General features: G+C 37.5%; 1 long non-coding RNA gene across 1 annotated transcript; it reads left to right on the top strand.

The window, feature by feature from the left end:
* The first annotated feature begins 33,730 nt into the window (after positions 1 to 33,730).
* LOC137166337 (uncharacterized) lies at positions 33,731 to 59,170 on the top strand. The gene is made up of 3 exons (XR_010923657.1): positions 33,731 to 33,853; positions 58,313 to 58,435; positions 58,995 to 59,170. It is a non-coding gene; the product is annotated as an uncharacterized lncRNA (long non-coding RNA).
* Positions 59,171 to 72,089: the final 12,919 nt, after the last annotated feature.

Here is a 72,089-nt window from a genome sequence, read left to right as displayed (position 1 = left end):
ACAATATAATACAAAAGCAACTTAATTCTAAAGTGTATTAGTAGGAATATTTGTAAGCAAGATACAAGAAGTTCTTCCACTCTACTCAGCACTAATAAGGCTTTAATTGGAGAATTGTGTTCAGTTCTAGGCACCACACTTCAGGAAAGATGTGGAACAACAAACGATGAAAGGTCAAGAAAACATGATATGTGATGAAAGACTGAAAAAATTGTGTTTATTTATTCTGGAGAATAGAAGACTGAGGGGAGACATAAGTCTTCAAGGACATAAAAGGTTGTTATAAAGAGGAAGGTAATATAAACTATTCTCCTTATCCATTGAGGACAGACAATAAATAATAGGCCTAAATTTCAGGAAGCAAGATTTAGGTTAGACATTTGGAAAATCTTCTTAAATGTAAGGGTAATTAAGTACTGGAACAAATTACCTACAGATGTTGCGAAATTTCTGTCATTGGAGGTTTTTAAGAACAGATTAGACAAACACCTGTCAGGAACAGTCTAGATAATACTTAATCTTGCCTCAGTGTATGGGACTGGACTAGAAGACCTGTTGAGGTCCCTTCCAGTCCTACATTTCTATGATTTTTATGAACATGTGTGGAACAGTCCTCTTCAGTCTATGATGCAATACTCTGCATTGTGATTATTTAATATGGATTTATGGTGCACATGGGATTTCAGTGAGATGTGATGTCAGTCAGAATTCCATAAAAGGGATAATACAGAATGTGCATTCTGCTAGTAAAAGATTTCACAGTGTGGACCTAAAGTATGCCTGTAGACTTTGTGATTTCCAAAATACCTCAAATATATGACAGACATAAACTACATATTGATTAAAAAATATAACTGTTTCCACTTAGGCCATTCAATGGCCTATTAAGCTGCTGGTTTGATGGCTTTATAGGATATCTCATCTTTAATCAAATTATTCCCAAATTAATAATAAAATGATCTTTTGCTGTTGGATGCTTTATACTAAATCAAAAGTAGATTTTTCTACATCTATATCCACATTCTTTCTGCAACGCTCCAACCTCTACCAGCATAAATATGAATGCAGGGAAGTCCTAAAGAAAGTGTTCTGGGGAAAGATTGCAACAGTAGAAAGCAGCAATCTTCCTTCTCTTGGAGAGGATTATAAGACGCATTGCTATCCAGGGAGTGGTTTAAGGTGGTGCTCATTCAGTGCACATCTTTGACAGCCTCTGTCACAAGGGCTGCTATGGAGCCTCCAGTAGAAATGAAAACAGATCCTCATGAGTGAAACCCCTGAGAAAGGAAGGGCAGCATTGAAAACACAGAATAGTCTATCCTGAGGGTGAATCCTCCCTGGATCCAAGTTGTCTTGTTTACACTTATAGCACCAGCTATAGAGAAAATGACATAACTACAGACTACTGAATTCAAATACTTCTTTAGGACAGTCATAGTTGCAGAGACCATGGGTAAAAGTGTTAAGTGTCTAAGTGACTTTGGCTATTTTAAAAAATGATTTTCAGTGTGACTTAAGCAGGAATTTAGGAGCCTGACTTTTGAAAACAAGATTTGGGCTCTTAAATAATTTGAGCACATTTGAAAATTTTACATGGCATCACTTTTTCAGGAGCTCTTGACAAGAAGATATTACACAGTACTCTCAAAAACAAACTTCATCTCTCCTCCAGAAATTGGGGGAGGGGTGGGTAGAGGGGAGTGAAGGAGGAAAAGACCTAGATATTTGTTTTAAAATAAGAATAATTTAAGCCCAGAAACTACTTCACGCTATTATTGTTAATATGAACCAGTGGAACAAAACTCTGCTTTTTCCTGTTTATTATGGAGGTAGTAAGGAAAGGCACTGATACAAAAAGATGTTGATTATTCAGTTATATGAAGCACTCAAAAGAGCACTTTTGACCCTCTTAATCAGCAGAGTGAGCCTGCTGTCCAGGACCTGAAAGTAACTTCTTATTTGGACAGCTACAAATTTTAATCCAATAGAAACTTAAAGACTCACTTTTCCCTCTCATTCAGAGGAGAGATCAAGAAAAATAGCTAGAGACAGAAAAGCTGTTTGCTTGAGAACTATCTTACTGCCCCACCTGAGAAAACAAATAAGGGTAGTTGAAAAACTGAGAGGCCATTAATAAGTTAACTCAATTATCTTGTCTCTTTCCCTTTTTTCAATGTAACTAGATGTTTTAGTAGGTGCATAACAAGTTGTTAAATAATATAAATCATTTTACCTGAAGTAGCTGAAGATGTGAGTGGATGGTTTTTGATCAGCATTATCAACTTTGGTACTAAGAACAGACAGCAGATATAAGAAGACACATTGATTCTCTTGAGAGGTTCTGTGAATATGAAAGCTGGTTTTAAATTCAAAATACAAGAGTGAAGTTCAGCAGACCAGATATGGATTATCACATGGGCAGCAAAGTACGGGAGGAAGAGGTTAGCACTCATGACATTTAAAATAAATAGATTGTCCAGTTAGATACTTAAAATGCAGGCACAGGCGTTGCTCAATGTCGGGTTAAAAAAATAATTGACAGCACCGTGCAGCATCATTCCTGACTGAAGCAAGGAGTTGGGTTAGATGATCTGGGTGGTGTCATTTAGTGTTACCTATAATATACCTGTCAATGATTGATTACTCTAAGGAGAAATACATGTGCTGCAAGAAGATGTAGAATGAAAGGATAACAAAGGAATAAGTGATATAGTTGTATATCCAATAGTTTGCATGTATTGAATGTCACTGTGGATGATTTAAAGAATGTACTATATAAGGTACAGAAATAAGTGAGTCTGTCACTGAGCAAAACAAGAAAAGAGAAATAGTGGGAGAATCATTGTGATGTTTTCTTTTTTCATATTCTTGAGATGTGAATATAAATTCTATTTAAAGAAAAGGTAGTGGGACTGGTTATTTTACATAACAGTTTAAAGATCTGTATTATGAAAATTGTTCACTGCTAACTGCTTTAGTTGAGCATATTGGAATACAGCATGTTATATAAGAGGTAATTAAAGTGTTTAAGCAGAAGTTCAGTCAGTTTATATTAAAATAAAGACAGTAAGTAAAATTGCAAGCCACTCTATGAATGAAGAGAGCAAAGCAGTGAAAACAAACTTGAAGAAGCTGAGAGGACATGTGTACAGAGAGGAAATGTGGGTAGATGGGTCCTTCTGTCTTGTCATCACTACTCTTCTGCTAAAACTCTGTGCAAAGACAGGCTATGTGTCAGAGGTGTCAAATACAACCATGCTAAATTCCTCTGGACTAGTTAACTCATTCTACATTCTTTGAGAGAGGTCTGAGAGAAAAGATACTGTCTGTGAGTGAAGTGCAGCATGTCTGCAAGCGGGCACCATTGCTTCTGGGGACCATTGCCCTAAAGGATGAGTGTAAGAAGATTTCCTATACATAAATCTGGAGGCAGGTCATTTAGAGGTACATCATGCACTCCCCCAGTTCTAGATTTATTGAAGTGGACCCCAGGTGTGACCTGTTTCTCTTGGAATTTCTAGCACTGCTGGTGATGCTAGTGCTCCTCCTGTCCTTATACTCACAGAGCATATGGGCCTGAATCACTGGTTCACCCTATACAGGGGGACACCTGGAGCAAGCTTTTCACCTCTTATGAACCACACAGGGTCAGCCATTATCTAACCTTTAAAGAACTATAGAAAACACTAAATTTGGGGGAGCAAAAGTGCTTTGAGAGAATGTACTATCTCATCCTTAAAGGTGTACGTAGATTTGATGCTAACAAGGAAACAAAAATTCACCTGTCCTTTGTTAATATTGAAATGTAAGAAGAAAAACATTTTACGTGCAGAGACTCCTCTTGATCCAACACAATGCTTTTATTGCTCAGGCTGGTTAGAAATAGCCATAAAGTAAAGCAAGACACAGGTGAAATACACAATACATTTGCTAAATTAAATTAACCTTTTTCAGGTGTAAGTATTCAGTGTTTTTGAAATAAGACAGGCATTTCAGCCAAGAAAATGACAGGGGAATTTAAAATGTCAGGCCACAAAACTTGTTGAAAAAAGTCAAAGTATATCAGGAAGAAGGATGTTGAAATTAATAAGGGGCAAAATTAAAACTGAAGAGAGAGATTATATATAATTATCATATCAGATAATTTTAGTAGAGGTGAAGGATCATAAACGTTAGATAATTTACTGTGGTTCATTCCATTCTCCAGGGTGCTTTATGAAAAGTAGATCAGAGAATATATTTCTTGCCTTTATCTAGATCCTGATTATGCAACTGCCTGTGCATAGGCTGTCTCCTGTATCCTTGTAGAGCCCCATTGATATCAATGGGGCTGGGTGTATGGAGGCAAATGCATTATTGAAGCCCTAGATTTTATACTTCTGTGGAAGGTAGGTACTGTCTTTATCCATGTGTAGACAGTATTTATTCTCCCAAAACTTGAAATTTCTGGATTGCTGACCTAAATTGTCTTCTGCTGTGTGGATCCCTGTGCCTGCATAGAACCCTGTTGATGTCTATACCTTGCACAATGGTGTTCCAATCCTGACTAGAATATCTGAGTGCTACTGAAGTATGCATAATATGTATAGATGAAATATGATCAGAACTCAGATTGTGGGTGGGTCTTGGGAAGAGAGGAGATAATTAGATAAGATTAAAACAGATGTGTGTGGTGTATGTGTCACACCATTGCTATGAGACATGGATACCCTTTCCTGAGGGGGGCAGAGAGAAATGATTTCATGAACCTTGTGAATGGATGAGCAGGAAGGGGCTGAACGAGCATAAGAGCAGAAGGAGCATCAGAACCTGATGGTGCAGCTGAAGGACAAATCCAACAGTTAGTGACTTCAATCCCTATATAGTCTCATAATAGGGTGTATAGTAGAGCTGGTGATTTAACTGTTTTTTTGCTGAAAAGTGTAGATTAGTCCAAATCAAAACTGTTTGTGAAACAGGGTCCGTTTCAATGAATCCCCCATCTCAAAAAATGTTTTGGGGAAAAATGCTTCAAAAGTGTCCAAGTGTCCTGTTTTGATATTTTCAAACAGGAAAGTTTCAGTTTCTTGAGACAAAATGACTCTTTAGTTCAAAATGTTAGTAAATCAGTCAAAAAGAAAAAAAAGTTTGAAAGGAAAATTAAATATTTCAAAATTATTGAGATGAAATGGTTTGAGTGTGAAAATTTGAGATTGACTTTTTGTTCCACTTCAGGATGTAGATACATTTTTCAATATCTAAAAAATGTGTGGGAAGGAAAACCATTTCCCTCCCACCAGATAAATCCTTAAAGAAAAGGAATGTGCCTCAGTTGAGGGTAACTGCACTTGTATTTCCCTTAGTGGTCAGACTTCCAGCTTCTCAAATGTTGCCTTTCTTAGGTGGAAACTCACATCTCTTTCCCTTCTAACCAGAGTATTTTCAGAATACACCATTCGGTGACTTCACTTTGTTATGCCCAGCTGAGACAGGCTACCCAAGCACACTTGCTTGTTTCTCTTCAGAGATGGTTAACAGTGTGACTGCTCACAGTTATAGATACCACACAGCTGTTATTTTTTGTTTTTTTGAGAGCCTTTTATTCTTATTCTACAGAGAAAAGATATTAAATGCAATAAAATAACCCATATATACTAATAATCTTATCAGAGATCACCTCCTTATTCTGATAAGGATTCTGATTTATGATTAGTCCTTCCAGCTATTCCCTAAGGATTGAGGCCCATCTTGGATCAGAAGTCCTATCCCTTTGATGAATCAGAAAGGAGGCCATGAGCCAGTTTAAAACCAGGCTACTTATCCAAAGATCCTATCTTCTTCTGGTCCCCGGTGAATCCATTTTAGACTAGTTTATGCGTACCTCTGCAGGCAGGTGTTCGATTGGAGATGTCAGCCTCAGTAAGTTGGCCTAATCATCCCTGCTGTTCTCCTATGTACCCTTCCTATGGAAATACATAAAGTTCCCCAATAAAGTATAGACAATTGTGTTTTTAATACAATGGACTCGAAAGATATTAAACTCAGTTCAATACAGTTTACCTCAATTCAATAAGGTTTGTCTATAATATTACAGGATATTGGCAGTCTGTCACAGAATGGTAGTGTTTCCTCTTTGTTAAAAACACTTGAGTTTCTTCTTTAAAGCCTTGTGTAGCCTTGATTTGATATAATTCTCTGCCTGTGAGAGTTTATTTACAAAAGGTGCAAAAGATTTGAGAACTTGTAAGATTCAGAAAACCTGATTATGAGATGGGATGAACAGTTCCATATCACTTATTGAAAAGATATGTTGTTTCTTATTCAAATGCAGTGGAACTCTTTCCATATTAATAGGCCATTTTATCATTATGCTTGAGAGAGATTTTGGTGTTTTAAAACTTTTTAAAAATATTTGAATTTATAAATTTGAATCAGCAGAAGAAAAACTTGCTTTATAAGTTTCCTGAAAATACATTATACTCTGGAGTATTTTTGAATTAGATATCCACAGATTTTGTTTCTTTGAACTCTTCCATTGCAGAGATTTTAAAGCTAGATTATAAATCTTTAACTTTCCCATCAAGTAGTCAATGCTTTGTATTTCAAAGTATTTTGGAGCAGTCTTACTTTCCTAAGACTGTCATTTAAGGCAGCTGTTAGAATGCTGTGGAAACTTCACAAGAAAAAGGCCTGGATGCAAGCCAATCTACCAGTCCTAACCATATTTGTGTAGTTGTGAAACAACTAAGATGATAGGCTAGCTATCCTTAGAACCTCTGGTTTACCTGCTACTGAGTTTTGGTGCATTCTGATGAATTTTAGGTTGTCTTGTATAATTTGCCCTTTCATAATGCACTTTCATATATGCCAGCAGAGGAGGCATGAATGGGGAAAAGGAGGAATGACCAGGATATGGTCTGCCATATCCATCTGAACCCTGAATGCTGTACTGGCCCCATGGGGCAGGTCTAATTTACTTTGAGTGACCAACTGACCATGACAACCTATCCAAGAAAAGGGAAGTATGAAGGAGAACTTTGTCCCAGCCTTGCAGTCCCTTGGGAACTGTGTTTGGCTCTGCTAGACTTCAGCCAAAGATATAACCATTTGGGCTCCTTGAATCCTGAAACTCCCCCTGTAAACTGGCATGTAAAATGGTGTCTAGAAGAATAGACATGGCTTGAAACTAAAGACAATATTTACATGAATCTGTGTGAAGTCGAATTTCTGTTTCACATGCGATGATGATGTTTGAGTTCCATTTCTACTCTCTTCCCCTCCCCCCACAAATGAAAATATTTTGGCAAGTAGGTAATAGAGACCCAAGGAAGTTTCAAGCCATTGGCTTATTGGGATATACCCAAACATCCTTGACACAAATTTATATTGTGGCTGTGGTGGCATATTGAACCAACCAGACACATGTAGATTAGATAGATAGATGCCAACAATCACCAAACAAAGCCAAAGGTTTTGTTTTTTTTTTTTAATTAGGTTAATTGCATTTATCTAAGTATGTGCTCTTAACAACATTTCTTCATAACTGCTGAAGATGGAAGGCCTGGATTTAGTTCACTGGTTTCATAGAGTTTTCTGTAAAGTTTAGGAAACCAGTCACATTTCAGAAGATTGGAAAAGGGACTTCATCATCTCTTTCTTTCAACAAAGAGCAATCAGCTTGCTGAAATTATAGAGGAATAACACTGCTGTCAGTCCCAGGGAAGGTATTTATAATCATCCCACTTTACTGGCTGAAATACTGACTCAGCCCAAAAAATGAAAGACAACTAGTTTGGTTTCCACATAGGTCCATCTACAATCCATGCTATATATCCCCTGCAGAATGTTATTGAAAAATGACTAGAATGACAAAAGAAAGTTAAAATTGTGTTTATAGACTTTGCAGCCACTCTTGAATCAGTACATTGATCAGCAGTGTGGATACTGCTGGGACAGTATGGGATGCCTGAGGACTTAGTATGCCTAGTGGAAGAACTGTAACTTTTAGCTGTATGCGGATCAATGGTTGTATTAGACAGGTTTTCAGGAGAATCGGGAGTGTGCTACTTTATTAAATGTTCTAATAGAGTATATGATGAAAAAGCTGATTGAAACCACAGTAGGAGGTGAAGTTTAATGATTCATCACTAGAGGATCGTGAATATGCAGATGATACTGCTTTACTTGGAAAGACTACTGACCAACTACGGTTAATGCTGAAAAAACTGCATAATCTCTGGGATTTATGATCAATGGTAATAAAACCAAAACTATGTATGCCTTCTAAAAATGACCTTCCAATGCTTCATGTAGATGGCAATAACATTGAATGGGTAAATAATTTTATCTACCATCTATAATCAGTTGACTTCAGGTGGCTTTATATCTGAAGCCGTCATATGTCAGAATGGTCTTGCATCAATGGAATTTCAGCATCTTCAAATGCCTTTCTTTGCATGGTGGGGTGTCTGTGTAACAACTAAGATAGACGTGTTCAACATAGTAGTGATCACAACTCTGTTCAATGGAGCAGAAATATGGCCTTAAAGCAGCTGAGAAGAGGAAAGTAAACAGTTTTCCATGTCAGAATTTATGGCATAGTCTTAATATCGGTTGGTTGGATTTTTGTCACAAACTAGGAAATACTTAGACAATCCTGGAAAGCTGAGCTCTTGCATCAGTTAAGGACAAAGAGCAATGGTGGTCACTTCTGATATGCAGAAGAAGGTATGGTTTTACAGAATGTTTATCAAGCTGAGGTCAAAGGAAGTAGATGCAAGACCGAACAAGAATGACGTTGGAAGATGCAATTTTGAAGGATTTAAGAAACCTTAATCCTCCTCTTTTGATTCTTGCTGAAGGAAGGAGACTTGCAAAGGACCAGATGGAAGTCCATGCTACATCATAGCTATGTGAATCTATAAATGTTTCATTTAACTTAGAATTTGTTCCATCACATCATAAAGAGGAAACCTTTGATATGGATGAAGTGTGGCAAATATAGCTATACCTATCAATCTCTGTGTATTGCCACACCTTTAAATCTCTCTAAGGAGTGTGCTGTCTACTGAGACTGGCAAATGGAATCCACATCTCAGTGTGTACACATTCTCCTCTGTGCCTGATCTACAAAGGATATGAGCATATTACAGCCCCAAAGAGCCTGGCTGTAGAGACAGGTATTTAGCTTTAGTGATCCCTAGTTCAATCCTTCCGTTGTTGGTTAAGATATTAGTCATCACACAGTTGGGGGTTTATCTCGTATTTGAAGTATTGCAGGCTCATATAACCCAGTGATCAATGTAGGTGTTGTGGATCCCCTTCTCTGCCTGACCTACAGAGAATGTGGGACTACTTCAGCTCCCCTCTTACGCCTGGCCCTTTAACATAAGCTGTAGCGATTTATGCTTTCAGTGCTGGAGTCCCTGGTATTAGCCAAGATGCTGGCTTTCATTACAGTCATTTTGTGTTCTGGTCAGTACAGATTGCTGTTGAAAGAATACATACATTCACAGTGCTGTTTTATTAACAAATTAATTTTGTTCTTTGTTGTGATTGGAATGTAAAGTCATTTAGACTGAAAATATCTTTTTACTTTTTGTGTATGGAAAACACAAAATAAAGAAACATAAATCAATAACTTTTAACAATTTCTAAGACTTGATACTGCAAGAAAATAAAACTAGTGGTGGGAACCTAAAGATGTTTCCCTGGAGTTGCAGTACAAATGCAGTATAAAATCCTCAGTAACAGTTTAGAATAGCAGAGAATGGTGTTATATGATAGAAAAATAATTATTATTGTTAAAAACTTGGGATATTCAGCTAATAAATAATGAAACACCAAGACAGCTCATTGGTAATAACATTGCTAAAGTTAAGAGCAGAAAGGGAAAAAATCTCTCTAAAATAATGATTTTACTCAATCTGAACAATTTAATATACCTCTGAAGACCTTGTTCCAGTTGATCAAAGAGAATTTTATGATCAAAGGTGCTTTTTAGAGATGTAAAGGAGCAGTGAGAAAATAACCTTCATTGAGTAAGCATAAATTCACAATGTCATTCATGACCCCTACTAGCATAAAGTCCTATGTTTCAGACCAAAAATCAGACTAAAAATTAGTCTATAATAAACAGTAAGAAATATCTTTCATCTACTATAGATAAAATAACTGGAAAACCCTCAGGGAGAATGTGCAAGAAAGTGTACTGTAAGTGACTTATGGAGGCTACAGTAATAAAGAAAAGAGGTGTTTCACAGCTAGTGACCTATGGGAATGAGTTTGGTGTCAGTTCAGTTTCCCACAAACAAGAGTCCACATCACAAAAACAGCCACCACAAATGGTATTCTTGTTGGCAGTCTTAGGATAATCAAGAACTGAAAGGAGGTTGAATAAGCCTCTTTCTGTTGGTACCTCCAGGTCTGGATTGAGGCATCCTGGTGCAGCAATGTGTGGATGGAAGTTTGCACTGTTGCTGCCCACGCTGTACAACACAATAAGCTCAGAATCAAATCACCACAGAGGAAAGTAACTGTGGACGTATAAAATCCAGCAGTGGAATCTTTCTCAAACAGTAAATTCTCAAACCCCCCTCCCCACACACACACACACTTTCTTTTTAAAAAGGAGAGGAGGGATAAAAAGAACAATTTCAGTAAAGTTTTATTAATCCTTGGATTTTATTCATCATACATCTGCTCATAAGATGACTGCTTTTCAAAAGTACAAAAAATTACAAGAACCTCTAAGTGAAATACATCCACAAATATCAAAATCATGAGCCAAATCTAATTCCTACTGAAGTCAATGAAAAGTTTCCCACTGACTTCAATGGGAGTTGGATTAGGCTCCATCAGAGTGTTAACTAAGGCGCTGTGAAATTATCAGCTACAATCCATCTCACATTAGGATGAGATTGCTGCTAGACCTACAGTACCAACAAATGGAAAGCAAGTTGATAAATTTCTGCATATAAATTGGTGCTATTCACAGAGCACAGGGGTTCCCCAAACCCTTCCTCTGGCATTGGTTTTCTGTCCAGTAGGAGTTTCCTTAAACTTATCTTTGTTGCCTTGTGAAAGGACTTGCTCCCATTTCTATCCCTTTCTCTATACGATGTGTGGAGTTCCCTCCTCTGAGTTTTCAGGAGATGCCAGCTGCCTGTTTGAAAATAGAAGAAAAAGGGAGCACCTACCAGGCAACTGCGTCCTCCCAAATTGACATAGAACTTGTTGGGCAATAATAATAATATTACTTAGCATTTATATAGTGCCGTATATATTTAAATCACTCTACAGACATTAATTTATGCTCACAAGGACCCAGTGAACGAGGCTGGTCAGCATTACTTGTTGAGAAAATGGCCAGTTGTTGTTAGACTGACCACAGCAGCATCGAAGACCCATAAATCTTAGCTTGATTGCTAGGGAACATCTTAGGAAATATGTATTTGCTGGTATACAGCATTGTCCAGGGCTAGTTATGAGAATACACCTATATATTTTATATAATCCAAATCTCCAAGTGCAAATGTAGGTTTTGGTCAGGGGATGGCAAAAAGTGCCATGCCTGTTTCATGTAACCCACATGAACCAAATCTTGTGCTGCTTTCACCTTTACCATTAACATCTTAGTTTTTAGAAGTACATAATAAAGACCTGCTTTTTCAACAGTTCTGAGTCTGAACATGCTCAAAGAATCAATTGGAATCATAATAGACTCTTCAAAACCTGTGGTAAATGCCCATGAAAATGAACTAGTTTGAAGTGTAAAGAAAAAAAGCTTGCAAATTGATCAGAGATAATTACCTTAATGGATGCTGAAGGAGAAAGAGGTCAAGTGAGAAATCTAATGACATAAAGAGCCTTGTAAGTTTGATTCCCCGCCCCCTTCACTTCTCTTACCTCTCCCCCTCCCCCAGAACCACTGCCCCCAAGCTTACATCAATGTAAAGGACTAACGATTATAGTTTTTTAGTATTCTGGTTATGCTTGTCCTTATGCAGAAATTTTCATTGGTGTACATTGCAAAGCAGATCCATGAATCCTATTAATTTTCCTCATGCTACATGTGTTCCTGTAGTCATATGTTGATCAGTATACCACAAACCCTGTGCACTGCTTGCATTTTAAATATATATCAAACCTAATAATTGTATATTCCCAGGATTCCTCTAAAAACCAATTGACTAGGACACAGAGTCACAGTCTAGTTTCAGAAGAATAAAATTATAAGTATACAGTTGTAAATGGAAAACGTGTTTAATTAAATTTAAGGATTAGAAATGGAACTGACGGTATTAAACAAAATTGAATATATTACTGAATGTCTCCTTGAATTTGGCTCAGTCTGTGAGCTTATTCTCCAAGATATTTTCATATTGTAATTGGCAATGGAGGCTTTGGAATAGCAATGGTAAAAGAGAAGCAATAAATGCAAAACAATCTGAAAAGGCCCAGCAGCCATTAGCCAATTCAATAGTTCAGAAGAGAAAATCTACCTGCTTAAAATTAAATCAAAGATGTGCTACTGTGACAGTGCTGGGAAGAGTAAATTGCCATTCAGCTCAAAGCTGGCTATTAACATGCAAAGAAGCTAAGGGGTATATTCTCATCTCAGTGCATCGGATTTATGCAGTAGATGAGACTGATTCATGGGGTGCCCAATCCTCAGAATGCTTGAGTTCAAAGGATTACTCATGGGACTGAAGATACTGAAGTGTGTGTTTACAGGATCTGGCCCTTATGCAAGGGAGTCAGAATTCCAGTACATAAAGCAAAAGTCAAAAACTCTCATTTCACTAGTTTGAAGAGGGGGAAAAACCTGACATCTGTAATATATTTGTTAGAAAAGGGGGTGGAGGAGGTAAAGGAGAATGTCTCAAAGTAAATTCTGTTTGTTACAAAATGATTGTTTCAACCTTAATTTAATAAGGTAGGAGGCTAGATGAGAAAGTAGGTCATGTGAATGTCTTGGGAGAAAAGCTGTTGGGAACACTTGGAAAAATTCGCTAGTTAATGTTGCTGAATTTCATGTCATTTATTGTTCTCAATTTCATTCTCTCTCCCAAAATCAGAGAGAATGGAAAGGGCAAAGGACAGAAAGGGCATATCAGTAAGCCAGGAACATGTATTTAGGCAGTCAGGAAAAAGTGAATGCATCTTCAGCAATATTTCACTCCACTGTCCCACTGTATATAAGTAATTAAATATTCATTGGAGCAGGAGAACTTGAGTCTCCCCCATCCCAGGTGCATGTCCTGACCAGTGGGCTATAAAGTCATTCTTACTATTTCTTGTTGGCCCAATGTATATTTAAGTATTTATACAATGCAGAACCACTTCAACAGCAGAAAATGAGAGAAACATGTTCCAGAAAAGCTAATATTTAAATCCCAGGTCTGACTCAGGCTGAGTGGGAATGGAACCTGGAGTCTGCCACATCCTGTGTGACTGCTCTAACCACTGGGCTAAAAAAATATGTGGGGCATCACTGCAAACTTAGTTTATGTGAACAACTTCAGGTGGGGAATTACATCTATGAATTCCAAGTGGAGATAGGTGTTCCCCACCAATTTAGGTGCTTAAGTCCCTTTGAGAGGCAGAGCTTAGGTTCCATCCCTCTACATGGCATTTCCCCACTCAACATGCTGGCTTTTGTGATCTTGTTGTTAGGCACTTATCTCTCCCCATGGGTTGTATAGGGATTCTGGTTGCCTAATTCACAGTTGTGTACTCCACTATGTGGTAAGGCATCTAATAGTTAGGTGCTCAAACACTCAGTGTTGTGGCACCTGTGTCCAGCTTGTGAATACCATAGTGCCTATTGCTTAGTGGCTAATGCTATTGGACACGGCATGATTAAAAGACTGAGAACCAAATTCATTCATATTAGTGCTGATTCGCTGAAGTCAATGTTACTGTACTAGGGATGAATATTACCAGAGCGTCTGTGTGATATCATGATGATTTTGTTTCAGTTTTCAAAGATGGGGCCAGTTCCTGAGCTGGTATAAATTGCTACAGCTATGCTGATTTCATATGAGGGTATAGCCTGTGTTCTTTAATATTTGTAACCCTTCTGCCAGACCGAGTCGGCAGCAGAAAGGGCCGGGTTCTATATCTAGGGGTCCCTCTCAATGATACAACACCAAACTGGCTCGAGCCCCCACCCAGTCACCTAGGAAATTACACACTATTCTCTGGGCGCCCCCCAAAGGGCAATACTTCCCCTCTCGCAAGCACAGAGTCTGAGTGTAGAAAGAAACCTTTTAATAACAAAAGAGAGGTAACACAGCACTGGTCTGGGAAACAGTGCAAACAGAGTTCATGAACTCAATGAACCAAACCCCTCCCAGAGTACGGAGCGTGTCCTTCGCCTCTCCCTTCCTTCTTCCCCCTGTACTGACCGGCGTGGTTGCAATGTCCACCTCTTGGGTGTGGCTCCACCCCCTATGCCGCTCCTGTCCGACACAGGCTTGACCAGGCCCCCTCTGCTGCTGTCTCCGCCTGTTTCCCACTGACTGCTGGCTCCGACTGCACCTCGCTCCCGCTGACTGGACCGGGCTGGCACCAACTGTGCCGGCTTCTCTGCCGATGCTGACCACACCAGGTTGGCACCGACTGTGCCAGCCTCTCTGCTGACTGCACCGGCACTGACTGTGCCAGCCTCCCTGCCGACCGCACCAGGCTGGCTCCGACTGTGCCAGCCTCTCCGCTGACCGCACCGACTGTGCCAGCCTCTCACCAGAGTTGCCTGGTGCTCACTCAGCTCTGTTAGTTGTCAGGCAAGGTTTTTCAGATCCTCTACTGGTTTAGCTCTTAGTGATTTCAGCTCATGGGTAAACTTCTGCTGACATACAGGCAATATCCCTGCTTTCAAGAAACAAAAGGTTCCAAGATGAGTCATTATTTCTACCTTTTAACAATGGGGAGAGAGAATCACTCCATGCCTGGGGGCAGCCCTTTGCCAGGGCCAGTGCCAGTGCACTCCCAATAGGAGACTGCTCCTCTTCCCCCCTCTTTTTCCAGGCTGAAACATCTGTCTGCCACCCCTGTGGAGCTCTGTTTAGTTTAGGGTGCAGATTCTATCATAACAGACTAAGCACAGTTTTGCTGACATCTGTTCATACAATTGAAGGACAACATTTCATTACCTCAGCAGTGGTTTGTAGCCCAAAAGTGGTTTGTAGCCCAAAACCAGCCCTGCTAACCATTTCCCATTATGCTCAGCACTTAGGTAAGTTATGCTAAATACTTAATTTACAAAGCCCATGCAAATAAAGTGCCCGTCTTTCAGCTGCTGAGCAGGGAGAGTGCCACTGAGACACTCAGACCTGGCTTACATATTGAATCCATCTATTTACACAATTATCTGATTTGCATGATCAGATGAGCATTGCAAACATAAATGTGATAACCACATGTCCAAAATTAAAAGCCAGGTTGAAAATGTGGACCTAAAATTAGTGGGTCATATTTAGAACTGGTATAAGCATTAGTCAGTTAAGTTGCATCCACATACATTAGATATCTTTTGGATCCATTGCCTCAGTTGTTGCTTTAATTCACATATAGTGTTCAACCACATCAATACTTCACTTCAGACCATTACAATAGCTCCACTTTTAAAGTATGCTGCTTGCTTTGACATAGGCAATGGAGAGGTGCAAGACTGAATATGTTTTCACTAACGTTAGCCATTTCCAAACAGCCTTATGCTTTTGCTTGTTTTTATTATTTGATTAACTCTGCATCTCCCCTTCCACCCATGGAAAAATTGACTAATCTTTATTAATAATTGAGGGACTGGCAAACCAACTTGGATAATAATTTTGTGATTATATAGTTATTTCATTGGAGGATCTCAAAGCAATTTACCAAAGGATCCTAAATAATCTGAGAGACTGTTCTACTAACAAAGTGCACTTGGTATTACTTGAAAACCAAAGTGCAATATAAGCACACTGCAGATTTACAAATACTTGCAAGAATACATGTAGACATTTATGTATATATAACTTTGCAGTCCTCAGCTCCCTTTGAGTAGCTATTAGGAATTTTGAACCAAACTGTATTCCCTCTTATTCATGATGGTGAGCAGTTAATTACACAAATAGTCCCAATGATTTTAGTGGTATTACTCTTGGAACTGTTCATCAGTATGATGGGTGGGACAAGGAGAATAGAGTCACATTCTGGCCATTTGACAATAAATTGAGCAAATACATTTTCAATCCACTCAGAGATTTGTACATTACACAAAGTATACAAGGAAACTGACCTGTTTCCAAACTTCTAAAATTATAGCCCATTGTGACATAGTGTGTTTTTAGAGCTGGGTGAATAATGGACTTTTTAGTTCACAAGGAATTCAAAAAAAATTGGGGAAAAATCCCTTTGGGTCAAACCAAAAACTATTAAATTCTTTTTGGTGAATTGGAAAGTTTAAAAAAAAAAATCATTTGGCTAAACAAAATATCTCTTTTTATTATGAACATTTTAAATTTTAATTAAAAAAAAAAGGAATTTCTGAATGAAAAGTCAATTTTAATTGAAAAAATCAAAACATTTCATTTTGAAAATGTCAAAATAAAACATTTAGCTTTTTTCCAGATTTTTTTTTCAGGTTATTTTTCTACCAAAACAATTTAGTGAATCAGACAGAAGTTTTGAGTAGTTGAATCTGCATTTTTCACCAAAAACGTTTTGGTTGAAATATTTCAACCAGCTCAAAACACAGAATGTCTACACTGAATTTGGAGGTATAATTTGCACCTCGGGTATACATATGAATGCTAGCTTGATCAAGCTACTGTGCTAAAAATGTAAGCGTACCTTTGGCTGCATGGGTGATCATCTAGATAAGCTCCTTTGTATATATCCAGGGTCCTGGGTGGGATTGTTCCAGGACAGCTACCCATCCTGCTAGCTGTGCTGTCATGGCAACACTGCTATTTTAGCACACTAACTTGATCAAGGCTAGCTCATATATGTCTAGCCAAACTGGAAATGATACCTCAGTGTATTTTATGCACTAGGGTAAAACATTACCTATATATTAAGGTGTGTATATATATGTGTGTGTAAAATTAGTAACCAGAATAATTAATAGTTTCTGTTTAACTGGGTTACACTTTTCTGATCATAAACTTCCCAAAACTCTACTTTATGCTCTTGTTAATTGTTTTGTGACAATATAGGTATGGGAGAACAAAAGAGATTCTCGTCTCAAGTATATTTCATCATTAGAATTGTTTAAATTTCATTTGCAAACCTTTATTTCTGATGATGCACAATGCAGAAGTGACATAAATTGGGAACTTAGTCAAACTATATCTTAACTTATAAACTGTTTTGCTAGAAGCATATACAAATGTCACTAAATTAAACTGTTCATTTAATAATCAGTATTACTCACTTATAACCCAAAATATACCTGGCATTAGTGAAATCATTTTTAGATTGTAATGATTTATTTTATGACGGAGAAAAAACCCATCTGGATTAGGAAGACACAATATTATTCTTTTGCATGCCAAATATGATTATTATGAGTTGAAGAATTAAGTTCATAGTGATAAAGGTGATAAGTGATGGCTGTTGCTAAGATTATTCTTACTTGTGCAATTAAGTTTCCATGAGTACTATCATTTTTATTTTGTTTGGTTAACCAAACAATTGCAAGCTGCTCTGTGAGATGATACCATGTTTTATTATTCAGTACTAGCAGCAGTAGAAGTTTCCTTTGACACTGTGGCTTTCTGCAATTTATGTGCTACTAGTTGGTCAATTAATAAACAACTCTGGGTTCAATATCACTACTCTGCTGATAATGATAATTGTAATTGTGCAGATATGTTTGACATTTGGTTTGTAGCATTTTCATTATAGAAATAAGGCTTTTCATTTAATTTCAGACCTAGGTGGCAGAATAACATTTGCCTTAATTTCAAATGAAACTGAAATACTAATTCTTTCATCTTGTTCAAATATGAAGAATCTTGCAGGATCGATCTCTCTCTCTCTCTCTCTGGGCTTGAATGGCTAACAACTCTTAAAATATAGGACTTTAAAAAAAGAAATAATTACTTCTTAAGATCTTATCCCATATTTTTTACACACAATAAACTCTCATTTACTGCAATGGTAGTATGGCCTGGATGAAAGAGTACAGTCCTGGGCTCTTAATAATAAAATAATTATTAGATGTTCCCTCTCTAATCTGGTTGCCCATTAGTTATATATAATGCCATATGTGGGTTAAACACTACTAGAGAATTAGTGCTTTTTATTGCATTGACTAAGAATATTATTAATTGTTCTTCTAGAGTTCATGGATTTCTTCATGCATCTCCTAAAGTTATTGTTTTACTGTTTGATCTCTAAGGTGCTGAACTCAACTCCCATTAAAATTCACCCTAACTGTTGAAAATTAAAGGAGAGAAATAGCAAAATGATTGCTCTCTTTCTCCTCGTTAAGGTTGACTAATGACATGATTATGACCATTGCACATGAACCCCTATATCATCTTTTTCAAACTTTACATATTTTCATAAGACCCATTCCTACACCTTCTTTTGTATACTCTCAAAAATAACAGATGGATGAGAGAGCCTAGATAGGCTAATCTACCATAGTTCCTACCTGATTTCTGCTGATCTTGGATATGACCTTTCTAGTCAATCTTCACTGTTTAAAGGAAGGTGGGGAAAGTACAAGGTTGCTGTAACAAAGCTTAATAACTTAATCCACCTATGATCTCCATCTGATAACTCTTTTTTATGAAAGCCTCATTTCAGCATGTTTATGTATGCTTGCAGTTAGTCTCCCAAATCAATTTTTATAAAGCAGTGTTCTAAATCTTTAATGTAGTTATATTATTTGTGTGTCATTTTAGAAGAAAAAAATATTCATTTCTACAGGGAATAGAATGCCATTATAAAGAAATGTATATATTTTATGTTAAAGCTATAAAATATAGATACATACACTGCATAATGTACTTTGCTTCATAAAATAGCAGTACAGAAATATTAGATTGCACCCATTTGCTGAGAAAATTCCAAAATACAATTATCTTAAAAGATTTAACAGGGCACCTAATACAACGGTGTTTAAAAATGTTATACAAATTCTAGAACAAAAGAATCTTCTTCATAGTTCTGTCTATTGAGAGGTCAGGGCTTAATAAATTTGCCTGACACTAACAGAACTTAGCCTACCAGCCAGAATGAAAAATATCCTGCTGTCATTAACCTAGGCCGCATGCACACCAAACCATATCACCTGCAATTTGAATTAAAATACTATGTACAGTTTATTCTGTATGCAATATATTATCAATTAACTTTACATTTAATATATGTTTATAAATGTAACTTTATACATCTTTTTCTTGGATCCTATTTATTTTTCCCCTATAGTTGTTTCTTTCCCTGGGCTATCTTCAGTGTTTGTTGATTCTTTCTTTCTTCCTACATTCACTTATGTTTATCTTTCTTTTTTTAAAATTTTTTCTACCTCCTTTTTCTTCCTCCTCCCAAGGGAGGTGAATGGAAACAAAAGGACTAACCTGAGGGTGGGAGGGAAAAAACACAACTCATTAGCCCACTCCCTTCCATCACATGGAAAGAAAATTCTAGGTCTTCTCTCTTTTCCAAACCCTATAGAGAGATGATTTGAAAAGAGGCCTATTTACTTCTCTCATCAATCATTGCTAATAAAGCTTTTCTGTTTGTATCTATTATAAACTGAGGACATTTTAATTAGAGAATACTTTTTCCCAGACAGAAATTATTGACTTAACCAAAATAGCTTAAACCAAAATTTACTAATGAAGGAACATGCACATGAAAATGTATATAATGAGAATATTTTTTCTGTGATGATCTGAAAGGCAATTTAGAGAGTCAAACTGCTACATGTCATGTTTTAATAGTGATAATGAAAATAGCATCTGTTACATAAAATATGGATTTTAGCCATATATTCATTTCACACCAAAATAGAGATAACTATATCAGTCCAAAACTGGTTTTCTCATGGTCTTCATGATGATTTTTCTTGGGTGTGTGATGAGGTGTTCACCCCATACAGGATTGGAAAGGGTTAAGTTGATGAGGCAGGATGATTAGCTCTACAGACCGAACCTGAAGGAGGAACCAGGGAGCAGGGAACTAATTGAGAGCAGGCTCAGGGCTTGTCTACACTTACCTCAGAGATTCAGCGGCAGTCGACCAGAGTTACGCAAGCTACGCAAAAAGCTTCTGTTCTGTGCGCAGTCTCCACTGTACTGCGCTGATGGGAACCACGATCCCATCGATGCAGCGCTATGCCACTTGAGCAGGTGGTCTTAATACATGGATTTCTGGATTGACTGAGCGGGTCTTCACTGACCGCTCAGTCGATCCGGAGAAGTCGATCTGACAGAGGCAACTTTGCCACCATCAGTGTAGACATAGCCTCAGTTGTGCAGGAACAGGCAGGATTTGTATAAAGCCAGGTAGCTTGCAACAGACAGAAGGTTGAAGGAAAGCAGGCAGCAGTCATTCACCGGGAGGAGAGTACAGAGCTGGTACAGACAGAGTGAGAAGGGAACCAGCTGTGGTAGGAAGCAAACTTTGTTACTCTGGAAGGGGAGAACACTGAGTGACCTGGCCAGAGGGCTGAGTTATGAAGAGGACACTGTGATTCCTGGGATGGGAGAGGAGTTGCAGATCTCAAAATTTAATTCCCAGAGTGACTGAGAGGAGGTGCCAGACTAGCAGTGAGTGGTGCACCCCATGACAGGGTGTCACAGAATCAAGAGCAAGCTATGAGTAAAATTATGATATTCCTGGCTTTTCCTCAGTAGACTATTTATGAGGAACTATTATTCTTTTATTTATATTAAGTTAGTTCACAAAATATTTTGGATGATATACAGACATAGGAAGAGTCCTGAGGAACTCTCAATCTAAAAATTAGCTCATAACCAGAAAATGTGCTATATAGAAAAAAAATAAACCTTATTAATTCATTTCATGTGCTAGCCTGGTTTTCTATAATTTGAAACAAGATTCTCATGAAGTTATGGGCACCACCAGTTTCTGCTCCAAAGATACATCCTGAAGCCTTAATTCATCTACCCAATGGGAAGTGTTTATTTTATTTTACAAAAACTTAATTTTGTGTTTAACAAAAATCACTCTGTGGGTTAGGATATCACCTACAAAACAGCTGGAATTTCAAGGTTGTGTGACTTTGTTTAGGAAGAAACCATTCATACCAACATGTAGGAATGGATATTAATTAGCAAAATATTGTTTTGTATTCTAGGATTTTTCATTCCCCCAATGTACTCTTGTATATTTGCGGAGAAGTCCTAAACTACCATTATATTTTAAGGCTGTAAGAGAAGTAGGCCTAGCAGAGGAATTGCAGGTATCTCTGTATTAGAACAAGAGAGCAGACAATGTGATGAAAACACGATCAAAATCTGGAGGGTGAATAGGATATTTGAATATAGGTAAAATTTCAAAAGCACTTAATCACTTTTGAAAATGGGACTTAAGGCACTGAAAATCAATGAGACTATTTCTCCCAAGTGCTTGTCACTTTTGAAAATGGGACGTAGGCATCTTAGTTACTTAGGTTCTTGGGAAAAATTGAAAATTTTAATCTGTCTCTCCAAGAGATCCATGGGACACTGGAGGAGCAATACAAGATTTAATATCTGAATGAGTTAATCTGCATAAGCATACTTTGTCTGATACTGCATACTATCAAAAGTATTCTAGTGAATCTCTCTCTCTCACTGTCTGGTGATAACATTTCTCCAATTCCCTATACCCTGACATAACCATCTGCACAAAATAACCATCTGTGCAACATCACCCGAAGTGGAAAATATTCATTCCCATGATCTTTTTCCAAAACGTATCTATCCGTACACATCTGGATACTCTTATGGATGGTGGAAAACCATACTGTATCTCAAAGGGACTGATCATGAAAACTATAAGATAAAAAATAAACATCTCTCATCTCTTTTGGGATTTCTCAAATAAAACATACATTTCTGTATTTTCTCTCCCTCCTTTTATTTTTCCTATGTCCCCAAATTATATTATTTGATCACATATTTCTGCTGATGTTTGTCTTACCTCCTTCAGATATCTTTTGCAGACCTCCACAGATTGTATCTGCACCTCTGATTTGACTCCAAGGATTAATCTGGTTCATTACCTAACCACCTTGAAATAAGCCTTACTTTTTAGTTCTGAACCCTTCTTATGTTCTTCTCTTACATACTTAGCATATCCCTGTAGAACACCTGATCCCCATCTCAATGGGCCCACAATGCCCAAAACATCTGTTTTTATTCTCTTTGGGGTATACAGCCACCTTGTCGCTGAATCAGGTTCCTCCTTGAAAACCTTATAGTGATCGTGTGTCAGATTTGGCATGTACCATCCTGTTTTAGCATCTGTGCAGTGCTGAAAATCCCAGGCAAAATGCTTGGAACTGTAGATTTCTAATGCTCATGTTTCTCTGTAATTAGAATTTTTCTTGCAAGCTTTAGATAAATAACATAAGATTTAGACATTTAAATAAAGAGAGGTTAAAGAAAGTTTGATTGCATTTGAATCTTCTTGGGGGGAAAAGCATTGCCTGGTAAGATGGCACCAAAAATCACTGCAACGTATTAGTTTCTGAGGCATTCCAGTAAAACAAACTGAGGTCTAAAAGCTTGTGTTTGACTGTACTTCAACATGTTAGGCAGGCAACTACAATACATAATTAAAGACTTTTTTCTTTTTCTATATTATGCTCAGAGAAAGAGGCCTTTGATTTATAAAGTTCCCAGAGAATTGGACTCCAATGGCATTACTATGTTAGGATAGACCTTTCAGAATTCTCTTTGCAGAGGGAAATGTCACCTTTGTAAATAATGAAAATAAGTTGAAACCTATGAAAAAAATAAAAAAGGAACTGACCTTTAAATGTTCCAAATAGCTTTGGTTTTATGGCAGTACAATTTATTTAACCTTTAAGAGAGTGCTCATTTAAGTCACTCTAGCTTTATTTTTTTAAGTGTTAGAAAATGAATTATGTCACAAAAATTGTGCTTTATTCTTATTGGATAACTGATTTCATGTGCATACTGTAGGTGGACTTTTTCCTATAGTTCCTTTATCAGACATGAATGAGTCATTTACTGTGCACAGGACTTTCCCTTTCCAGTTCCCACTTTTCCAGTTCTGTAGAACCTTGGGCTTCTTTGTGAGACCAGATTACTTTCCTGTTCGGATCAGTCTACATAGTGGCTTACTTCTTCCCAGAGTTATTATCCCCTACAATCCAAGTGTAGGCTTCAGATTTCTCAGTGTCGTAGGTATAAGAAGAAAGCAGGAAGCACAAGGGGGTAGGCATGTGGGTCAGCCTTCTGGCTCTATATCTTCCAGAGATTTTCTCTGTGATCCACTGGTGATCTTCATTTCAAGGGCAACTTTCTTCCTAACAATATTCTATTCAAAGGGGTTTTTGGTCTATACTTTCTTCCATCCCACATTACTAATTCTGTGAGGGCAGTCCATTCCTCAAAGCCAATATTGTTTTTACCTAGAAGGCCTACACTTGCAGAGACTCAGGATCCAGAGAATGACTTGGAGAAGCAGGTTGAACAAGAAGAACAAATGTCTGTTTCTTCATCACTCTATCTCTGTTGTGAATTCTTCCTCTTCTCCTGGCATTTGGATTTATATGGTGAACAGAATAGTAACTTTTATGGACATCTCTTTAAAATTGACATAGACAGTGTTACACAGATTATTGTGTCATTTTTGGAGATAAGGAAGAAGGTGGCCCTCTGTGGGTGAGGGAGTCAGCTTAGGAGTTGTGGGACCACATGACCTCTGTTCCTTCTGTATTCAGAAGCTGGATTTTCTCTATCAAAGCTCTGGAGAAGGATTTTAGCATCCCAGTCTTAGATTGCTCGTCAGTAATCTCTGAGGGTCTTTTTCTTTAAAAGCATTTTCTTATATATCATCTAAGAGGATTTGAAACCAAACCAAATGGCTACTTATCAGGCTATTATGGGCCTGTTAAAGTAATATGCACTCCTGGATGGAGGACATTCCAGAAAATAAGAAGGTGAAATTACTTGATACCATTAAAGAAGGAGAGGGAGGTTTCAAGGTACCCTCTGAAGTACTCTTCTGCTATCTCACATAGGTTTCTACTCCAAGAGTTTTGCCTTGCAGACACTCTTGATTATGGAATCTAGTGTAGTGGTTGAGGCATGGGGCAAAGTGACAGACCTATTGTTTGCTAGGACCTAATGAAATCTTTAGAAAGATGAAGGTACCTGGTCAACAGCTTTGGTTTGGCACTATCGATAGAAGCAGTTCCAATATCAGTGTCCAGAAGCACCTTTGTTCTTTTTTGGCTAGCCAAGAAATCACGTGTTTTCATCTGAGGCAGATCTTACCCTGATCATCCTTGCCATTGTTACCACTAAATTCTCTCTAATTTTACTTAGGCAATATACATAAAGAGATGATGATCTCCTTATGTACATTGCCTAAATAAAATTAATTTTATAAAATATAAATGTATATTAAATGAGCTGGCACATAATATTATTTTTCAAAAGTAACTTTATTCAATAGATCTGAAATAGCTCTTTGGAATTTTGCCCTCCATCAACCTTATGATAGGAGTTTGAACAATCAACCTTATACACTATAGTGTTTACCAGATAGCTTATTTCAAACTCTTCTGATCTATGAGACACATAATACAACTTCTTTTAATTGCTTAATTCTATGCTTGAGTGACAATCGCTTGAATATGTGTAAATAGTAAATTGTTATTCAAAGGGGCTACAATATTTTCACTCTTACAAGTACATATATTTTTATTAGTTTCCACATAATTTTTGTTTTTTCCTCTGTATAAAAGACGATAGAATTTAGACACTTGATGTTTCAAGCAAAACTGTCTGTAACATTCACAATAATGACATATGATAGTATAACTTTTCCATGTTTTGCTAATTAATACAGTTTATAACAGATTAATGACTTACTTACCATTTATTACGAATGAGTTGGGGGAGCTATCGGTATTTTATGAATTTTTATATATATTCATATCTATCTATCTATCAATATCTTTATAGACATAGAGACATCTTTGGTCTTGATAGTTATTGTGTTGGTAATAGGCAAAGAATAACTAAGAGTTCAAAGTAAAAGATAGGTCTCCTGAGTCCCAGTCCAGTGCTAGAATTCTATGCCTATGTTTGCTACTGATCTGCTAAGTGACCTTGGGCAACCATTTTACCACCCAGTGCCTCAGTTTCCCCATCTGTAAAATGCAAATAATACTGACTTCCCCTGAAAGGCACTTTGATGTAATACACAATATAAGAGGAAGATGGTGGCAGTGTTGGTGCTGGTGTTCAATTTGAAGGAACCAAAAATCAATGCCTGTAGAGTACTTCAGTGGTCAGTACTCAGACAATTGAGGTGAAAATTCCTCTGAGGTTTACCTCCACTGATGTGGAATCAGGGTCTGGCTGGTCCCACAGGAGGCTGGGGATGGGTAGGAGGAGATTCCAGATTGAAATCTCAGGAGCTAGTAGGCAGGAATTCTTAAACAAGAGCTTGAAAGTGGTTAAAAAGCTGACCCTCTGAGAAGATGGGGGTCAAGAAAGTCTGCAGAAAATCAGGCTGTAACTTGGTCCCCAGGAAGATGGGGGTTACCAAAGTGAAGTTAGATGGCTACCTACTTGCATGAGGCAAATGATGAGTTCGGTAAAATAATGCAGTGGGATACACAGAGGTCTTTCAGGGGGTACATCAACTCATGTAGATATTTGCCTGGTTTTTCAACAGGCTAAATAAAAAGCACTAGCCAAGTCAGTAGAAACTAAAATTTCATAAAGACAAAATGAGAAAGTAAGTAATTTTTTCAGTAATAGTGTGCTATGACACATTTGTATTTTTATGTCTGATTTTGTAAGTAGGTAGTTTTGTAAGTGAGGTGAAACTTGGGGTACAGAGGACAAATCAGTCTCCTGAAAGGGTACAGTAGTCTGGAAAGGTTGATAACCACTGAATTAATGTGTTCAGGATTTTGTTGTTTTAACCCTATTCTGTCTCTGTTATGTTCCTGTGGATAAATAAATAATACTTTGTTTGGAATAAGCTGTTCTGTGTTGCTGCATTTTCAAACTGCTCACAACTTTCAGAGAGAAATGCCACCTACCCACCTCAACAGGTGGGGCATTTAATGGGGCCAGTGGTGAAAGAGAATAGTCTCAGTAGGAGGAAGACATTTGCTGAGGGATACCAGGTAGCTCCTTCCTGCCCTTGGAATCGCTTGCACCCACTGGCCAATTGAAGGGGAGGGTTGCTGATTGACCAGCATTCACCAGTTCCCAGGATTTGACCTGGGGCCAGAAGCCTTATGGAGCCTCTTCCAGCTCTGTTCCATCAGTTCCACCCTGAACTGGATATGGGAGCCTGACTTGACAGTTGCTGTGGGTTCAGCCCTTCAGCCTGTTTGGGAAACACAATTTTTTTTCTCTCTTAGGCCAATTGGAAGAGGGACAGGGTTTTTCACCTTCCTCACACTTCAAACTGTAGTGGGTTAACTTGGAATGTGCTTAGTGAGCTACTTGGCTAAGTTGTTAAGTCACTGCAACTTGTGGTCAGTTCCAGTGTGGTTTTTAGGATAAAAAGAACTGTTCCCAGAGTCAAAAACCTTTGGACTCATGGGATAGAGTGAGATCTTGTGGCCCTCATAAGCCAATGTCCCCAGCACTATGCCTCTTCACATGGACAGATGGTGGTAGGGCTCCAGGTGAGCTGAGTCTTTGGGGTAGGCTAAGGGAAACATATCCTGGATTACTGATTATATGACAAGAGTCCTGTAACTCTCATACTGGAACCAATGAGATGTTAGCATAGAAGCATATAGGTGATGGACAGGTAGTACTCTTCCCCTGTGCTTAACTTTAACAAAAGTCGCAGCCTACCTCTTAAAATCCATCTGTGAATCTGCCTTCATTTCACCACAGTGTCTGCATCATGTCTATAGCAGGGGTCAAAGCCAGCTGAATTGGATGCAGTAATATGGTTGGTAAACAAAGGGTGCTGAAGCTTGCTGATCTTTCTCTAAAAGTGGGATGAATTGCAGGATTCATCTGAGAGAAGTACAAATGTAGGCTGTCATTTGTAATAAGTGCCCCAGGAGACACTGAGAGGAAAGGTCAAAGGTATATCTTCTCCCCAGACCATCACAATTGCTTTAAACAACTGATTTTAGAGACTCCTTGAAAATGTCTGAAGAAGGTGATAGAAAAGTGAAACAATGTTCAAGGGTGTATTGGGCTGAAAATCTTACAAGCAAAGATCTCTTTTGAAATTCCTAGTAGTACTTGAATTTTACTGGGTTGAATTACATATTTCACAGGAATAAAGTGCTTATAATTTTATTGCAGTTTTGGCTATGTTAGCATGGCTTAAACTATGAGGAGCAGATAAGCATAGGAATTATTTTTTTAACTGCTCTGTTTTACAATGATAGTTACAGTTAAGTAAATAAAGTATAAGGTAGATACAGATACAGATTTTTATTATATACAAATAACACAAACTGTGACAAGTTTGCTATACGTAAAAATATATTCAGCATACTTATGCCTAAGTACAATGGCCATTATTATTTATTAGCAACTCAAAAGTAACTTTGGTGTCTGTGATACACCAGTTACTTCCTGATTTAAGTATAGGGGAAAATTGCAATATTTCTAAAAATAAAGATGCAATAACTGTTGGTAAATTTGGGCTGTTCAATGTGCATGAATGATTTGCTGCAGTATTTGTGCTAAATGTAATATAGGAATCTTCAAGCTCCAATGATTGGGCTCTTTTCCTTTCAGTCTCTGTTCCTTTCAGTTCCTTTCCTTTGATGCATGCCCAGATTAATGAAGAGATCTATCCACTAGCCCTAGCCACTAGAGAAGTGTTCTAGACCTTAGCTTCATGTCAGATATAAAACAACACTCATACCATTTTACATCTTCCATGTATTTCCAAGGTAACAGAAATTTATCAAGAATAATAACATGGGTGAATGCCTGGGGGGCAACCATTTTATTTTGTAGTCCCAATGAAGAAATAGCAAGTGTGCAATCAGACCCTACGTGTTCAGCACCAGTAAAACAAAACCAATGAAAGTATTGCATTACATGTTTTTTGGAGAAGAGTAAAATTTTCTTTCTGCAAGTTTCCAGTTATCCAGATATCACAGCTTTGATATCCCACTCTTCCTAACATATGTTATTCCTATTCCAGGTGTTTGTTTACTCTCCATGTCTATTAGCAGATCACATATATTTAAAAAAAAAAAACTGAATTCCTTCATCATAAAGATGATTTATTCTCAAAGTATGAAAACAAAGTATTTTATTTTATATACATATATATACACACTAGATACTGAATACTGATAATGATAAATTTTATAAATAAGTAATATATTTTATAAATAAATATACTCATAAATAAATACTGATAAATTTTATAAAAAATACTGGTAATATCCCCATAACGTTGAATGAAATTGCTGCACAAGATAAAATGTGACTATGTGAGTCCCAATAGGTTTTTCTTTTTCCTTTCCTTTCCTTTTCTGTGTAAACTGCTGTGGTGCTGGATATTAAGTTAACTTTATTGCTAGATAATTGTGAACATATCTTAAAAGTTACTTTGTAATAAACTTTCTTCATCTTAATTATTCAAAATCTAAAGGTAATCTATGCATCTCAGTCTAAAATATTTATGTATAAACAGACTAGCTGAGGACTGGATAATTTAATTGGCTAGATGAGAATGGGACAGGGTCCTGGAGTCAGAGCTGGGGAAGAGGTAGGGCTGGGACAGGAACAGGTTAGAAGGAAAGGAACAGAACTGGGACAATCATGGGAGAAAGGGCAGAAGTGTCTTTGCTAGAGACAACTCACCTCCAGAGCCAACAATTCTGAGTCTGACCACTTCTCTGTTTGTCAGGCAAACACTTGTGAAATCCACTCAGAAAGTGGACTATCTTCTAATGATGACAATCTACTATTGTAATCAGTTACTGAACTCTGCCACTTGAACTAAAGAAGTATGGTGGATCTAAAGATTCCAACCCTCCTGATGACCCATGTGGGGGTCAATATGATGCCACATGATGGCATTTTTGTTCTTTCAGTTTTATTAAAAAAGAAAACAAAACAAAAAAACCCAAGGAAATTACACACACAAACTATGATAAAAGATCATCATTAACATAGGAACTCTGTGGCAGAGCTAGAATCCACTGAGCCCCTTCCAAATATAATCAAATTTAACCCAGTTGCTGAATCCAACATGAATCCCCAATGAAGGCTAAATTAATATATAAGTATATGTCTAGGTTATCCAAAGTGATAAAGAAAAACACGGAAGCTATTTAGTATTTCATGGGGCCAATAGATATGTGTAATATTTTGATCCTGTAACCTTCTCTCTTTGTACAATGTGATTTTTTTCTACACCCTCACCAGTGCATATGGTACAGTATTTCTAGGGATATTGAAAAAGTCCACATCAAATAATTATAGACCCCATTTGTATAATTATCCCTTTTCTAATATAGTGTATTTACCTCTCTCATTATTTTTTCTTCTGTTCAGTATGTATTACAGTCCAAACTAGGAATATTGGATGCTATGTAGATTTGGTAGTTATTCCGTCTCTCAATGAATGAATAATCTCTAGTTTCAAACTCACATGAAGGTGGAGGAGGGAAACAAACCTTAGTCTCTGAACCCATGTCAGTATCTTAGCATTTGCAATTTATAAAATCCACCCTTAAAAGTCCCTTTTCCTTTTAAAAGAAAATGCAAGCACATTTCTATATATTGAATAAAAGTTCAGAAATAAAGTCAGTCACAAACTGATACCTGTGAAGTTTTTAAATTTGTGTGACTGTGTCAGGATCCAAAAAAGAAAATGCTCTAAGAAATACCATATAATGATTTATTTCTCCCTTAGGGGTTAATGTACTTTCAAATACAGCCCACCGAAATAAAGTGAGGTTCTTCCTCTACTGAGACAGCACACCAAAGGATACACCAAGAGGAATCAGTCAGTGCCCACAAATAAGAACAACCAAACTAGTTATGTGACTGTACAGGAGTCTGGCTCAGAAGCAGGTTGTCTCCTGTTAGAAACATCTGGGAGATGTACCATTTCACAGTACTATACAGCAGCAGCAGTGTCTGTGATTTCTGAGGGGCTATGATTTTTTTTTTTTCCCCCGAGATAAGATGAAGAGAAACAAATGTGCTTTTTACAGCATTACAATAAAAGGCAGATAGGATTTTTAGATAGTTTCCCTGTCACTAACTTATAAAGGTATCTGTGCACATTACAGTTAATTATAACTGAAGGAAATTGCCCACTACCAATGGGCAAAAACTGGCCATACAAGTTTTAATTGGGTTAGAATGCAGTTCACTGCATGTCAGACAGAGTGCTGTAATTGAAAGGAAAATATAGAAGTATATTTAGTACATGCAGGAATTTGGTGAAAAAAACCCCAACTTAACAGTGAGGCTAATTGTGCCTAACAAGGACATGTCTAAGTTTCTGAATGCGAGACCAGGGCCATATGTTCTGCAAGATGGAAAAGCAACTGGATGAATTGCAAAAGTGGGGCATAATTTCATTTGTGCATGTCAGTGAATGGGATGCATCAGTTGTGTGTATCCCAAATGGTGATGGCAGAATGAGAATTGGTGGGGACTAAAAAGTCACCATAAATCCCAGGCTGGAAGTGGCCCAATATCCAATTCCTAAACCACAAGATGCAGTTGAAAAACTGGGAGGGGGAATGAAGGTAACCAAACTGGGTTTATCCCAAGAATACCAGCAGGTGGTGTTGGAGCCAGAACTTTAAAAATAACAAAAATAAATAAATAAATAAAAATCTGACCGCGAGTACATGTAAGGATTATTTAGGTATGAAAGATTACCCCATGTTGTAGTCAGTGCATTTGTTGTCTTTCAAAGAATAACAGATCAGATACTGCAGGGTGTAGGAGTAAGAGGGCTATATTTCTGGTTATAATATAGGCTCATAAAAGACTGCTAAGGATTTTACCTTTTTCTCATACATAGTTTACTTTGTCAGTATTTAAGATTTGGGAAATAAACCAGTTAAGTGTGTCTTTTATAAATGTATTAAAAGATTAAGAAGGCAGTTGTAAAACAAATATAAATTTAAGTGAAATATGCTGCTAGCTAAATGCATTTAATTCTCCTGACTTAATTTATAAAAAATACATTACAATGGTCAATTTGGCATTACAGTTTGAATGTAATCAATAAGTCAATGGTTCAATTTATCTGGCTCACCAATTACTACAATTAGTAATTAAATCATATTGAGTAAATTAAGAAAAAATAATATTTTTTAGGGTTTTGCAGAATGGGATTATCCCATCAATCTTTCATTTAGCTTGATTAATTTAACTCAAAGTCCGCTGAAAGCAGCAGCTTTTAACTTTGTCTCAATTTTAAGGAAGTACAGCTCTCAAAATGATTTCCTGGTAGTTTCCTTTTGGCTACTTCTCTTCCACTAATCATTGCTATTCACAAAGATTATATTAAGCTAGGTTTGTCTAATATATTTCCTTCCCCACATTACACGATACTTATAGTTCTGTGATAGTTTGGCATAAACACATACTTACAGCAGTTTTAGAATGACACTGGTTTCACCCAGGAATCCCTCACTGTTTCAATAGCAGAATTAAGGGCTTAGCACCTTCCTCTGTAGCATGGGGCATGGCTCACTTGCTGGTGGATTTTCTGTCCCTTAAATTCTTTAAACCATGATTTGAGGACTTTAATAACTCAGTCATAGGTCAGGGGTCTATTACAGGAGTGGATGGGTGAGGTTCTGTGGTCTGCGTTGTGTAGGAGGTCAGACTAAATGATCAATTTGGTCCCTTCTGACCTTAGAGTCTATGCGAACAGTTAATTACATTCAGACACACTTATACACACCTGTACAAATGGTCTAGTGGACATTGGAATTGTTCAACAGCTTCAAATTGCTCACACCTTCTTCTCTTTAATGTCCCTAACTCACATGATTGATCCTAGCTGGGACTTTCCACACATTCTCATGACAATAAGTTAATTATTACACTGGGAAAACAGTCTCAGTAGAGACGCAGCAGCTAGGATATATATAGAGAGCCTTTATTCTAACAACACTGTGCCTACATACAGAAATCTGCTTTAAGCATCCCTCAGCAATTCCATCTTTTGTTATACATTTTGTCAGCCAAAGTCATTCAGGCCTAAATCCAGTTATGGCCCATATTCTTACAAAGGGGTAAATGGTGCTGTCTATGACATTAATAACTGGGGAGACTTCAGAAGATCATTTTAAAAATCTAGAGGAGGTTCCAACAGGGTTGCAAAAATATGGTTTTAAAGTGTTTTTTGTTTATTAAATCAGGTTACCTTCTTTAGGCATTGTACAGATGCAGAAAGTCTATACCCATTAAAAGATAAGATAAAAGTCACTGAGAACAGACCACACCACAGAACACTCAGAGGACTCCAGCAGAGATGTTTTTATGCTGTCCGTTATGTACCAGATTTGATTTACATAGACTAGACTTACAAAGAGAAATCAACAAAAGACAGCAAACAGTGAAAAGTCCACAATATAGATGTCTTTGGTTTTTCTTCTTATGGCAGAATATGTTGATATGAAATAACAGGGAAAGGATGAAGTGGGGAAAAGGGTGTCGCAAAGCAGTTGCTGGGATGAGTGCCACACTCATTAAAAGGGGAGATAATGAAGAGGCACTTTGATAACTGTTACCATATAAAAGCTCAGTAAGGTTACAGGATTTGTCCCCTGAATTTAGTAAGCATGGTTTTAGGTTTTGTTGCTCAGAAGAGGAGGAGATAGTTCTGGAAGATGGTCGCCAAGTGAGGCAGCACAAGAATGTTGTTCTGGGGGTGATCCAAATGAAATCAATAAGGAATATGACGAATGTCAGGTGTCACTTTCTCTTCTTGGCAGGTACCACCGGCCACAGCAAAATCACAGACTTCTCATATGGTTAAACATGTGATTTTTTAAAAAAATCGCATTTGCTAACTAAGGAACTTACAGGGGAGGGATGTGCTGTACTGAAAACTTGTATACAAATTACAAGCTGTCACTTTAAATTTCAGGAGTTTAACTGTTCTGGCTTGCAGGCTATGGGATGCATGTGATTTGGGCTTAGTCATCAGACAGCCTAGAGTAAGATGGAGTGAGTTGTGCCTCTCTATTAGGGAGCAACCTGCTTTTGTGTGTCTGTTTTTGAGTTCTTGTGTGTTATCATTCTGGAATTCTAAGAAATAAAGTAGTGTTACGTTACACCCTTCCAACAAGGGCATTTCATGGTTTGCCATTTAACTACTCTGTGGGCATGCTTTGAAAAGTAACAAAGCTCACCTTCTGCTGTGTTCTAGAGCTCCTGAGATGAACATTTTAGTTCAGTAGAGGGGAGCTAAAAAGACAACTGATAGCACATGTACCAGTAATGAGGTGGCCTGCCATGTCCAATTAGCCCTGTTAGCCAGACCTGAGATGGAGTGTGGGATTCAATTAGTAGAGCCAGCTTAGTAAGGAGGACCTGATTTTCCTGTAAACAGCAGCAGGAAACTGCAGAAAGAGAGAAACAGAGTAAAGCTGGAGTGAGACATTTCAACTGAGGCCTACCTAGGCAAGAAATGGCTGATAAGTGGATGCCAGCAGGGACCCCTGAAGTATCAGGTAGGAATAGAGAGAGACTACAGAGACTGCTGTGAGTGGATAGGCTCCACCAGGGAATGCTGAGTCTTCAGGGAAAAGGTTCCAGACAGGGAAGGCTTGGGAGATCCCTAGCAGGAAAGATAGGAAATATAAACTTAGTCAAGATCTGAGAACTTAATTATTTTAATAATAAATCCACCCCCCAAGGAAGGGTGCTGCTGAACCAGAGAAGCGTTTCTTTGGTGGTTTGATTGATAGAGTCCTGAAACATGGGAAAACTGAGAGAGAACTGCTGCAGCATGACCTCAGGATATGAAAGGGTTCATGGGAGGTGGCTGCAAAAATGAGTGGATATAGCTCAGCTAAGCATGAGTAATATATAAATCAGAGGAATTATGTTAGAGTAAGAAATAAGTGAGCTTATTTTTAAAGAAAAAGGAAGTTCTAGGAAACAGGAACCACCACATATCAGAACAATGTGATTAGAAGACTAATGAATGAAAGGCATGAATGTGATTCCATTTGTACAGAGATTGTGTAATGAAGTCCTTAAATGAGGAAAATCAGCTGATTTTTTAATTAGAAAAAGCCTATAGGGCTTTATGGACAAATGCGTTGTGCAAAGCCCACATTGTGAAACTGTTACAGTTCTAGGACTAGGATAATTTCTGAAAGAAATTAAGATTGGAAAATCATGTAGTAAAACAGATACATACCATCCAGATTTAACTATGTAAATACAATGCAAACATACTGTATCACACTGTTTCAGGGATCAGCTTGAGCAGAGCTGATTGCCACTAGAGGGATGTTTTCTAGCAAGTGTGCATTTCTAACAGCAAAGAATGATATTTCAATATGCTTCAGAACTTAAAATGTGTTTGAAGTCAACCAACCCTAATGGATCAAAACTCAAGTTGGTCAAATACAGCAGAAAGTGTTAGCAAGCATTTGCGTAAGTATCATAACTGCTGAGTTCAACAGTATTCATGCATCTTTTATTCATAATACAAACATCTTTGTTTGTATGGTGTCTGTAGAATGGCTGTAACACATAGCTATCAATATTTGAATGCAAAAAAGTATTAATGTGCAAATAACTGCTATTCATTATTTGTTGTACACTATTTAACATTTACTGTTCATTATCCTCCTGGTGAACAAGTTTCAACCAGTCAGGAAGCAGAAACAATATAACTCAGATGACCATTTCACACCACAAATAGTAATTACTAACAGTGAATACTAAAAGTGAGTAGTTCATCAAGAACCTGGAGGCTGAAGTTTGTTTCCCTAAACAGTTTGAACAAATAAAAGTCTATATTCATAAAATTCAAAAAAGTCTGTTTACAAAGAGGGTTTTTTTTTTGTTTTTTGAAAAATCCATCAGATTTATTTGCAGGTAGCAATTTGACTAACTCTAATCAAAACTAACCAATGTGATCTTAAAATCCAACTGAACAAGTACTGAATTGGTATCAAATTCAAACTAGTAACTTAGGACTCGAGTTAAGTACACAGTTTCTCTTTTCTCACTTTGGTATGCCACTTGATGAGATAGGTTACAATTTGAACTTGAATGGTTGACTTTGTTCTTGCAATAGTGGTGATCGTTGTGGGGGGGGTTGTTTTTATTTCTAACCAGATGTTAAGAGATCAAATCCTGCTGCTTATTACCATCAATGGAAGAAAGAGGCACAAGTCATGAAGTTAGAATCCAGATCCCATCATTTAACCATGAGATCTTAAGTGATCTAAAAGTCAAAAAAGAGTCCTACAAGAAGTGGAAACAAGGTCAAATTACAAAGAATGAATATAAGCAAAAAATACAAGTATGCAGGGACAAAATTAGAAAGGCCTAGGCACAAAACAAGATTAAATTAGCTAGAGACATAATGGGTAATTATTCTATAAATACATTAGAAGCAAGAGGAAGACCAAGGGCAGGGTAGGCCTGTTACTTAATGAGGAGGGAAAAACAATAACAGAAAATACGGAAATGGTGGGGATGCTAAATGACTTCTTTGTTTTGGTTTTCACCAAGAAGGTTGGTGTCATTTGGACATCTAACATAGTGAATGCCAGTGAAAATGAGGCAGGCTCAAAGCTGAAATAGGGAAAGAACAAGTTAAAAATTACTTAGACAAGTCACGAGGGCCTGATGAAATGCATCCCAGAATACTCAAGTAGCTGACTGAGGAGATATCTGAGCCATTAGCGATTATCTTTGAAAAGTCTTGGAAGACAGGAGAGATTCCAGAAGACTGGGAAAGGGCAAATATAATGGCCATCTACAAAAAGGGAAATAAGGACAACCTAGGGAATTATAGACCAGTCAGCTTAACTTCTGTACCCAGAAAGATAATGGAGCAAATAATTAAGCCATCAATTTGCAATCATCTAGAAGATAATAAAGTAATAAATAACAGTCAGCATGGATTTGTCAAGAACAAATGTCAAACCAACCTGATAGCTTTCTTTGACAGGATAACAAGCCTTGTGGATGGGGGGAGGCAGTAGATGTGGTATATCTTTAGTAATGTTTTTGATACTGTCCCGCATGACTTTCTCTTAAACAAATTGGGGAAATAAAATCTAGATGGAGCTACTATAAGGTGGGTGCAAAATTGGTTGGAAAACCATTCCCAGAGAGTAGTTGTCAGTAGTTATCAATTGTTCAGAGTCATGCTAGAGTGGGGTTCCGCAAGGATCAGTTCTGGGTCCGGTTCTGTTCAATATTTTCATCAATGAGCTAGATAATGGCATAGAGAGTACACTTATTAAGTTTGTGTATAATACGAAGCTGGGAAGGGTTGCAAGTGCTTTGGAGGATAGGATTATAATTCAGAATGATCTTAACAAACTGGAAAATTGCTCTGAGGTAAATGGGATGAAATTCAATAAGGACAAATTGAAAGTACTCCACTTAGGAAGAAACAATTAGTTGCACATGTACAAAATGGGAAATGACTGCCTAGGAAGAAGTTCTGCCAAAAGGGATCTGGAGGTCATAGTGCACCACAAGCTAAATATGAGTCAACAGTGTAATGCTGTTGCAAAAAAAGCAAACATGATTCTGGGGTGTATTAGCAGGAGTGTTGTAAGTAAGACACGAGTAGTAATTCTTCTGCTCTACTCCATGCTGATTAGGCCTCAACTGGAGTATTGTGCCCAGTTCTGGGAACCACATTTCAGGAAAGATGTGGACAAATTGGAGAAAGTCCAGAGAATAGCAACAAAATTGATTAAAGGTCTAGAAAACATGACCTATGAGGCAATGAAAGAACTGGATTTGTTTAGCCTGGAAAAGAGAAAACTGAGAGGGGACAGCTTTCAAGTACATAACAGCTTTCAAGTACATAAAAGGTTGTTACAAGGAGGAGGGAGAAAAATTGTTCTTCTTAATCTCTGAGAACAGGATAAGAAGCAATGGGCTTAAACTGCAACAAGGGCGGTTTACGTTGGATATTAGGAAAAACTTCCTAACTGTCAGGATGGCTAATCACTGGAATAAATTGCCTAAGGAGGATGTGGAATCTCCATCATTGGAGATTTTTAAGGGCAGGGTAGACAAACACCTGTCAGGGATGGTCGAGATATTACTTAGTCCTTCCACGAGTGCAGGGGACTGGACTAGATGACCTCTTAAGGTCCCTTCCAACTGTATGATTCTATGAATTATGGGCTTCAGATCCAGTGCTCCAGTTCAGGCCCCTCTCTAGGTGAAATGAAAAATAGGAAGCACAACATTTCATCATTGTATGTGTGCAATACAAAGAACAATATAATCAGAAATACTAGTGATTTTTCAGTGTTCAATTTAAGACATTTTAAAGAAACCTGATTTTTAGAAAAATAATGATCACTCTCCCTCCTAAAACTTCACCCCTTTAAAATGTCCCACCTTAGGCACTTAAAATCACTACTCACTTTTGAAAATACTGGCTCGAATTTTCAAACCTAAAGCTCATATGTAAATAAATATGAGCTTTGCTCAATTATCTAAATGCTTTTATAAGAGAAATTTTGTTAATTAGGTTTTATTATTTGTCCTCATACTATGAAATATATTAAATGAGTGACTTTCTTAAGCCAGACACCAAGAATATTAAAGGGCAACCTGATTTTATCATCTGTTAAGAGTGCATATACAAGCAATTTCTTCTAATTTAACACTGGAGTCATGTAAAGAGGCTCTCTGCAGCAATGTGTGTAACCTAGAAAATGGGTTCAGGCCTCTACTCAAGTGAAAGAACTTTTCTTTCATCCTTTACTTATGCCAAAAGCAGCTGAAAAATATTTGAATTATGTTTCTGTAAGGTATCACTACTACTGTGTTGACCTCAGTCTCATTACATAATTAAAAGTGTTATGCATTTAAAATGTCAAAAATCTTAAATCTCTTATAATAAATGAATTCCATGTAACAGAAGAAGAGCTTTAAAAAGGGCTAAAACTTAGGGCTCTGAGAGTCCTACTAATAATCAAGAATATTAGGTGGCCACAGAACTGAAAAATGGACTAATGGAGAGTTAACTAGATCTAGTTGGTATAACAGCATGCTGGGTGCTGTTAAAAAAAATCTACACTGTTCTGGTTCCTGTATTGTTTGGTGGAGTCCAGTCCAAGTACCAATTGGTATTTTGTCATCAATGAACAAGCACTCCCCTACTAAAGGTTTGCCTCTATTATTGAACCAGTTCCTGAAGTCCATAGTTAGCCCTTTTTTAGGCACAACTCCTGAATAGAGAATGAATAAAGGAGTCAGTTTTTGACTGCACCAAATGCTTTGTGTGCTATGAGTGCCCAGTGGTAAATAATAGTCTCTGAACCATATATTAGCTGACAGCAGGAAAGCCACTTACTCTGTAGGTAAAAGTATGAGGTTTAGGGAATGTGACTTTGGTTGACTTTAATGGATTTAAGCAGCTAAAGGTTTGTGAAATGTATTCAAGTTTACCCATAATGTCAACTTTATTGCAAGAAAATATGGGGGGAGGGAGATATGAATGGAGGGATGTAAGGAGCCCCCTGATGGGTGAAATCATCTTTGCCTACAGAAGCTACAAAATATGCAATCCCTCCCCTCAGTGTTATGGGGGGGGGTTGGATTTTTTGTACTTCCTTTTGGAAAAAAACAGGTATGTTTGCTATTACTGAGACAGGTCTTCATCTAAAATATTCACTGAGAACTGAAGCAGGAAATGCAGAGACTACAGAAATCACGGTCAGGTAATGGAGGATTTCACTGAGGTAGGGAGGCAAAATATCACCTAATATAGGGAAGTAGGGGCGCAAGAAAGGAAAAAGCGGAGTTTTTGATTCATCAGATTTTTACATGGCAGGATTTGGACATAATAATTTAGTTAGAGACATTCCAATACCAACATTTTTAAAAAATATTCTTCATAATAAAGGAAAAGTTTACTACTTTGCAGTTCTTTAGCATCCCTGCTTGCTTTCAATATCCACCTTCATTATTTATTTATTTATTTATTTATTTAGCACTAGAATTTTGTAGAGCACTTATAAACATAGGATCCAATGCTGTCAGGTCCTGACATCTCTTCTGAGGAGCTTAGTGTCCTTTGCCCCTTTAAATCAAAGAGATTTTTGAATGCTTAGGCTTCCATCACCTCACAGCACCCCCGTCCTCCTCTGTTTTATGGCCACTTTGTACCTTTCCACAAGAACAAACCTACCCTAAACTTGACCTGGGCAATGACAATAGTATTGCTCCAGCATAAGGGAAATCCTTTGCACAAACCCTTACAAAAACACTATAATGGTTCCTTGACACTTATGTTAGCCTTCATCCCTCAGCCTGAGTGGGGATGAAGCTGGGAAGAAGGGTTCTGGGTGTGCTCTGGAAATTTGCAGCTGCTGTGACACCCCCCTGGCCATTGGCAGCAGGCACACATTAAAGAAGCGTTTGAGTCATTTTAATTTGCAATGGGAATTGGCCTGGCACAAAATTGCCACAGGATCATGACAAGGCAATGTTGAGTTAAAGTTACCTTCACACTTGCAACTTCCCTTCTCAGTTTCTCTGAGAGATTCTCTGCCATAACTGAAGATGTGGCCCCAAGGCTCCTGCCAAGGTTCCTGCCCCATTGAGTTACAAGTATGCAGTTCAATCCTACATGGTGCTGAGCACCTCCTGAAATGTTGTGAATTGCCCATTGAAGGCCCTGGGAGTTCAGGTCTTCCAGGAGCTTAGAGGTCTGGGGCCAAAATTAGATCAATATGAATAAGACATCTTAATGTAGCAAGAGGCTAGGAAAGAAGGGTGGGATGATTAAGCAAAAGGAGAGGAAAAAGTGATCTAGGGAGAGTGTTTTGTCTTAGTTACCAGGTTGCTACAAATATCTATCCATTATAGATGGTTGTTAGGGTCAAGGCTTCAGATAGAATAAATGGGCCACATTTTTCTCCCAGTCATGCTAGCATACATCTAGAGTAACTCTATTCACCTTTATGGAGTAACTCTGCTTTTAGACTTGTGTAACTTGGACCAGAATGTGACCACTTACGTTGCTCACCATATGAAGTTATCTAACTTAGTGAAGTTATAAAAAAACAAAACAAAACAAAAAAACTGAGACGCGTGGCAAAAATAGTATTCAGTAGAAGCTGTTCTATATTTCAACAAATGTATCTAACTGGATTTAACCTAACAATTTAAGTCATAACATTAATAGTTATCAAATTTATTGTAGTTTACTTTTTCTTTTTTAGCCAAATTACATTTTCTACTAGACTTTGTAATCTAGTCACATCCAAATATCTGTTTTACAATCTGTCCAAAATATAAAACTTTCTCATGCACCTGTTCCTCCATCTATTATACATTATGAAATCTCTCTGACTCTCTCATTTATTCCATTTTGGAAGCCTACCCACTGTTCAAAAGTTGCTGTTACAAAGTTATAGCAATGAAAGAAATACCAAATAAATGCTGTACTAAAATTTAAGCCTTTTTAAATGAATATTTCATCTAAAAATCAAATGTACTGTGCTTATTGCATTTTGTTGCTGCACAGATTGCAAGACTCATGTTCTTTTCCAACATAACATCAATAAGCTATTTTCTCTAGCAGCTGCTCACAAGTTTGGGGTTTTTTTTTGTGACTATTAGCACCAAGAAAAATACTTCAGTATTGTATCTCACTGATGAAGACTTTAGGAACCTTGATTTCATCCAGTTGTTGTTTAGCTTTCACTAGTTAAGGAAATTTAGATTACTACCGAAAGGTTTGCCAACTTCTAAATAACTGTAATCTAAACAAACATTAAAAACATTTTCAATGCATTTCATTACTGAACACTTTAATTTCTTTCATATTTTTCAACTTCATGTTTAGTTATAACTTATAACCTTGTTCCCACCTACATATCCATCAGAGCAGCTGGCTAGAACACCATCTTTCTTGTACTAGATTTGAATTTAAAAATTAGCTGAGTTCTTAGGTATTTGTTGCTCCACAGTAACAATAAACCACATTTTAGAAAGTGCTGATGTTTCACTAGTAAGAGAATCTTTCTCTCTAGTTAGCAAGTTAATGAAAGTTGCTCCCTCTCCACCACTATAGGTGTAAGTAAAGGAATGGAAAAAAAAATAAATTATAAAGGATGTTTTCAAGCTTTTATTTGGACATCTGGCATCTTTTTTAACAATAATGATTGTGTTTTGGCATTCAGTGGGATGAAGACACATTTGGCAAATGTTACATATGCTAATGAAATAATTGTTATGTGGATGGGCATAATTAGCAAAGTAACTATGAGTAAATGCTCAGGCAAACTAAGGCTTATTCTCCATTTTGGTGCTCTCACAAAATGTATATGGAAATCTGAGTATTTGCACCATTAACGCTCTGCAAACAATTAGAGAGTTTAAAATAAATACCATCTTGCAGCCCTTCTTTGGGGCCCAATTATGTCACCCTTCCTCGTGTTGAGTACAATATTAGTTACAAAAAATGTCATTGAAATAACAGATCACTGGTGGTATTTAATTTCTTTTTCCAGATTGAAAGATTCAACTAGTTTAAAAGACATTTCCTATACTTTAAATATGGAATAATGCTGGAATCAGTAGTAATCCTATATGGGTGGATCTTTAAGTGCAATCAAGATGCTACTATTTGGTGTAAGTAATGGTGGCAGAATCAGGCCCGTTAAAACTCTCAGGGCTGATTTGCTTCAACCAGATCTTTAACTTATTTGCTTTCTAGGAGCTCCTCCCTCAAACAGAATTCTGAAGAACTTAAAAGCTTGCCTATCTGCCAAAGTCAGATCCTCTTCTCCAAAGAGAACACCCTTCCTTAAACCAGCTCTTTCACTTCTAAAGAAATAGTCTTTTATAGTAACTGTAATTGTCTACAGTTGGGTGTCACAGACTGACAATATTCCTAAATATCCTTAACAAACTTACAGAATTAAGATAGAATGTACTGAATTAAGTTATCTTCTTGAATTAAGGTTAATCTCTTTGGGGTGTACGAAGATCATGTCCCTTTAAGATCTAGTCTGTTACTCGTATCTCCCCCTCTCCCTCCATAGAAACCCTAACAAGTAGATAGCTTTACCCGGAGAAGTTCAGTTAAATTGGAGCAACATATGCTGTTGCATCTGGGTATTAAATTCAAGAAAGAAACATCTTCCTCATTCGCTGGTATTCTGATGCCTTCATCACATTCCTAAAGAACACAACAGGGTAATTGTATTAAAATTGCAACTGTGTAGGTGTCACTGTGGCATTGTATGTACCCTCTCTAGTAGGCAGAGGATGCTAATGCACTCCTTCCATTATGAGCCCTTTGAAGCTAGCCCTCGGTAAGGTCTGCAAATAGTAGTTCAAACTGAATTCTCTAGGGAACAACAGATAAGGAAAGGATTTTTGGATAAATTGCCTGCTTTTAAACTGGCTCATTGTCTTTTTTCTGATCCAGCAAACCAATAGGACTGTTGGTCCACAAAGGGTCCCAATGCTTAGAGCTGGTTTTGAAGGACTGTTCCTGCCAGAATCCATGTGAGGGTGAATCTTGTAAATTTATTAACATATGTGTAGGTTCTTTTATTGTTTGTAATGTTTTCTCTCTGCTTTTTACCTTATGAATAAAGTAGGCTTTCATAAGACGTACTGTGTTACCATAACTGTAGCAATTTCACCTGTTAACCATCTCTGAAGTGAAAGCGAGCAGGTATCGCTAGGCAACCTGTCTGTACTGGGAAATACATAGTGAAGGAAGGAGATCTGTAGCCTGAAAATATTCTGGTCAGAAGGGAGACGGAGGCTGGTCTCCACCCAAAAAGGCAACTGCTGCGGAGCTGCAAGTCTGAGAAGGGGTTCCCTGTCTGGACCACTGAAAAGAAATACATGTACAGTTTCCCTGACCTGTGACACAGGACACTTCCCCTATCTGTTTTCAAACCCTTTTAAAAAAGTGGAAATATAGTTTCACTTTTAAGTGTGATGTGGCTGAGGTCACAAAAGCAGGCATCAAAGAACCAGAAATGTACTGCTGATAGTTTAATTTCCTTTTCTATTTTCAGATTTTGCTCTCATCAGCAGCTTTGAGAATTAACAGTAAATGAACCTCTTTGAGATGAAATTGAAGTAAAGTTTAAGTGTGATTTTTGCATGTTTGGGAGACATACTTTGATTGTCTGCTGAAATTTTGTATGTGAGGTTATTTGTGGGTGTTTTATGCTTTGTGGGATAGTCACATTTCAGCAAATTGCTGAGAAACTATTGACCAGCTAACAAAGCAACAGTACAAGTCCCTTTGAAGATCTTCTTTTAGTGAGTTGCATTCTGTTTGGTCATCAAAGGATTACAGCATATGAAATACTGGACCTAAGAATTTCTTATTATCAGTACTATTATAGCCAAACCAAATTTGCTGATTTTTCTGAAAGCCCAAATACTACAAATTCAGTTTTATAGATTAGAACAGATGGTGCTTTAGAGTAAAGATGTGCTAAACTACTATGAAGGTATAGTTACTGATATATGGTGTGATGACAGATGTTTGTGGTAGCTTATGAGTTTTCTCTTAATTAACTTTTTGTACCTTTGTAGTGCTTTCCATATGGTTTGAAACCATTTAATACTCTTCAAAAAGTTCCAGTTTTACTATTGAATTTATTGTTCCATATATAAACATGCCTTTTCTAACACCTAATAGGTTATAGGTGCCAAATCTAATAAATATACTATTTTCTGTTACTCCTAATGAGCAAAAAGAGAAGGATATGCCCATAAGGAATGTTGTCCAACTTTCCTAAGGGAAGAGAAGTCTGAGAAAAGAGATTGTTCTTTGTACCATGTTCTATAGGTTTGAGCTCTGTCAGACCATTTAAGGAAGTGAATTCCTGAATTGACAAATATTCACTGAGTATCACCTGCGACCAGCCACAGATAGTTTAAATGTAGGGTTTATTACTTCAGGTGTTCCAGGTGATCTTAGCTGCAGCAACAAGTGGGGTGACAAATTGTTTCTTAGAAAGCTCGGACACAAACCATAAAGATCATTGTGGATCAAAGTTAGCACTTGGGCTGAACTCAAAAGTGAACTGAAAAGGAATTTATTTCTTGCAGGATGTTTTTCTCTGCAGCTGATTTATACTTAACAGGTGGCCTGCTGATTTTTACACCAGCTGTGTAAGAATGGACTAGATGGGAAATCCTATTCAGGGCACATTGCAGCACTTTACCTTAGAAGAATGGATTACACTTGTAAATCCTGGATTTCCCCTTTGCCCCTCCCCCAAAAAAATAAAAATAAAAATAAATCATAACCAGACACACCTAAAACTTATTTTTGGCCACTCATTTGACCTTAGATCCAGGATCACCCATGTACCCACAAAGCACTGTCAGTTGTGTGTGTCTTGGATAAAGGGTGGACAAACACCCCAGCGATGAGGGGAGAGGAACTTTGCTTTAACCTGAAGATTATTCTCCCAACCCAGTAGCATCAGACTGATCTTTTCTGGCTTGAGCCTTACCCTTTTCACTCTTCTCCAATCTCCAGTTCAGCAAATCACTGGGATTTACAGATACTCCACCAGGTGTAGCCATGTGGATAAGGTCAGGTAGGTTTTACTAGTTGTAGGAGATGGCATGAGAAAAGTGGCTGGATTCTAAGGGGGGGGGGGAAGGGAGCATCAAGGTGCAATATTGGCAGGGTGCAGGGAATGGGAGTAGTGGGAAATTAGAGATCATAAATAGGGAAGAGTGGGGCTGAGCAGGGCTTGAAGATTAAATTTGAATGACACTGTGGAAAGGTTTGGAAGCTAAAGGCAGTGAGAGGAGGAGTGATCAGGCTAGAGTACTGAAGCAAAGTAAATTTTGATGGCAGCGTGTTAAGTAGACTTGAAGGGTGCAATGTAACAATCAGTGAAATCAGATAGTAGTACGAAGTTGTATCAGACAAGATAAAAGATGACTAGAGTATGGACCAAGGTTTTGGCACTAGGGATGGATAGGAAGAAATGAATTTTAGAGAGAATTTAGAGGAAACCTGGAAACTAATAGGGTTTTCCAATTTTTAGGTAAGTTTGGGACTCATTGAAAATTCTGTCCAGTTCCGGGACAGTTTGTGACTATCATTACATTGTGAAGTGGTACACAATATTTCTGTAATGCTATAATTTTACACAACAATTTTGTTTTTTAAAAGGCAAATTTTAATATAAACATAGTTTTAGAATTAAACTTTGTGATAAAAAAAACTTTATTATGCTCTTTTGTGATGCAATACAAAGTAACTCACCTAACATTACTAGCACCATTCTCCACCACACATGTAAGGTTGGAAATGAGCTTGTAGATCCATCTTATTCTCAAGTCAACCTGCCATATACTTTCTGGCAAAGCATCAGTTGAGGACTGCAATAATCATTAGCTGCCCAAATAATTACCACAGTTCCTTTCAAAATTGTTATACCGTCCACAGCACCTGAACTGTGTTTTCATCTTAGATTTAGAATTTATTCTTTGGCAATCACAAAGGTACATCTTTGGTGGTACTGATAATAGACAGGTTGTGATTCTAATGCCACTATCACTAAAAACTCATTAAATACTAGTAAACATAAGAGGAATAAAAAAGGTAACCAAGAAATAGACAAAAATTATTGCAAAGAAGAGGAATAGGGGAAAGAGACATTTTTATTCAAGCTGTACCAAAAAAAAAATCCAACTGCCTATTCAACATGTGTATCAATGGCAAATAGCTTGTCTATTAGGAAAACATTTTTTATCTGTATACTTTATTTGTGTGGGTATACAGCCACTAGGAAACATGCAGCAAGCATTAAATGGATAAATATGCATAGAGATTGTATTTGCTAGGCAAGATACAGAAGGCTGGCAGAGAAGATCTTGGTGACACAGCACAGCGAGCACTTTGCGTCTTGTTGGATTAAGTACTAGATTTGTGTTTTAGCCAATATAATGTCATGTTGAGTTATGTTAATCCCATCATAGAAATGCAAACACAATGCAGCAGCAGCATGCCTTGGCATGGACTCCTCAGCTGTTCTGCTGAAACCAATGTGATGTCTTGCTACAGATTCTTTGCCCCTTGCGGCTCAAACACACTGTTGAAGTCAATTTTTTTGTATTGTAGGTATTGTTATGATGTAAACTATATATTTTAATAACTGGAAAAAAGTTCTTTAAGTGTACTTTATAAATGTAAGATTCAGTAGAAGAAAAATAAATTTCCTATCACAATAAAGTATAAGAATGGTATTACATAGAAGAATAATAGGGTAATTCTTATTCCATTAATGAATATATAAAGTGCAAGACAAAAATCCTGGATGGTGATAGGTAAAAATGTTGATATGAGGAGTCAGATTTTTTATGGTTTACTTCTGAAGCCAATATATTAAAGTTTGGTACAATGTCAACCAATCATCTCACAAATGCTTACATCTTGATGAGGTTCTCAAGAGTCAACAATTTGTTCCAAAATTATAGTAAAAGTTTTCTTTGAAATACACTTAGGGTAGGATTTTTCAAAAGTTCTCAGAATTAGAGTAACTCTCTTCTCTTTGAAGTCAATAATGAAACTCCTCACATCATCAAAGGTCTCCTTACAACCTCAGATTGCAGGAAGGAAGGAGGAAGAGGCTACATGCTATGCAGTGAATTGGGAAGGGAGTGAAAAGAGGGGCTGGTAATGGGAGAAATTGTGGAATTTACTCGCTGCACAGTGCAGCTGGCTGAGTACATGAGGAGGGAGACTGCTTGGAAAAGGGCTGAAGTAACCTACTCTCTCTCCAGAGCAAGGAGAAGCAGAGGAGGAATTGTGACTCAGTCACAATTTGTCATTTGCTCCTGGAGTGGTGCAGCTATGTATTGGCCTTTACTTCAACTAGATTGTAAAATTACAATCAAGCCCTGAGCTCTAAGAAATTTAAGTTTTGTAATGCAAGATCAACAGTTTTCTGATTGTATACAGTGGTGGTGTAGCCATGTTGGGCCCAGGATATTAGAGACACAAGGTGGGTTTGGTATTATCTTTTACTGGACCAACTTCTGTTGGTGAGGGAGACAAGCTTTTGAGCTTACCCAGAGCTCTTCTTCAGGTTTTCTCATGATCTCTAAGAAAGCTAAAATTGTGCCCTGGAAATCTGAGATCTGTTCTCTCCACAACTGAAACTCTACTCAATCCTCTTGTTCCCAGTTTCAGATAATAATAATAAAAAATATCCAAGAAGGACAACGGGTTGTTTTAAAGAACTGGGAGACTGGCAGCATTTGCTTCTTCCAGAAAGTATTTGACGGGATGCCCTTCTAAATTTGATGAGGTTAAAATAAAAGATAAAAGCCCTGTGTTGTCTCCTTTTCACTTCATAAAGATGTTTTATAATTTACATCTAATGGATTTATAGTACAAGTAACTTTAAATAAATCAGTCTCTTACCAGTGCTTGCTCTATGCAAAATGCCTTTTCTGTACTACATGTAAACAGAATTCTTTAAAGCTCTATCTCCAAGCTCTGCAATGTTCCTGAGCAGGCTTACACTAATGACAACACATCGAGATTATAGCATAATCTTCTTAAACTACACATATTGGGAGTTTATTTTCCTTTTCATAATAGCTGTTATGATTAAATAGCCCATCAATATAGAAATATGAGCTTAGCAGCATCTTGTATTGTAGTATTAGTTATATTTTGTAGTGCTGGTTCCTTTAATTTAGTATTTAGGGGGTTTTGAATCCCTAGATGACATTTGTTGCTTGTCCTTCAAAATCACGTGCGGTCAGCAAAGTAAAGAAGTAAGTAAACTTAGTAAAACACAGTTTAAATGATAGATTTGAAAAGTAACCATTCCCTTTTACAGCAAATATGGTATCAGCAGCCTTTTCATAAGTCATTTCAATAACATTTTAATTTGTATGCATCACATATTCCTATTCAGAATATTTTGTTTCAGTAAATTAGTTGGGCACTAATTATATATAAACAGTTGTCCGGAAATGAGCAACAACACCGGCTATTAAGTTCTCCAAAGCCATTAATGGCTGCATGAACAGTTTGCTGCAGGTAAAGTGGGTTGATTGCAACCATTGGCATCAGTGAAAATGGGCATCATGCTTAGAAAATCCAAGCATGACCTGGTGTGAAAGGATTTATAAAGAACTGCACAAAGGAGAGCTAATTAAAACATTGGATTGGTGATTCAGTTCTGAAGTTGTTGGTTCAGGCCACAGGTGAGATGATTTGACTTCCTAATAGACAATACTTCATATCAGCCCCAGATAAATTAACAAACCACCACAAAATAAGAATTAGGCCCAAATTCCTCCCTGCATCAAGAAATGGCTTAGAATTAGTTTATCAAGCATTTTCAGGGCAATATAAACATAATTCAAGCATTCGCTAGAGCTTTATAAGAATGCATTAAGAATGAATTGCTCTGCTATAGCACACACTAGATATTTTTGGAAGTCTTATATCTTCAGAGACACTGTGCAAAATATTCTCCCCTCACATGTTTAATGGGAGTTCTGTGAAAGTACATAGAGGACAATCTCAGAATGAGGCTCTCCCATGTGCATCTGAGAGCTGAATCTTTCCCTACTTACAGTAATAACAAATAGGCACCATCCTGAAAACCATAACCTAGCACTGTGTTTAAAATGTTTCTCTGTTATATTTTAAAATAAATAAATGAAATAAGTGTAAGTGATACATTTATACATTTATATAAATTTATAGTTATATTTTAATGTCTTTAATGTCTTTAAAATATAACTAAAATATAACTAAAATAAATTAATGTCCATTAATTTAAAAATCACACCTATGTAAGAATGTTGTGCCTACTATTCTTAAAAGTAACATTAAGGATGACTGTGATATAAAACAATAAAAGGGAAACAATGATTTTTTCAAGCCTTGCTCTTGCAATCATACTTAACTTTAACCACCTGAGTAGCCTCACTGAAGTCAATAAGATTAGACACATGCATAAAAAAAATAAGCAGAGATCTCTTTGGTGGGATTGGGGCCTTAGTCAGTTGTCCCAGACTTGTGGGGAAAAAGACAAGATGTGCAGGGCGTGTTCAGTTAGGCTGCAACATAGTAGCCCTGATGAGTTAAATTAACAATCTTGCAATAACTTGGACAGTGCAGATCATCATTCCTTTTTTAATCACTGCCTTCTGCTGGGACCCCACCATTCTTTCCTCACATGAGGATTAAGGGGCTGGGGAAAGAGGGTTGTCTCCTCAGTGTACCATACGGTAAAAGCCCAAAACCCACTCATCATCATCTCAAGGGTCTGCCTTCCCTTAAGTCTACCTCAAACCAGTTTATCAGGGAGCTGAACTTCCTCTGAACTGAGTAAGAGGCAACTAAAGCAAAGACCACAACAGACCATAAAGACCAGTTTCATGGGTGGAAGCTGCAATTAGAGCATTAGAAGTGGCTCAAGTTTGAGGAACAGGTTTAAATATCCTCCACCAGTGTGCAGGGGCTAATGATTTACCTGAGCTTCACTAGCACACCAACCTGCTTAGGGGATGCCTTACTCCTTTTCTAGCCATTCTCTCCCAATCCCTTAGGGGTGGGATTGCTTAAAGGAGCCACTACTGCTCCCTACCTTCATTCTAGTCTGTTTGAGTGTGTCTTTCATACAGCAATAGGGGAAGGAAAAACTTTGAAAACAGGAATGTAAAATCACCAAATTTGGCAGGGGACCGAGGTGCTATTAAAATACTTGGACTCCCTCTTTTTTTTTAATTGACTGTTTTGATTGTGTCCCTTTAGCAAGTGCAGAAAATGTTATTGGAAAGAGTCTAATTTGCCTGTCACATAACAAATGTGCTAACAAAAACCTGTATGTCAGGCGGTTTCTATGGATCCTCCTGTCAATGTTTAAGTTGTCCTTTCAACAAGAAACTTTCAAATAAAATTCATGAAAATTGGAAGCAAGATGATGGCTATACTAATAAGAATTAACAGAGAGCCCACTGCCCCATAGTAAACAAGATACATTTTTGCCCCAATGAAAATATTTTATCTCAGTTGAAAAACTCAAATTAATTTCAGCACAACTGAGAAAAAAGTAGGAGTCAAGGACAACAAAAGCAAAAGGAGCCAATGATATGAGCTTCACGCTCTTCATAAAATATTGCTGTTCTTCTCAGGTCAATGGGAATGGTCATTTCACCTGCAGCAGAATAATTCATCATGTCTGGAAGGTCTGGAAAAATGAGCTCTTACCTAAACATTACTTCATTATTAACCAGAAAAGTTATTGCCTTATCTTGGAAACCTCCTCTCCATCTGGAAACAACCCTCTGGCTGAAGGATCTATGCAGATATGCTTCAGTGGAAGGCATATATTTATGCTAAAGCATCACACCTGATGTACAATACACAAGGCTTTGATTTCATGGTCTCATGCAGTCGGCACAAATCTCACTCAGTACAGCTTTTACTAGCGAAATGACATTCAGCAATGGATGGCTGGCAACTCAGTATATTCTAATTCCAAAAGATTACTGGCAATGGGCTTTATTTTAATTGGCTCCGTTGTTAGCAATTTTTCCTTTTTGCAGGACAAAAAACTCACTCTAAATGACAGTAAATTAATACACTTAAATATTCAGTTCAACAAGGTTATCTGTTGCAAAGAGCTTTATTCTTTGATTTTCTTGAAGTCCTAGGCAATAGTTAGATACTCTTAGGAATCTACATATTTAAATCTATGCACGCATGAAAGGAATGTTTGTAGGGATTAATGGCTTAAGTAGATTAAAAAAATAGGAATTTCGGGTTTACGAACGATGCCAGATTGACTGTCCTGGACATTGAAGGTCTTCCTATATTGACAGACCAAGCATAGCATATTGCACAGCAGCAAAAGCTTCCTTACACCATATCAATAGTATGCTTTAACCCTACCCTGAATCGGTCTACTGGTAGTAGGTAAATTGAGTATCTATGTTCGTTCAGTCTCTGTTGCCTTTGTTGAGTTTTCTTGCTGTTGACAGTTGCAGGAAGAGTGTGTGTAATGTGAAAATCAGTCTGCTAGAAACTGGATAGAGACCAATTCATTTTACTTAAGCCACCAAACAGCTACCAGTGGTCAATTTTCAGTAACTACACTGGGCTGGAATTGAACTGGTGACCTATATATGTTGCTGTCATGCCCCTTAGCTATTCAGTCTTCTTAATGTTCTATTAATATATTATGATATCAAAATATTACATTAAAAACATTATGGTTGCAAAAGTGAAGCACTCAAAAGTTAGCCAATGCCAGACTCAATGTCATGGATGGCCCTGGCCTTATTTATTGCACACCTTCTAAACCCTGCACTGAATACAAAACTATTGATTTTTTTTTCCCAGGGTGTTTTTGTGCTCCTTTCAAAAGCTTATTTGAGTGTTTCATAATTATTAATGAATTATCTTCACAATGCTCCTGTGAGGTGAGGTGTTATTGTTATACATATTTTTCAGACAGGGAATTGAGGAACAGAGAGACTGTCATTGTCAATTGTCAAAAGTAAGAACTAATTTTGGGCTCTTGAGACACTTAGGGCCTGATTTTTCAGAGTACTTAGAATTTTGATAGCAACTTTTTACATTCAAAGCACGGCTCCTGTGAATTTGCACTTATGAGTGCTCAGAATTTCTGCAGATTTTTGACCCTATGTGTCTTATGCTGGGCACTCAGAAAATGAGGAATAGAGTTAGTGGCTACCAGTGGAAAAACCTGGTTTAAGTAACTTGTTCAGCATTACATCAGAACTCCTTGGCCTGGGCATGATGTCATTCAACTTCCTTAACCATGAGACCATCCTTTCAATTCCTGAAATCCCCTGATTTACTAAACACCTTCCACCTTCTGGAACAAACAAGGCAGGGGTCCTACATACACACTTCACTACACAACCTGATTAATTCCCTGAGCAGCATACATCCTGTGTACTGAATGTGGCAGGATCCTGTGGGGGAAAAATAGTATGTGATCATGTAATTAAAGATTGTATCATAATACATAAACACAACTGGGCTGAATTAAAGTTCTATAGGTAACCTTCATTCTGTTTTTTCTGAAACTAGAAGTACTTGACTTTGCAAAGTTAACTTTCTCTCAATTTTTTTTAATGTGATTTCCTAGGTTATTAAGGAAGTAGTTTTTGTTTTTTTTGTTTTTTTTTTTTAACAGAAATTCCATCACATGGATCCATATTGACCCAATGACCTGAGCCCTCAGCAGGATGCAGACCTTTTTGCTCAAGAACACAGATCACTAACATTTCAGCTAATGGGAGTAGCTAGTAGCAATAGTAGGCTGTGATCCTTTATGTGGACAAAGTCAGTCACTTTAGTAGTGGGCTTCACAGCTACTTCTGACCACAGAGGACTGTTGGGACTCCTCGATTTCAAGTTCTGTAGGGCAGAATTCTCTAGTGGATGTAGACTCTCTTGGCCCTAGTCTATTTCTGTCCATCCCTACTCCTGTTCCTACAACCCTCCCTCTTCTCCTTTTCAGCCCTCTACCCCACTCTTCTCTCCTCTGCTCCTATCCAAGCTCCCCACATCAGTTCTTTCCCCCACCTTTCTTCTCTTATCCATCTTTCCCATCCTTGTCCATGCCTCCTTTCTTCTCTGCTCCCATCCAACCCTTAGATACCCTTATAAATGGGAGGTGTTGGATGATCTTTTTGGTATATGTTTCTAAGTTTTGCAACTGGACCTCCCAGATATTTAAAAATTGTAATTCATGCTCTAAGTTCATCCATGGGATATGGGACACTGGTTCTTTTTTCAGATACATAGTCTCTACACTGAAGGATTTTGTTGTGATAGATTTATTTACATTTTTCAGCTAAAAATATATAGTATTATTGTGTGATGTAAATTCAATTAATTTGTATAGACTATGTATAGACTATGGTAGTCATGTGATTCCCGAAAACTAGTATTTCAGCTTTTATCAGCATCAATTAAATAACTTGAGTGTTTGTTTAGAGCAAATTCATATCATAAAGGTGTGCAATCATACCAGGAACATCTACCAACAATAAGCTAGTAAATATAAGAAGTCTTTCCAAGTTTAAAAAAAAAAAGTGACGAATAATGTAAAATATTCTGCACGCATGCTAGTAATTTGTATATATTTTGCAATTTACAAGATCATTATACATTCATAAAACAGATTAAGAAGGCAAATTGACATTTAAATGTTAACATACATCCTGAAGCTAACATTTGGATGTCTTTTACTGCCTGGTGACAAGAAACATAGAATCATAGAAGATTAGGGTTGGAAGGTATAGCCAGGAGGGGTAGTCCCCTCTGAGACCCACCCTGGTCCCCCTCTCAGACTCACCCTGGCTGATAAAGCCCCCCCCCCAGAGCTGCCCTCCGAGGACGAGCCCATGGAGTTGCCCGAGCTGCCGCCCATGGATGAGGAGGGCCTAGCAGGCCTACCATGCCCCAGCGACCCAGAGGAGGCAGGTACCGGGAGTTTCGGGGAGGAAGAAGCCCAGGGATAGCCGCAAGTTAGTGGCCAAGTCAGGGGCAACCCGGGCTGCGTATTGCGGCCGGAGACCCGCCGACCCAGTGGCAAACGCCGTTGCCACTGCGAGGGTCCTGGGCTGGGACGCAGTGGAGACGGGCGGGCCTGCGTCTCCCTCCCCCCTTACCTACCCACCTTGAGGAAGCCTTCCCCGCCGTACCACTCTAGAGAGCGGCCTGCTTGCTTTGCCAGCCCTGCCTGAGGGCCTGGCGCTAGACTGCTTACCTGCCCAGCCCTGCCTGAGGGCCTGGCGCTAGACTGCTTACCTGGCCAGCCCTGCCTGAAGGCCTGGCCTTAGACTGCCTACCCTGCCAGCCCTATCTGAGGGCCTGACCTTAGACTGCTTGCCCGGGAGAAGGGCTTAAGACTGCTCCCGGTGGGAGGTAGCCGGGAGGGGTGGTCCCCCTCTGAGGAGGATCCAGAGAGGGAGAAGCCCAGACGCTGCTCCCCGCTTCCAGGGGCGCGTCCACAGAAGGGACCTCAGGAGGTCATCTAGTCCAACCCCCTGCCCAAAGCAGGACCAATCCTAACTAAATCATTCCAGCCAGGGCATTGTCAAGCCACATCTTATAAACCTCTAAGGATGGAGATTCCACCACCTCCCTAGGTAACCCATTCCAGGACTTCACCACCCTCCTAGTGAAAAAGATTTTCCTAATATCCCACCTAGAACTTCCACAATGCAACTTAAGACCATTGCTCCTTGTTCTGTCATCTGCCGCCACTGAGAAAAACCTAGTTCCAGCTTCCCTGGAACCCCTTTCAGGTAGTTGAAGGCTTCTATCAAACCCCTCCCCTCTTCTGCAGACTAAACTGTTCCCCCAATCTCTCCTAAATCACGTGCTTATGCACCCTAATATTTGTTGCCCTCCGCTGGATTCTCTCCAATTTGTCCACATCCATCCTGTAGTGGGGGGCACAACACTGGACACAATACTCCAAATGTAGGCTCATTAATGCCGAATAAAGGGGAATAATCAGTTCCCTTGATCTGCTTGCTATGCTCCTATCAATGTAGCCGAATATACCATTGGCCTTCTTAGCAACAAGGACCCACTGTTGACTCATATCCAGCTTCTTGTCTACTGTAAATCCCAGGTCCTTTTCTGTAGAACTGCTGCTTAGCCAGTCAGTCCCCAGTCTATAGCACTGCATGGGATTTCTCCATCCTAAGTACAGGGCTCTGCACTTGTCCTTGTTGAACCTCATCAGATTTCTTTTGGCCCAATCCTCCAGTTTCTCTAGGTCGCTCGGTATCCTATTCCTACCCTCCAACGTATCTACCACTCCCCTCAGTTTAGTGTCATCTGCAAACTTGCAGTATCTGAGGGTGCAATCCACTCCATCATCCAGATCATTAATGAAGATGTTGAACAAAACTGGCCCCAGGACCAACCCCTGGGGCTCTCTGCTTATTACCAGCTGCCAAATAGATATCAAGCCATTTATCACTATCTGTTGAGCCTGATAATCTAGCCAGTTTTCTATCCACCTTATAGTTCATTTGTTCAACCCATATTTCTTTAACTTGATGGCAAGAATACTTTGGGAGACTTTAGCAAGATATATTATGTCCATTGCTTTCCACACCCACAGAGCCAGTCATCTCATCATAGAAGGCAATCAATTTGATCATCCAAGACTTGCACTTGGCGAATCCATGCTGACTGTTCCTGATCACACCTTCCTCCCTTCCAAATGCTTCTAAATGGATTCCTTAAAAATCTGTTCCATGATTTTTCTGGAGTTTGAGGTAGAGCTGACTGGTCTGTAGTTCCCCAGATTCTCCTTCTTCCCTTTTTTGAATATGGGCACTATATTTGCCTTTTCTCAATTGTCTGCGACCTCCCCCAATTACCACAAGATTTCAAAGATAATGGTCAATGGCTCTGACTCACATCCGCCAACTCCCTCAGCATCCTCAGATGCATGGCAACTGGTCCCATGGACTTGTGCATGTCCAGCTTTTCTAAATTGTCCTAAACCTGCTCTTTCACCACTGCTCATCTCCTCCCCATTCTGTGCTACACAGTGCAGTAGTCTTGGAAGATTTCTTCTAAATGTACAGATACATTTTATAATTTTATAGTCCTGCTTCAGGACTATGATATGGTAAATAAGCTTCCCAATATTTCAAATCTAAAAGACAAGTAGGAATGACGTTGGACATAGAACTGTAAGGTTCTGAACACTCTTAGTTCCCTTTGGTACTAAGCACCTTGCTGGAGTAGGCTCATTGTTTGTAACATGGTAGCTATAAAGACATGTTGAATGTTGCTTTGCATTTGCTTTGTAGAACTATTTATAATGCAGTACTGAAAATGAGTAGTTGGAAAGTAGTTCTTCATCCATAGAAAGTATAAGGAATTGGGCTATAAACTTTATCATCTTTCTTACCCTTGAGCTCCATAGGAGCAATGTTTTACTGATTGTCCAGTATTTCCCCTCCCAGATGCCATATCATACAATCAGACATGCCAACTGTAACTTACTTTTACATAATTGTTGCCTAGTATTTTGTTAAGTGTTTTGTACTTTCACTGTCATGGGGAAAATAATGAGTGTCTGTTTAACAGTAGGAAGTCTGGTAATTGCAATTTTCTGTTTTCTAATAATAATAATAATAAAAAATATTATATAGGAGACAAATCATATCCTGTTCAACTGAATTGTCTATTAATGTCTTTATGCAGACTAAAGATAAAATAAATAACATGGCCAGCTATGTTAAGCTAATATCAGTCTTCCTGCTAACAGCTCTTCCAATACTTCAGGAGTAATTTTAGGTATTATTTAGTGTGACTTGAAGCTTTTAATTAGGTCACTTCACAACCCAGTGAATGAGATTACTGGCTATATTTCACAGTGAAAGCAGTCATGTGCCTAGTTAGCTATTAAACATTATTTTTAATTTGCAATAACATACAACATACATTTATGGCTTCATGGGTTTATTCTCACGTATTAGAAAATACCAGTTCCTTGTGTTAATATATTGCATACTGAGTCTACTACTTTGCATTAGACTGTCACAGAACCATAAAGCTTAAATGTTCTAAGTTTGCTAAGCCTTTATTTAAAAAAAAAAAAGAAAAAAAAATTGCCCTGCTATGAAGTTCTTAGTTTAATTTAAAACTCTCTGTTTCTTCTGTTAAGTAAGTAATGTCTGTTCAGTAAATGTAGGATGTTGTTCTTCTTAGAACACACACAATGACTCCTCCCTTTCTTAAAAACTGTTCATTTTTTTAATATATCAACTCATTAATGTTTTACTTGCAACTCCAGTAGTACAAATAGATAACTTTTCAGAATTTTTACATTTCTGATTTTTAATTATTTAAATTTTGTATGGGGGAAAAAAATCCAAGTGGGTTTAGTCTAAAATTACTTATTATTCTAAAGATGTGGAAAACTATACACAGTGGAACAGTAATGTTAGAGGTATATATTATATGATTATCATTTATTTGAAGAAATGTAAATGACTGACAAAAATATCTGAACACGTTAACAGAAAATAACTAAAAATAAACTCAATAATTAAAATGAACATTCTTCTAGTTTAACCCCCTTTCCCGCACCCCAACATCTTTATAATGCAAAGATCTTTGAATCACATTTATATCAGACTCATGTTCTTCTGACTAGTTTAAGTGCTCATAAAAGAAAGGAAAATAAGAGACTAATGGAAATTTGAATTTGTGTCATTTTGCTTCCAAAACTAAAGACTGCATTTTCAAGATCTGGTATCGTGGAAAACTCCAGCTGTGTCCTTCGTTTTGCACTGTTCTTCCAATACATGTCAGCACTTACGGGCATAATCAAAACGGTTTATTTCTTTGTAGTCTCAGTCCTCAAGCCTCTTACAGCTGAAATAACTGAATAAATACAGACCTGTAGAAGTTTTTTGATGCATAAGCCCAATTCCTATTCCATGCACTTAAAAGTAGCCTAAGGAGGTTTACAGCAAGTGTTAGACTTTACCTAAGGTTTTAATAGTAAAAGAACGTCCATGTGTCATTTTGGTTCCAAAAGCAGATAAGGCAGTCAGCTGCATTCTTTAATGCAAATCTCTCTAAAACTGTATATGCTATTAGTAGTCTGCTAGTTATTTGGTGAAAGAGAAAATTAACTTTCCTAAGAGCAAGGCAAAAAATAGCAACTGAGTCTATTACACCAACCAATCCAATATTCTGCACAATGAGATAGTGTTTCTTTCTGCTCATTATGCTTAGCAAAAGCAATCAACAGAAGCCTGAAATGATAATTGTACAGAAATGAGATCTGATTAAAAGTAGAGATTGTCAGGTATTGAAATAACCAACCTATCTGTGTGAAAGGAAGAGCAAAATGTGTACAGTGCAAGTTGTTTGGCTGAGCACTGTGGGCTGAATCTCCTCTTATTTACAGTGGCATAAATCAGGAGAAACTCCACTGATGATGATCAACTGGTACTACTGTAAAACTGATGTAACGAGGATGAGACTCAATCATAGAGTGTTCAGTCAAAGCAAATTCCAACTGAAAATGAAGGTTGTGACTTTTTTCTTCCCCCTTACAATATTTTTTTCCAGTGTAACTCCAAAGCATTCAGTCACTTGGTAATCACCAGTGTAAATGAGAAGAGAATCAGGCTGTAAAAGTATTAGGTTGATTCATATATACTGTAGTGGTTGTCATTAAAAATTCAAAATTTCTGAAAAATTATCAGGTAAACTGTAGTGCTATAGCATCCAAGATGGTGTTATAATCACACTACACTTAGAATACAAAATCAATATGATATCTCAGATACCACTACTTGGTAAATTTTACTAAATGATGACTACTTTATAGCAATCGACTTTATCTCTGAGACACATTTTAATATACTTGGTCACATGTTGACAAGTTTCACGTGGCTTAGAACCAACCACGTTGTAGTCTCAGTATGTTCAAGGCTAAATTGATAAATAACACATGTCCCACAGCATCTGCTAAATATAGAATGGCATGGAAGGATTCATCAGAGAGAAAATGTAAGAGGCTAAAGCTGTAATGTATGGAACTGTTGTCTCATATAATGTAATTTGATTTCTGTGTACTTTAACAGGAGAGGAACTTCTCTCACACTTGCCAGCTACAGTGAGATGTCATTTTGTGTACAGATGCATCCTGCTAAGGAGAAGAAATTTACACTACATCTCCTTTCACAGAGATACTACTTTTGTTCATTCTTAGTTTTTGTTTTTCTCATAAAATGTTTCTACTCAATAAAGTGACTCTAAAAATGGCATTTTGTGGTTTCATATATGTGTGTCAGTGACTCCATATGAAATACGTTTCTTTACAAGTAACAGGATGTTTTGGCTGATGGCCAGCCCTACAAAGTCAACCTGGAATCTGAAAGTTAAGCAGACCTTTTCTTCTTGCACATCATCAGTAGTATGGATTCTGTAGGCCAAATTTTGTCCTTAGTTATACCTGAACAGTATTGTATTCAAATTATTTCCATGTACAACCTCACTGTCTTTGTATAGTTGTGCTGATGTGATAATCCTTGAAGTAGAACTTAGAAAACACTTTTGTTAATACACAAGAAGGAATAGAAGCAAAATGATTTTCTCTTGCTATGTTGGTAAACACAATTTCACTATCTCAGTAGAGAAACCAGAAACACAGGGAAAAGATTTGATTAATAAGAATGAACCATTTGCACAAGTCACATTTCAGAGTAGAACTTCACTTCAATATGACAAAGGTCATTCTGCCTGAATATGTTTGGATGCTCTTTATATATGAAAAAAAAAAAAAAACATAATGATAATTGTGGTGATGAAGCTAGGATTTAAAACAGTAAAAGGCTCAAAGTGTTCTTGTTAAAAAGAAGGAAACCAATAGGGGAAAAGGTAAAGTTGCTGCTTATGGAGGGTTAATTGCTTAATGAAAAAGAGGAAACAATTTGGATCATAGTTTCAGTATCTTGGGACAAATGCTGTAGAAGACAATGGCAAGGAAATAATCAGATATTCTATCACTTGTGAGAAAAGTATCATTTACAGTGCTGAAAGACTTATGCTTTCCACATGAACCAAGTGAGATGGAATATAAGAATTTAACAGAAATGTTCAAAAAGGATTATATGCCAAAAAAAACTTTATAGCTGAAAGGTCTGTGTTTCATCGAAGAAACCAAATAGAGTGGAAAAAAGTCTCTGAATACATAGCCAGTCTTAAAACATTTTTCCATTACTTATAATTTTGGTAACCTTTAGAGTTTGCACTGGTTTTGGAAGAAGACATTGAATCCAGACGCTTTTGAGTCATGTTTAATCTCAGGAATTCATTAAGGGATGAGAGTTCACAAATAAAAAATGCTCTACAATTAGCAACTCTGCCAATGAGATGCTGATAAGAACTGGGGTCCAATCTAGAGAAAGATGACTCACCATGCCCCAGATGATATCAGTAAACTGGATGAATCTGTGTTGCCTTTGCATTGGGACATTGCATCAACCAGAAGCCTACTAGCAGATGACATTCTGACCCATTTTCTCTCTCTCTTTCCAACTTCCTTCTGAAAACTCACCCTCATCCCTCCTCAACTGTAATTCCAAATGGGCACTATTAAGCATTATAATTATTAACAAACATAGTTTATAAGCAACAAATACAATATTTTAAAAGATGTATACGAATAACCAGAACAATCACATGATCATATTGTTATAAACCATTCTACTTCCTATTTTCTCTCAAATTTTATGTTGTCAAAATTCTTCATGTAACTTCAATGGTGGCTGTTTGAAATTGCTCAGAGGTTGAAAATGTTGGAAGTAGTCTTGGCAGAGGTTAGTTAGCAGAGTGCAGAGGAAGTCAGTAGTGAAAAATAAACACAGTTCTTCACAAAGTTGTGGAATAAAAGTTTTGCAAGATATTTATTGAGCACCAAAAATGTGTAGTGCCCTATACAATACATCAAGGTATGGCCTCTGCCACAAAGGGTTTTAAATTTGAGAGAGACTAATAAAGCAATACATATCTAGAAAGAGTCTATGCTTCTCTCTCTTTCTCCATATATATGTTATACAATTTATGTATATTTTAATGTAATGTGATAAATTGTTTATTTTGCATATTTGACTGTTTCAATTGCATTCATCCCAATTATCCATCTTCATTGTGATGACTTCTAACATTCCAAATCTTCTTATATAGAGGTCATGAAGGAAGGAAGGAAGGATGTAGCAAATGAATGTTCCCACAACCCAACTGTAGAATTTCTCTACACCCCAAAATTACAGTGATTGAGGTACAGGATGGGAAACATTAAGTCCTGTACCAGTGACAGGTTTAAATTCAGATAGTTTGTGACCCTCTAGGCCCTACAAACAGGAACATTATAGCACTAGAAGGGGGAAAGATACCCAGCCTAAGAATAGAATATGCATCACTTGCTTCTAGGACTGACAAATATTGAGAAATTTTCTAGTCTATTCGGGTTCTGACATCATGCCCATCACCATAATATGTAACATCTACCAAAGGCTATATAATTAGTCTATTGGACTATAAAAACACCCTATTTAAAGTTATTTAAGTTATTTATAAGTTTGTAAAATAGATAACTAGAACTGTTTGAAAAATGGGACATGATATTTTTTTTCAAAAAAGTCAAATTTTAAAAATTTATTTTTTTACCAGCTCCATAAATTAGTCATAATATTCTTGTCCTTGGAGGTTTGTACAACTAAACTAACTGTAACTAATCTACATGGTTTTACAGGAGGAAGAATATGAAAAATAATATCACTATTTAAAAAATCATTAAAACATTTCTAACTTTTTTCTGTAACACATGTGGCCTATGCAGAATATTGGTGTGTTATAAAAGTATAATTAGATTTCACCAACTAAGTAGCAAATGTGAACTTCTGGATCACTGTTCCAGTCTTACCATGAAGTCACAGACAGACTGGTGCCTAAGGTGACTAACTAGTCATCCAGGCAAGCTGGACTTGGTGATAAATGGTCATTTGTCCAAAGATCACAAAATAGTCAAGTTGCTTCTAGTCCTGAGAGACCAGTTACTTACCCCAGAACAGTTTGTACTTTTGATCTAGCACCAAAGACAATGCTTGTAACCAATCCCATGGTAAACTAACTAAGGATTTATTAACTAAGTAAAGAAATGAAAAAGTTATTTACAGATTAAAGCAGGCAACATACAAGCACAATTGAGTTACTGTCTGTGGTTCCAAAAGGTGACAAAGATATAGTAATCTATCCACTGAATGTGTTTTATGGCTACCCCAGGGTGACCATGAGATCTCTGATTTTGTTTCTTAGCGCCAGCCTTTGTAAGAGTCCAAACAGGTCTTGGATGAAATTGTACTTGGAATGGTTAACTGCAGCTACACTTCTGTTTTTAGCAGCTATTTATCTGTTTCCCCGTTTGGCCACAGACTTTAAGACATAATATCATTAAGTAGCCACACTTGCTCATATAATGTTTAATATAATTGTGAAATGTCTGTATTATCACCAGCGTGTCATTAGCTTTCAGAACAGACCTCACTCTATACACTCTTATAATACAGTAATATTGTATTCAATCAGTTGATTCAACTGTTCATCACTTGAGGTTCAGCCCCCCCCCCATCTTTATAGACCAATAAACCTTTGCAATGTGTTGTTCTGAAAAGCAAAATCCAAACTAAGCTTTTTTGTCCTGCTGGGGCATAGACACCATGCTGTCGTCTCCCTGACTTGTTAGCGTGGGGTTTGTCTCCACTCCTTGTTAGCTTGAAGTGTCTGTTTATGTGATATGTAAATACATTCTCATTGTCTTTCCGAGTACTTTTGAAGTAACTCCCAGATGGGAAAAGCACAGTTCCACGTCTAGTGCAGACCTGTTAACCAGCTCTCCCTGATATACATTGTCTACACATACTTTAGTCATCATTCCAACCAGTACCCATAACTCTTAATACACATCATGTACATACATCACACAAGAATATTAACCAACAAGTTGTTATTTTTCAAATCATACTTCATAAGGCATATTTTGTACAAAGAGTATTACAGTAATGTGTAGGCTGTAAATACAGGAGTGTTTACTGTCACAGAGGTACATAGTCTTTTAAGTCATTGATGAGTCAGTCCCATCTAAATCCCCAACTTTAAAGAAAAGAAGAGGTGAAAAAAGGGTTTATAAGAGTAGTAACTAGATAAAGGGAGTGCAACTGATATGTTGTTAATATACTTAGATTTAGATCACTCCTGTCTACGGAAAGCCTTGCAGGAGAGGGATTCTGGAGAAGGAAAACTTTGTCAGTGACCCTGGAAAAGTTTTGCCTGAATTCTTCCATTGAGAAACTTGCTTTCCTATAGTAAAAGTGGGATTGTTTTTGTTCCATGATCTTGACAGGTCTCAGGGTTTTGCTGAAATACACTAGGCATCTGAGTACAGATCATATGACCTCACATTAGATCTGCTGAGAGCTTCACTTTAGCAGCCTGGCTTCAATCTGCAGTGTTGAGTCCCTTCTTTTGGCTGCCTTGAGCATATCCTTTAGGCTTGATTCAGCATCCAGTCCCTAATCAGCAAAGCACTGGTACACATGCTTAAATTTAGTAAGGTGTTCAAGTGCTTTGCTGAATGGAATAAGCTTAAGTGTGTGCTTAAATGCTTTGTTTTAGGGAGGAATTTTGGAGCATAGAAGGGCTCTGCAGAAAAGTATTTATTTTCCTGTGCATTCTCTGTAGGATTGATAGGAGGATCAGGGGCATGGTCCCTGTCCCAAAATGTTTAGAATTTAAGTATAAACTCTAGTTGAAAGACCATTAGTCACTAGACCTATCTATGTTTTCCCCATTAGACAATATAAAAATATTGTAGGTAAATAAGGATTCACTCATGGCTATGCCACAAGACCTCTAACTGGGGCAGCACATAGCTTTCCTGCCCCTCAGAGAAGACTGTGAAGCAAATTATGATAGAGTCCTTTGTCTGTTTCCCAGTGTGTTTCTACTCCAAGAGGGGACATACCTTGAGACAGCCCTATACTTGGTCCATTTTACAACAATCCAGTGCACTGGGGCAGCTGCACTGACCAATATTTCATGGTGGGCAGAGTCAAGGTTACCCTCTTTCTCACCCCTTTTTGACCTCTCCTCATCCACATGCACAGTTAAGGGAATGTATCAGTTCTGCATAGCTGTTCCCTCCAAACTGCTCCCCATGTTTCTCAATGGTCAGTGTTTCTCAATGACCAGTCCATGGACCGGCACCGGCACTGGTCATCTCCTTGACACCGTATAGGAAGCCGGTCCCTGGTTTCAAAAAGGTTGAGAAACACTGGTATAGGTAACCCAGCACAGGATTGTAAAGAAGTACCTTACCTTCCCCTTTTCTCCCTGTGTGAGCAGTCAGAATAATCATGTAAGAAAAAAAAACTGATAGTACTTACCTCTATACATCCCAATATAAATGGCTAAAAAGGTGATAATTTCATTGTTCTGTTTTCTACTTGAATATCAGATTAAAAGAGCAACCTATTATCTTTGGCCTTTAAGACAGCCAGTTGTCTCTGATGACTTGATTTGCAACCCCAGAAACTGGCATCAAATGTACAATGGTGTTTTCATCTTCTTCCCACAAATATATTCAGCCTGAGAAGAACTGATCGCTGAAAATGTGTGCGCAATGGTTACCATTTGTGTTATTTTCTCTTGTGCTTGCCATCTTCCACTTCCTTTTATATTGCAGCATTTTTGAATGATGCAATTTAATGTGACCATACAGTCTGATTCTGAATTCACTTATGCCAGCATAAAGCAGAAGTGATGATGTGAAGTAATTAGAGTTATACTGAATGAAAATCTGTGTAATTGAGACCAGAATTAGGGCTTTACTGATTGCATTTCAGATGAATGGGAGACATGTGGCATGCTTGAAGTCTGTCACTGCCAGATACAGTAGCTCAGGGAGCAAAAAAACGCAAGGACATTTTTGTGTCCCATTAAACTGCATCACAAGTTCATGATAGTAGGACAATCTTAAACAAACAAACAAAACCAGACGCTAACCTACTCAAACTGGGAAGCCTCAGGTCACCTTATTGAGATGTAGCCAGATACTGTACTGCATGATGGCAGTCAGTAAGGCTGTCAGTCTTCTTAATGTGATACTGAAAAGAGCTGCTCATGCAAGAGCAGAATGTCTGTAAAACAGTCACTGTGATGACAGTTAAGTATAAAAAATTCAGTGGAAAGTTGCCAGTGGGTATCATCATTGCCTGCATGAACCTATTCCTTATATAATACAGACAGATTGGGAGAATGCAGGATGAAGAGCCCTTGACTCTTTGCAAATACTGAAAGTTAGCTCATTGTGAGTGCAGGCGAGACACCTCACCTAGTGGTTGCAGTCTGTGGCAACAGCCCCACCTCATGGGAACTTATGGGGTAGGAGAAGCCAGGCCCTCCCACTCTGCTGGGTTCTGACACAGGGTCCTATTGAGCACCACAAAGAATCAGTCTACTGCCGGGGGCTCAGTTACTGCTCTCTGCTGGGCCTCTTCTTGCCTTTCCTTGGGGCTCATCATGGTTGGCTGTTGTCCCCAAAGACCTGGTCCATGGGTCTCGGCAGGGTGGGATGTTCCATCTCCACACAGCAGATCTCCCTCTGGGAATGCCTTCCTGGCACAGTTCCTCTGCAGCATCAAGTGCGGGCTACTTAGTCACACTCACTCGCTTGCTTGTTTGTGCTCTCTCTCTCTCTGTGCCCACCAAACTGCTGTACTGAAGAGACTTTTAAGCCCTTCCTCTAACTGGAGCATGCCCAGCAGGCCTGTTGGGGGTAGGGTTTCCTGGGCCCAATCTATTCCTGCACCCTTAATTCTCCAGAACGGGGTTTATTCACCCCATGTCACTTATTCACAAAGGCAACCTTAGAAGCTGTTAATACAACAAAATAAAATGTGGTGTAAGGACAAAATGAGAGAGAGATTTGTCATCAGATTGTTTCTGGCTCCCATGCAGGGTTTGCATCACTGTCTTTGCAAAAGAAGTGGGGACAAGGCCTGGTGTATACTCTGTTTTGGTGATGCAGAGGTTCTAGTCGCTAAGTGCTCTCAACTGACACATTTGTAAGAATTTGAAGAATTAATCTTGGGTAACATTTTGCTATTGCCATCAGTGAATGTAGTTTTTTCACTATGATCACAATAAAACGGTTCTATGGGCTGTGTCTTGGTTTATTCCTTGGGAGAGTTCAAGGGGTAAAACACTTTAAAGAACTTTCTCTCCTCTCAAGGTAGACTGTCAAATTGTTTTCTCCTTTTCCCTTGCATTGCGTAAAGGAGAGAAGAATTTAGGCCATTTGCTCCAATTGAGATTTGAGGCACAGTGCCCTGACAATGTGGAAAAGTTTGCACTGTCACTGTCTATGATGTACTAATTCTGTGATTGAACTGAGGTCTTGGCTGTCACGCTAGTTAAGCATCTTTCTGGTTCCACATCTTAAACTGACAGTTGTTTAAATCTTGAAAGTATTTAATTTACAGTCCTTGTTTCATGCACTTATTTCAATATGTTGGGCAAGATCCAAGCTGGGCTCAGAGCAAGACCAGAGTAGGAGACTTCTAGCAACAACTTCTAGCAACTTTTATACTTCCCCAGTGATGTGGCCAGCTATGGTTTTGTGTCTGAAGTAAGATAGTCATCTTGGGGCTTCTTTAAATTGCACCCAGAGCCCCAGTGTGTGGCAGCTGTAGATCTTCAGAGCCCAGGGATATTTTGCCATAGCTCCTGTACCTTTCACATGCCCCTGCACCAGGGAAATCCTCATGTTAGGGATAGATCTTCTGGCTTCACCATTTTTGTGGGTCCCTGAGTCACACCTATTGACTTCCCATAAGATTAGTAATCTATTATAAATGTACTACAATTCACACATAAAAGTCATAGGTCAACTGTTCAATTCATAACACTGAGGGCCACGTTTTCAAAAATTGCAGCCTGATGTTCAGACACTAAAAGCCTGCAAAGTGCATCCTGGTTTATACACAGTAATGCATGGTTATATTTGAAAGAGGCTAGTTAGGTGCCTACCTAGTCTTTCATATGAATAGTTACCAAATTCAGGTGCCCAATCATGGTGATTATGCATGCAATCAAGTGTGCATGTTTATTCACAGATTTTATGCCTTGGTTATTGAAAATTTGAACAAGAATGTTTTACAAATAGAAGAGTGAATAATTTTAACAGGATGTTAGTGGAGCTCCCACAACTCTGCATATTGGCAGCATAAGAAGATTATTTGTGTTTTATTCCTTTGTATTATAAGGTGCTCTGCAATGTTTTATGTGAAAGTGTTCCTCTAATAATAATATGTTTGGCTGGCTCTCTTAAAGTTACCAATTAAATATATTTGGGGGAAAAAGAGCCATGATATTTCAAAGAATACTCCATGTTACACATATTATGACTTTCTTACTCATAGCTGTGATTTATTAGAAAAATTAATTGGTGGAGAAACTCATTTACATTACAGTTCATTTACCATCCGAAAACCCATTTTAATTTTTTGCAAAGTATTCTAAGAGCTCTACCAAAAAAAGAAAAGAAACATAATTAGATATACACAGCCTCACAACACAGCTACTGTACATTGCCACTCACTGGCTCAGTTTTCCACCTACCTCAGGCTTTTCATTACACTATCATAAACTGTGGCACACTGCATTTCTGGTTGTAATTGATTCTTCTACTTTTTCAAAGTATCGGAAGTGATTTGCATAGATCTAATATGGATTTACAGAAACTATTCATTACTTACATCATGCATATCAGCAGATATAATACAGTATTAAAATAGTAATTTAATTTTCTGATTAAAGATAGACGGATAGAATGCTAGAAATGATCAAATACTATATAAATTGATAAATCTCTATTTAAGGTAGAGATTCTGAGGTTCTTCTTACTGAGCAGTACTGATTTATTCCTTTACAGCTGGATTTGGTAGTTTATAATGATAATTCTGGTGAATATTCTCTGGGTTGCTCTGAATCAAACCAGAACATAAGGCCTTTTAAATAGGGATCTACTTATAATATTAAAAAGTTAAATCTATTTTAGGATAAAATGATGTGAACAGCTTACAAGATGACAATGCAAATATATTTTCTAAATTATTATTCAATTTGGTATGCAGGATTTTAGTTACACACCTTAAAATTAACCCAGTGGAATGTTCACATGTATAAAATTGTTTACAATCTCATATCTTCAAATTATAACCACTTTGGGACAGAGACTTTTTTTCCCTCTGGGTATTGAACAGTGCCGAACACATTGTCAATGCCAAATATATAATACATAATGACCAAGATTTTTAAAAGTGGATGACTAAAGTGCCATATTTCGGTACCTAGGTAAGTGTCCTGACTTTAAAAAATGCTTAGTAGTCAGCATATGTCTTTTCTAAATCAGGCCGGTTATTTAGGAAGGTAAATATCAATTTAGGTACCCGCTCTTAAAAATCATTAATGGAGTTGCTAAGGAGTGGAGATCAGAGCGCTACAGTGGTGCAGCATAGTAAATTTTCCCCTTTGGAAAGCATAGGATTACAATGATTACAACTAGATTAGGTTTATCTCAGTATACATCTTGTTGAATGTTCAAAACATCACAGTATTTATCAAAATTGGCCCTGGAAATATCTGTTCAGGGAAGCATCATGCTCTATTATTGCAGCAGGTTATGATTGATATGACATTGTTTGATCTGTTTAGAGAAGTACACAAAAGGCATAGACATTCTACACCTAGTTTTCAAGCCATGACTCTTTAGTGCTCAGGAGTACTAAATTTACATACACAGATTCAAGGGGATTTAAAACCATACAATCAGGGCCATATTTTCAAGTCGTCTAAGTGCTCAAGGTGCAATGTTCAAAGTGGCCTTACACCTATTGAGATTCCCAGCAAAGAATTCCTTTTTTTATGGAGGGAATCTCTGCTAGTGTGTGAAATGGGAGGAAGTGGCACAACCATCTTCTATGCAATTCTTCCACCACAGGGGGGAGGAAGGTGCATGTCACTCAGGGGTTGTTGAGAGCATGATGGGAGATGGTGAAGCTAAATTAAAAGAGACTTTACAGCAGCAGCGTAAGTTGGAGAAAGACCTTTCCAACCCTAACTGCACCAGGGCTAGTTAGCCCTGAATCAGAAAGCCACAACCAGCTCCATGTAGCCACCACTCCGTTACAGCCAGATGAACCGGATAATCAACCCCAAAATGTTTCTTTCGTATCATCCCTGTATACATATATACTGGGGCATATCTCTGGAACTGCTTATCTGTCTCAAAACTGAAGAAACATTTTAAATTTTGACCCATATACATATGTCCTATGGTGGGGCAATAGGGCCCTCTGTCTCTTTAATGTGATTTTCAGGATGTCAAGACGGTACGAAAATTAATTTAATTAACTTAAACTGTTTTTTTTTTTTGCCATCTATAAGTAAATTAAAAACATGTTTTGCTTTTTTGAATGTCAAGATGAAAGTGTGCTAAGTATGGAGAAGAAATAGGACACTAATTCTTATTGAAAGCAATGGTATTCCTAAGAGAAGAAGTTCTTCTAAACCATTTGTCTTTGACATTAACTTGAACAAAGGAGAAACCCATTGCTGAAAATATGAGAAACGTAATTTGAAATGTTTGTATATAATTCAAATATATGACCTGTGTGCTGGTATGTTGCACATGTCTATTTCAAGGAAGATACATATTGTTGAACTGTGCTAGAGTATCTTGTCACATTTTACTAGAGTGAAAAATATTATGAAAATGCTTAAAACAAAAATGTATGATCAAGATTTGTTTTGTTAATTTACATGAAATTATAGAGAGTTTGTTTTGTTTTAAATTTATTTGGCATCTGAACCAACATTAGAGTGTCTTATGCTGCTTGATAGATGAATGCTTATTGTAATGGACACTTATTTCTACTTTTTAATAAACCGCGTTGGAAAATAACTGATGTAATGAGCAAATCAAATACAACATACCTGTATTGAGCTACAGGATGATAGCGGCAGTAAACAACAGAGGGTTGACATCAACTGTCTGATTGCAACTACAAATCAGGTATTTAGATTATTACTTTGGTCATACCTTATATTGATTCTATTTATAGATGACTTATAAGGGGTTAATAAATTATTAATAGCTGTTATAAGCAGTTGCAGACTTCAGTAGTATGTGTTATATATGGTTATAAGCACATCTAGAAGTGATACAGATTGTTATAAACCACAGTTATAAATAACCTATTGACCTGTTGGTTAACCAATTTGTATGGATTCCATTTATTAAAACATCTGTTAATTATTCGTTAACCTTTTAGAAAACATTCAAAATGGAAAAAGATCTTATTATGAAGTGTGACCATTAAAATTTATGATGTGTAGTTTGCCAGAGACACAAAAAAGATCTATTTAGGATGTAAGTTTGGACCATATGCAATGTTTATTTAATCTCTTTGGGGCTAGGTGAGAATTTCACCTTTTGCATTATGTATATGTTTTATTATAATATAATGGGAATATATGCAGCTTATGTAGCTGAGTACAAAAAGCCGTCATAGTTATTAATTCCATATATAAGGGTATATACACAGCCATGCCTACATGCATAGTCCCAAGCTAAAACAAAACAAAACAAACAAACAAAAAAACACACTGAATCCTATAAAGTAACTGAACTCTGTCAGTCTTACATGGAGACCAAGAAAAAAGGGTATTTCAGTAATCTAAATGGAGTGAAACATCAGCAACAAAGAAGCAGAGATACATAACATAGTACTCTAGTAAGAACAGAATAAGGTATTCTGTCATATAAGGAATTAATTGATTGATTGATATGATCCATCAATGAAAGAACTAATGAAACAGAAGTTGTAATGGGTAACTTTATGTATAATTATTTAATTTCCAAAAGAGAAGCTGGTAGGTGCTAAGCATTTTTCAAAATAAAATGGCTAGATTTACTAAAGAGCTCACTAGTCAGAATATCTCAGAATGGTGGTGTAAGGAATGGGAGAAGAGGGAGAGAGCATTTTTGCAGCATTAGATATAAGATAAAATGGATTGTATAAAAGATCAAATAATGAAACAACTTCGTCTTTCCTTCCTTTTCCTATCCCATTTTCCCCCTGCCAAGACTAAATTAGAGAAAAGTGAGTTATGCAGCCTATGTTATAATACTTGTCAAAGCTTTTATCTGTTTTTTCAAAAACTCATTAGACAGGCAAAAATGATAATTAATAAGAAAAATTAAAGATGTGTAAATTAAGATATTAAAAATTAGAGATCTGCTTTGCACTTCAGTAGAAATGCAGGCAGCAGCAACAAAGCTCTATTACTTTATAAAAGTAGATAACTATTTCACAACTAATTACTCATGTTACATTTGGGGTTAGAAACTTACTACCTAGATATTTGGGAGTGAAGATGTACTTTTTCTCTTCAGTTTTTGATATATTGAATTTGTTCATACTCAGTCACAGAAGCCAAAAGAAAATGGTATGATTTGATATTCAAGTATGCAACATAAATGAGGTATGTAGTATCATTAAGCTAAGCTATGTTTCTGTGTTTGTAACCTTTGTTCTTCTTTCCCTCTACCACCTCCTCCTGTTTTGTTTCCCCATGTCTTATTTTATAATCTCATTGATTTATATGGAACAATTTACATGCATATGCCACTGAAGATTGGGCCCTTAGATTGGAAAATATGGAGGTCACAGATGCTTTATTTATTTATTTATTTATTTATTTATTGTTTTACAAAAGATTGTTCAATGCCTAGCAATTTGTTTCTTCAATTAAAATAATGTAATGCTGTTGATCTGTGGTGACAAACACTGTAACTCTCAAAATCATTGGTGGCTTAATTCATTAATATTTTCAAAGTGCTTGAGATCCTTATATGGAAGATGTTATAGAAGCATAAAATATTTGCTAAGGTTTATGAATCAACTGAATTGACAGTTTCAATTTATGGCTATGTCTTGGGAAAAAAAGTTGAAGTTTCCAAATTTAATTGTTTTGCTTTGAGATTTTGGGTTCTTTATGAACCTGAAGCTCAAACCAAAACTCAAACAGTGTTAAAACAAAACATGGATTAAAAA

Source organism: Emydura macquarii, unplaced genomic scaffold (assembly GCF_026122565.2).
Source record: "Emydura macquarii macquarii isolate MOO-44397 ecotype Brisbane River unplaced genomic scaffold, CSIRO-AGI_Emac_v2 contig_2834, whole genome shotgun sequence".
Taxonomy (NCBI): Eukaryota; Metazoa; Chordata; order Testudines; family Chelidae; genus Emydura; species Emydura macquarii.
The sequence above is the reverse complement of the archived record's forward strand: the minus strand, read 5'-3'. Positions and strand labels throughout refer to the sequence as shown.